Source organism: Dama dama, chromosome 4, assembly GCF_033118175.1.
Source record: "Dama dama isolate Ldn47 chromosome 4, ASM3311817v1, whole genome shotgun sequence".
Taxonomy (NCBI): domain Eukaryota; kingdom Metazoa; phylum Chordata; class Mammalia; order Artiodactyla; family Cervidae; genus Dama; species Dama dama.
The window spans coordinates 30,314,769-30,375,716 of record NC_083684.1 but is presented as its reverse complement, the minus strand read 5'-3'; the positions used below and the strand labels follow the sequence as shown (position 1 = coordinate 30,375,716).

At 44.7% G+C, this 60,948-nt stretch overlaps 1 protein-coding gene across 2 annotated transcripts; it reads right to left on the bottom strand.

Moving 5' to 3' along the window:
- Positions 1 to 4,230: 4,230 nt before the first annotated feature.
- On the bottom strand, positions 4,231 to 30,131 carry CES5A (carboxylesterase 5A). Of its 2 annotated transcripts, XM_061134551.1 has the most exons (13): positions 30,059 to 30,131; positions 28,610 to 28,817; positions 25,702 to 25,840; positions 23,555 to 23,688; positions 20,402 to 20,555; positions 19,531 to 19,635; positions 17,597 to 17,701; positions 15,800 to 15,940; positions 12,752 to 12,820; positions 10,818 to 10,965; positions 7,140 to 7,289; positions 4,557 to 4,629; positions 4,231 to 4,464 (listed from the first exon to the last, which is right to left on the bottom strand). In XM_061134551.1, the coding sequence occupies exons 1-13, from the start codon at positions 30,129 to 30,131 to the stop codon at positions 4,233 to 4,235; spliced, it is 1,731 nt and encodes a 576-aa protein (XP_060990534.1). In that variant the 3' UTR covers positions 4,231 to 4,232. The 2 variants fall into 2 exon arrangements, with proteins under 2 accessions (XP_060990534.1, XP_060990539.1); XM_061134556.1 differs by lacking the exon at positions 7,140 to 7,289.
- Positions 30,132 to 60,948: the final 30,817 nt, after the last annotated feature.

Sequence of the window (60,948 nt, the reverse complement as noted above, 5' to 3'; positions counted from 1 at the left end):
ACCCAGAGATTCAAACTGTGTTTCTTATGTCTCCTGCATCGGCAGGCAGGTTCTTTGCCGCTAGTGCCATCTGGGAAGCTCTAGATTAATGGACCATATATGTGTGAGTTCACTTCTGGACTCTCTCCTCTGTTCCATTGATCTGTATGCCCTTTTTTGTGCCAGGATCATACTGTTTTGATTACCGTAGTTGTGTACGAGAATTTGAAATCAGGAAACATGATACCTTCAGTTTTGTTCTTCTTTCTCAATATTGTTTTGGCTATTCTGGATCTTCTGTGTCTCCATACAAATAGTTCTAGTTCTGTGAAAGATTCCATGGGTATTTTGATAGGAACTGTATTGAGTCTGTAGACTGTCTTGGGTAGTAGGGTCAATTTAACAGTATCAGTTCGTCTAATCCATGAGCACAGTGTATCTTTCCATTTGTTTGTGTCATTCCTAATTTCTTTGGTCAGTGTCTTATAGCTTTTTGAGTACAGGTGTTTTATCTCTTTGGTTAGATTTATTTCTTAGGTATTTTATTCTTTTTGATGTGATTGTGAATGGAATTGTTTTCTAAATTTCTCTTTCTGATAGTTCATTGTTAGTGTATAGAAGCATAGCAGATTTCTGTATATTAATTTTGTATCCTGAATCTTCACTGAATTCATTGATGAGTTCTAATGTTTTTTCAGTGGTAGCTTTAGGATTTTCTATATATAATATTATGCCATCTGCAAACAGGGAGAGTTTTACTTCTTTTTTTTTCCAATCTGGATTCCTTTTATTTCTTTTTCTTGTCAAATTTCTGTGGCTAAGACCTCCAGTACTAAGTTGAATAAAAGTGGTGAGGGTGGCATCCTCGGCTTGTTCCTGACAAGAGGAAATGCCTTCAGCTTTTCATTATTGAGTGTGATGTTATCTGTGGGCTTGTCATAGATGACCTATATTATGTTGAGGTTTGTTCCCTCTATATCTATTTTTTGAGAGTTTTTATCATAAATGGATGTCAAATTTTGTCAAAAGCTTTTTCAACATCTATTGTGATTATCATGTGATTTTTATTCTTCAATTTGTTGGTGTGGTATTTCATATTGATTGATTTTCAGATATTGAACTATCCCTGCATGCCTGCCATAAATTCTGCATGATCATGTTATATGTTCCTTTTACTGCATAGTTGAATTCAATCTGCTAATAGCTTGTTGAGGAATTTGCATCTATGTTTGTTAGTGATATTAGCCTGTAATTTTCTGTTTTTGTGATATCTTCATTTGATTTTAGTATCAGGGTGATGTTGGCCTTCTGTAATGAGTCTAACCCAGGTAATTTCAAATTACTGCTTCTTCCCTGGGTCTCAGAGAATGTAAGATTTTGTGTGTGCCCTTAAATGTGGAGTTTCTGTTTCCTACAACCTTCTCATGAAAGTTAGATCCACTGGCCTGCCAAGTCAAATGTTTTGGGGGATCATCTTCCCTGTGCAGGGCCCCTGGACTGAGGACCCCAATGTGGAGCTTAGACCCCTCACTCTTGGGGGGAACCTCTGCAGTTGGAATTATAATCCTGCTTGTGGGTTGCCTATACAGGGGTATGGATCTTGACTATAATATTTCTGCCCCTCCAACTTATCTCATTGTAGACCCTCTTTTAATTAATATATTTAATTATACAAAATATTTTCGGCTAGTCTTCATGTCATTCTCATTGATAGTTGCTCTGTAAATAGCTATAATTTAGTTTGCCCATGAGAATAGGTGGAATTGGGGTCTTCCTCCTTTGCCATCTTGGCCATGCCCCATAAAAGTTTATTTTTTTTAAGATTCTCTAACAATTAGAAAAATACATATGCCACATGATTAATGCTCAGCAGTTCTTATTCAGGGTGTGCACTGAACATGTAAAAGCTGAAAATATAGATATCCAGGTCCCTCCCAAGAAGATTTTGCCTCAGTTAGACTGGGGTATGGCTGGACATTAGATTTTGAAAAAACCCTCCATACAATTCTTCTACTTACACCCCATATAAATTCTGAATTAAATGAAAAAAGTTGGATACCAAGTGTCATTTATATTTCAACCTTGGTTTGATAAAACATCTGATTGCAGGTGGATAGGAATACTAGGAGAGAGGGCCCTATATCTGGATGAAGTAGAAATATGCTCCCTCCAGCAAGATATCAACCAAAATAAGAACCATATTTGATGTTAGGACTGCATTCGGTATATAAATAATATATGTAATTTCATTTAATATAATAATATTTAAAAATATGAGTTGAGTGGTATTTTCTAGTTGGTAGTTTTGCCACATATCAATGTAGAAATTAGCCTTCTGCAGCTGCAGAAGCAATTGAATTTTCAGCTTGCTTGCATGTGGCTCAGTCCCTCTTTCAAGAGCCATAAAATAGCCTGAACATCACTGATCTGCAGCTCTCAAAATCACCTAAACTAGAGACAATCCAATGACTTTGGATCATCTACTGAGGGAGGCAGCCAACATGGCGGGAAGGGTCTTGCTCTGGAGAGACAAGAGATTCAAGGCCTGGTTGATGCAAGTTGGCTTGCTGCTAATTCACTAAGTGATCTTGGGTGAATCCCATCATCCCTGCAGATTACTATAAAATGAGAAGGTAAGGGGTCCAAACCTAAACACCTTCAGGGGGCAGGTAATGTCAGTGAGTGAAATGGGCCAGGACCAAGATAGTGGGGAAGAGTGAGGGCTGTGGAACACTGAGAGTTCATTCCTCTGTCAAGGGATAGCCACTCCTCAGCTCCTGAAGACTGTTCTATCAGAGAACAGTTACGAAGGTCGTACACTGTACAAGGACACTATTTCAGAGGATGTGTCATTCATATCATAGATGTAGATATTTTCTGTGGAGAGTTCTGAGGAAAGGATATCTTCTAATTTGCACAAAGGGATTTCACGGGCTTTCAGAAGTCCATGTTACTGTGTGGTAATTCTGTTCCAATGTCAGCAGATCTGTTGTTGAGAAGCTGTAAATATAGCTTTTAATGTGAAATTTCCCTAATTTAAAATTAGGTGGAAACTAATTCCAAAACATATTTGACATTGTGTGAGTTATACTTGTGGGGATCAGATTCAGGCTGTAAGCAATCTCTGACTGAGATGAACTGTAAGTTACTGACATTTCAGAGACTTTCTTATTCTGTGTACCTCATGTGTAACTCTGAAGGAATAAATAAAAAATGCTAATTACCTGGGTAAATTATATGGATGTAACAGGGATTATATGGGTATAAAAAGTAAAAGTACACCCTTTGAATGATGGTATACATAATGTTCTCCCTATTTATCATGTGGTTAACTTTAATTCATCCCTTCTTATTACAAATGTTATTTCTCCAGAGAGAACTTCCTGAGACTTTCACCTAAGTTAAGGTTCCCCTCTTACACTTTGTTAAAACATCTTACTTTCTGAGTGAACTCTTCAATGTTATAATGTAAGATAGTCACATGTGTGAATGTTTGCTTCCTGTCTGCTTACCATTCAGTGGAGAGTATGCCTTTGTTAACCGCTATATGCCCATTGGAGATATTACTGGTATCTATCAGGCATCCAGTGTAGGTTTACTGAATGATGGATTAGTCTTCACACATCAGTGTAACATCTTTTCTTCTTGGTGTCTCTGACTGAACTTGCTGCTTGGTGCTTGACTTCTCGGACCCAGACCTTGGAGGACATCTGGTTTCCATTTCTGAGGAGGATCTCTGGTATGTCGCCCTCCCTGAAATATCTCCAGAGTCAGATAAGAGACATAGTTCAAGTCAGTGATGTTCAGGACATCCATTCTTGGTTTGTGGTTAAAAATCACCTGGATGGGGGTTGGAGGACTCGTAATTTGGGAAACATACACAAGATACATTTTGCTGACAGAAAGTCCACTTCATCTTGGTGGCTGGGACTGGGGGGAGAGTTTTCAGCCCAGAATTAAATTCTGTTCTCTGTACATGTTTTGCATTTTTATTTTATTTTAGATGAGTAACAGGATCATGATGATGCCAACTGATGGGCCAGCCCTCTTTCAGATTTACTAAAGAAATCTGGTAGCCTTCCAAGACAAACTGCACTTTTTGATGTTGAAAATAGTTTTTTAAGGATCATCCCCAAGTTCCCAAAACACAGATAAAGCAGCTGATTCCATAAAGTAACTGAACATAGATGAAGCTAATGATGGTGGACGAAATTGTAGGAGAAGGAAAACCAAAACTACACAAAGATAACTTCTCAGGGAACAAAAGAGAAAATGAAAGGCAGGAGTAGAAAAAGGAAGGTTAAGGAAGAAAGAGAAGCCAGGAGAACTCCAGACGAGGTCATCATTAAGGGGAGGGTTTCTGTCCAAAATTTCAGCTCCACCTCTTTCAGTCTCTGTCCCACACTTATGTTCAAGTCCAGCTGCAAGTATTCCTCAGACTGCCTGTAGGCCGGCCACAGAGGCAGACCTTTCCCATTAGGATTCCTGGAAGTGAGAGATTTTTTTTGCCTCAAATACCCAGTGAGATTTTCATCCTCAAACACCTGGTTATGGAGGAAGCTGGGAGGTTCACTTACCCAGTCCGAGCAAAGTTAGCCCAGTATCTCATCATCTTCCTGCTCAGCCCTTTCTCTTCCTCTGTGGCTTCTTCTGCAGGAAATAATCACAAAATCTCATTCCCACAATGATTTGCCAGAAGCCCAAGGGGCCTCACATTGGATGAATCACTTTCGCACTTTTCTTTCCATTGCATGCCTAACAGCCTACCAAGTCACCGTACTCATTGTGTATTTGCAATGACTTGCCCAAGGAATCATGCTTTCTAATGGCGGAGGCTGAACACACACCTTTGCTGTCTGTCCAATGCTCTTCCAGCCCTTTCCATGTGACTGTGATTTCTTGGGGACAAAGATCACCTCTCTCCCTCTCTACCAATCCATTAATTGTGGTTTTTTTATTTGAAAATGTAATACTGCTCAAAGTACAAAATTAGAAATACAGGAAGTAAATCTAATGAAAGTTAAGTTTCTTCCCATCTCTTCCCTCTAGTCACTGAGTTACCAGCCTCAGAGGCAACCATTGTTTCCTTGTTCTTGAGTGCATTTCCAAAGGAGTGCAGATGTGCACAGGGGTTTAAGCAGACATCTTTTTACACACTTGGTACTATAATGGACACACATTGTATATCTTTCTCTGTTACTAAAACTGTATCCAGGAGTTAGTTCCACATTGGCACCTATAAAACTTCCATTTGTTGCTCTTTGTTGTTCTAGAAACAGATAATATATAAATATATATTTATATGTATGTGCTTGCATGTGTGCTCAGTCGTGTCCGTCTCTTTGTGACACCATGGACTGTACCACGCCAGGCTCCTCTGTCCATGGGACTTTCCATGCAAGAATACTAGAGTGGGCTATTATTTCCTCCTCCAAGGGATCTTCCCAACCCAGGGATCAAACCCACATCTCTGGCATCTCCTGCATTGGCAGGCAGATTCTTTTCCACTGAGCCACATGGGAAGCCCATATTTACAGTTAATTATATGTAAATATGTAATTCAGGTATCCAGTACTGTATTAATGGGTCTTGACATTTTTTCAATCTTTTGCTCAAAAAAGCAATGTTTCACTGTGTGTGCATATATATTTTTGCACATGTGGAAGTACAATTGCACACAAAAAAAATCTTAGAAGTTGAATTGCTGGACTAATGATTACATGCATTTTAAGTTTTGATAGAGTGTTCCATTGATATATGAGGTGCACAAATCCCCCACTTGCTCAAATACATTATGTAAAATGTTCTTCCCAACCTTGACCTATGAAAAATGATTGGTCAAGGTTAGTTTTTAATCCTCTTTGCCAGGAGCCAGTCAGAGTAGATTTTTATGTTCAAAAGCCACTGGTGTTTCTGTTTCCATAAACTATCTATTTATATCTGTTACCCAGTTTTTCACTGGGTTGTGCTTTTCTCATTAATTTCACAAGCTCTTCAGGTATCAAGTAATTTAACTCTTTGACACAAACATATGTTGTTCATTTGTCCATTTTTGAGAGTCTATGTGCCCATCACATACTACAGACTCAGTGATAGCTACTGAGTAGTAACAGTAATATGTATTAAGCACTCACCATGTGATTTATGAGAACTGTTTCATTTAATCCTTATGACAACCTAAGAGGTAATTCTGTTATTACTGGCATTAAAGATAAGAAAAAAAAAATAAAGCAATGAACAAACCACACTACACACACTCTAGAGGAGAGGTTCTGTCCTTATCACAGAGAGGCCAGCATGAATTGGTTAAGGGTCCATATTGTGCAATTTTTTTAGTGAAATAGTTGAGTCATAACTCCTGTGTATAGTTCCTGTGGTTTTTAAATTTTTGATAACCTCACTGAACAGGTCATAAGCTCAGGAATAAATGAGCTAACCTCAGGAATAAATGAGCTAACCTCAGTAGAAACAGTTCACAAGCATTCACATAAGATCACCTGAATCCACACCACTTTCAGCTAAAATTATGAAAAATATGGCTTTTGCCTTTGAAAGCCCTGGGTAGTAGCCTCACAAGCTCTGGGAAGAGCAGGGAGGATAAGATCAGGTGTCAGGGAAAGGGAACTAAGTGGCTTTGTTTCTCAAAATGATCAGATTGAGCGACTTCACTGGTGGTCCAAAGACTAAGACTGTGCACTCCCAATGCAGGGGACCCAAGTTCGATCCCTGGTCAGGGAACTAGATCCCACATGCCGTTACTAAGAGTTCACATGGTGCAACTGACGATCCTGTGTGCTGCAAGGACAACGGAAGAACTCACATGCTACAGCTAAGACCCAGCGCAGCCAAGTAAATAAATATCGAATTGCATGAGTGCCCCCAGGAGCCCACCCTGGCTTTAGTCCAGACAGAAACATTTATCGAGCAAATGTTGGCCCTTCTTTTTCATCCTGGTTTCTAAAACTATGAGTGGGGCCATTCTCCAGGGAAAGGTTGTGTCTATAAACCAGAGGTGCAGTGCACACTGCCAGTCCTCCCAGGCTCTCGCATAGTGCTGGGGTGGGTGAGGCTTCATGCTAACGGTGGTGATTCTCTCCTTCTCCCCTTATCCTTATTTCATGTTCCTGCAAGAGCAGGAACCCCTGAGGCCAGTTTCTTACCAAACATGACAATGTTGCCCTTCAGGAAGGCGCCTCCAAAGACGAAGCGGATTTCATCAGTGTGATCAGCCTTGACATAAGGTGGCTTCCTGTCCTTCAAGCACTGGGGCTGATGCTGAAACTCATAGAAGTAAACAGGGGCACCAGCATCTACAGGAAGGTAGAGAGGGTTTGTGGGAGGCATGCAGGCAGGGGACAGGAGAGGCTGGCCCCGCACTCCACCCATCTGGTCTGGGATTCACAGACTCATAGGTGAAGCAGCCCAGAGACTAGAGGTGACCTAAACCAAGCCAACTCCTTCCTCATCTGAGGCTAGGGTTTCCTGCTCCTGGAAACAGAACTCATTACCCCTCAGGGCAGCAAAACAGTTCTATTTCTCAAAACAAACAAACAACAAAAACCAAGGGAGGGTGGGATAAATTAGGAGAATAGCATTGACATGTATTTATATACCATGTGTAAAACAGATAGTTAGTGGGAAGCTGTTGTATAGCACAGGAGGTCAGCTCTGTGCTCTGTGCTCTGTGATGACCTGGAGGGCTGGGGTAGGGGTGGATGGGAGGGAGGTCCAAGAGGGAGGGGATGTATGTATACTTATAGCTGATTCATGTTATTATACAGCAGAAACTAACACAACATCGTAAAGCAATTATTCTCCAATTAAAAAAAATTCTTTATACTGATCCAAGATATACCTCCTTGTGACTTCCTTTCACTGACCCTGGTTCAACTGTCTGCAGAAAACAGGACAAAGCTATCCTCCTGCTTCCAAGATGCTCCACTGCATCCTATATTGCTTCATCTCTCTTCTAGTAAACGTCTTTGCTCTGTCATTTCCCCTCCTTCTCTGCATCAGTTTTTCTCTATCGGATCATCACCATCAGTGGCAATAAGCTTACAAAGTCTCTCATTAAAGCACATACACACACACATGCATGCATGCATACACATAGAGAAACACACACAAACATACATACTCTTGGTCTCAACTTCCCCTCCCGTTACTGGCTTGTTTCTCTAAATCCTTTCTAGCTAGCTTCATAATGCAGTTGCCTTGTACTCACTATCTCTGCTTCCTTTCCTCTCATTTTCTCTCTTTTCATCAAAGTTTCAGGTAAAAAGCACAGATTTTAAGTGTACATTTTGATGAGATTTAACAAATGTAGGCACCTTCATGTAAACACCATCCCAGGCAGGATACAGAGCCTTTCCATCACCCCAGAAGTTCCTTGTAGCTCCTTCTAGTCATTCTACCAAGAAACACAATATTTTTATTCCTATCACAATTGATTGATTTTGCTTGTTCTTGGACTTTGTGGGAATGGAATAACACAATATGTGCTCTCCTGAACCTGGCTTCTTTGGCTCATCATCATGTTTCTGAGGTTCATCCATGTCTTCCCTGTGTCAGTAGCTGACTCCTTGTCACCAAGTAGTATGCTACTGCATGAATATACCATAAATTATTTATCTATTCGTCTGATGAAAGACATTTTGGGTTCTTTCCCGTTTTGGGCTATTATGATCGAAGCTGCTGTGGATATCCATACACAAGTCTTATGTATATTTGAGTAATACAGTAGGTATATGTTTAACTCTGTAAGAAACGTACTGTTTTCCAGAGTGATTGTAACCATTTCACATTCTTGTCAACAGTACTAAACATTCCACATCCTTGGCAATAATTTTTGGTATATGGTTTGAGTTTTTAATATTAAACATTAATCATCCTAGCAGGTGTAAATGATTGCCTCATTTTGGGTTTACTTTGCATTTCCCTGATGATTAATACTGTGGAGCACCCTTTCATGTGCTTTTTGTTCTTGTTTTTCCTCTACTGCAAAGTGTCTTTTCAAGTCCTTCACCCATTTGTAAATGGATTATTTGTCTTTTCATTATTGAACTATATGAATTCTTCTATTCTGGATATGGCTTTTTGTGGGATAGCTGTGTTGTGAATATATTCTTCCATCTGTGGCTTGCTTTTGCAGTTTCTTCACTGTAAATCTTAAAAACTCACCAACATAAAGGTCAACATTTTAACAGTTTCAGGGTGTGTAATTCAGCAGCTTTTAGAAAGTTCAGAATGTTGTGCAATCATCACCACTATCTAGGTCCAGAACATACTTGTCACTCCAGACAGAAACCCAGGTCCATTGAAGCACTCATTCCCTCATTGACCCCTCCCTTTCATTCATGGAAACTGTATGACTCTGTAGATTGGCCTATTCTGGACATAGCACATAAACAGAATCACACAACATATAACCTTTTGTGTCTGGCTTCTTACACTTAGCAGTGCTTCCAAGCTTCATCCATGTTGTGGCACGTATCAATATTTCATTCCTTTTTAATGGCCAAATAATAATTCATATATATATAAATTAAATATATATGTCCTGCATTGGCAAAAGGATTCTTTATCACTAGCATCACCTGGGAAGCCCCATAATCCAAAAAGATACATGCACCCTAATGTTCATAGCAGCAGTATTCACAATACCCAGAACACGGAAACAACCTAAATGTCCATCAACAGAAGAACGGATAAAGAAGATGTGGTGTGTAAGTGTGTATTTTTATATATACAGCGGAATACTACTCAGCCATAGAAAGAATGGAATAATGCCATCTGCTGCAACATGGATGCAACTAGAGATTACTAAGTGAAGTAAACCAGAAAGAGAAAGACAAATACCATATAATATCATTTACATGTGGTATCTAAAATATGACACAAATGAACTTAATTGTGAAATGGACTCAGAGACACAGAGAACAAATTTGTGGTTGCCAAGAGGGAAGGGGGCTGGGGGAGGAATGGCCTGGGAGTTTGGGTTTAGCAGATGAAAATTATTATATATAGAATGGATAACAACAAGGTCCTACTGTATAGCACAGGAAACTATACTCAATATCCTGTGATAAACCATAATGGAAAAGAATACTAAAAAGAATATATATATGTGTATATGTACATACATATATAGCTGAATTATTTTGCTATATAGCAGAAATTTACACAACATTGTAAATCAACTATACTTCAATTAAAAGTAAATAAATACAAACTTTTTTTAAAAAGAAAGAAGGGCAGGTTTGTGCCCCACAAGTAATCTTCTCTTTCTTGTTGCTCCACTACTCCTTACAGATATTTGGGAAGACATTTCCAAGGGCAGGGCTTCCCAGGTGATTCAGTGGTAAAGAATCCACCGGCCAATGCAGGAGACATGGGTTTGATCCCTGGGTTGGGAAGATCCCCAGGAGTAGGAATTGGCAACCTGCTCCTGTATTATTGCCTGGAAAACCTGGCAGACTGTAGCCCATGGAGTCACAAAGAGTCAGACACAACTGAGCATGCACACGCACGCATTCCAAAGAGAAAGGTAAGTGGGGGCCGGCCTCTGAAAATATGGGGGGGGGGGGATGGGACTTTTCCACATAGTCCTGAAGAAAGGAAAGTACTAGAATCAACAAGGACTGATCGACATTCCTGAACCCTGAAAGGCAGGGGAACTGCGAAGGTCAGCATGCAGGGCTATATCCCAGGCAGCCTTGGGAGCTCCCTCTCAGCAAGGGGAACAGAGGGCAGGGTAGAGCAGGTGGCTGCCAGTACACAGGCAACAGGGACCCCTGCGGCCACCAGCCTTGCAGGAGGAGGGGTGCGAGGAGACTTACCTGTGTGATATTGAGCTGTGACCAGCCCAGGGATCACAAAGAACACATCTCCAAGCAGATCCAGGAAGCGATTTCGTATATCGACCAGAGAGTGCATGTTGTAGAAATATTCATTAGCCACAAGGTATAAATACTGGACAGGGATGTGCTATAAAACATCACGGTAGCAAGAGATCCGGGTCAATCGCAATAGCCATCATAGCAAGACTCGCCAAACATTTGCCTTTGCAGGCATAATTCTAAGTGCTTTATATGCATTGTCTCATTGAATCCACACAGTGACACTATGATGCAGGCATCAGAATTAACCCCATTTGACAGGTGAGGGAACTGAGGTTTAGAGAGATGATGTGGTTTGTCCAAAGTGGTGGAACCTTGACCCCTTCACAAGTCTATTTGCATCCAGGTCCCATGTTCTTAACCCTGGTATGAGGTATTTGGTCATGTTCACCCATCCCAACAGTCTACAAGTCCCTCAAATGCAGGGAGCGTGCCTGCTATCACTGTCCAGTTCAGTTCAGTTGCTCAATCGTGTCCGACTCTTTGCGACCCCATGGACAGCAGCACACCAGGCTTCCCTGTCCATTACTAACTCCCGGGGCCTGCTCAAACTCATGTCCATTGAGTCAGTGATGCCATCCAACCGACTCATCCTCTGTTGTCCCTTTCTCCTCCTGCCTGCAATCTTTCCCAGCATCTGGGTCTTTTCCAATGAGTTGGCTCTTTGCATCAGCTGGCCAAAGTATTGGAGCTTCAACTTCAGCATCAGTCCTTCCAACGAATATTCAGGACTGATTTGTTTTAGGATTGACTGGTTTGATCTCCTTGCAGTCCAAGGGACTCTCAAAAATCTTCTTTAACACCACAGTTCAAAAGCATCAATTCTTTGGCGCTCAGCTTTCTTTATGGTCCAACTCTCACATCCCTACATGACTACTGGAAAAACCATAGCTTTGACTAGATGGACCTTTGTTGGCAAAGTAATGTCTCTGCTTTTTAATATGCTGTCTAGGTTGGTCATAGCTTGTCTTCCAAGGAGCAAATGTCTTTTAATTTCATGGCTGCAGTCACCATCTACAGTGATTTTGGAGCCCAAGAAAATAAAGTCTCTCACTGTTTCCATTGTTTCCCCAACTATTTGCTACGAAGTGATGGAACCGGATGCCATGATCTTAGTTTTCTGAGTGTTTAGTTTCAAGTCAGTTTTTTTTCACTCTCCTCTTTCACTTTCATCAAGAGGCTCTTCAGTTCCTTTATCACTGTACCCAGGACCTAAGACATGCCAGGGTGTGTGGACTCTCAAGAAACATTTATTCAACGAAAAAATGAATGAAATGAACCTGGCACACACACTGAGTGTATATTTATGGAAAGAAGAAAGGAAGGAAGGAAAGAAATCTATCTCTGTCTTAGTGTCTAAGTTAAATATATCTCTATATCCGTAGTATAGGGAGTGAATGAATAAATGATTGACTAAAGACTCTCAGCATTGCTAGAACGTAGAACAGTACCTGACTGGTATGTAGTGAATATGGGTCTCTAGTCCCAGGTAGTTTTCAGAATTCAAAACTTTTCAGTTCTTAGATGAATAATTCAGCACATATGCTGCAAATTATATGATATGTTCAGCCCCCACATCCATATGATCACAGAGAAACATATAGTTGGATAAAGTGAATGAATGTGTAGGAATAATGAAGACCAATGGCTGTGTATCAGTCTAGGTCAGTTTTGGCTGCCGTGTGGGTTATAAGAAGCTTTTGGGTTGTCAGAGCTATTTGGATGTTGAGACTGTGGATAAGGGATTGCAGAACTCTGTTTAGTGAAGATCTACTAAATGAATGAATGAATAAATCTCTATCCCAGCCTTTTCCCTGCATGTGACCCAGTTTTGTGAAATGAATGGATCTCGGAGGAGAGTCAAGCTCACTTACCAGGACTGAGTTTATCAGTTGCAGGGCGAGGGACTTGTTGGAGCCCCCAATGATCTCAGGAAACTCCTTCTGTGGAAAGAAGCAGGGAGTCCTCCATGAGTACATCAGGTCATCAGAAGGGAAAATGGTCTCCCCAAGGGTCCAGGCACCCATCTTTCTGAGGGGAGGCTGGCCAAAGCAGGAACCCTTTCAGCCCCGAGGGGTCCATGTGTAAGGAACAGCCTGAGTGGGTTGGTTGAGCAATGATGATTCTTTTTCTCACATTTGAATTTATCAGGCAACTGTTGCCTGTCATACCTGAGGTCTTGAGGGAGCTGAGTGGCCACCACGTTATGAGTTGAGTGCGTCCTCTACCAAAATCCTATATGGAACTCCTAGGACCTCAGAATGTGACTGTGTATGGAGAGGAGGGTCTTTAAAGAGGTTGTTAAACTAACATGAGGATGCTAGGTTGGGCCCTAATCCAGTCTGATCAGTGTCCTTATAAGAAGAAGAAATTTGGACGTGCAGAGACTCCAGGGGTGTGTACATGGAGGAAAGACCTTGCGAGGCCACAGCAAGAAGGTGGCCACCGGCAAACCAAAGAGGAGGCCTTGGAGGAAACCAAACCTGCTGGCACTTTGATCTTGAACTTCTAGCCTCTAGGACATTGAGAAAATACATTTCTGTGGTTTAAGCCACCTCTGCAGTATTTCATTATGGCAGCCCTAGGAAACTAATACAGACCACTACTTGGCTTCAACAGCAAGTTGAAGTGGTTTATTTATTGCTCTCTTTCTAAAGTCCTTTGTTATTGGGCTCTCTGAGAAGCCAGAAGTTGGCAGGGGCAGGCAGCGGGTGAGGCTGCAGAGTGGATGGTTAAAAACACAGAGGCTGCTTGGTATAGAGTAAGAGCTACAAGCAGTTATTTTTAAAACTGACCCTTCCCTGGCCAATATCACAGCTTAAAAACACGAAGGAATAGAAATAGTATTCACTTGTCAAATGAATTTCTCTGGTACATTTTCTGCTGAAAATCTTGGGGTAATGAATCATGACAGATATTTAAACAAATCTGTCTTGTGGAATCTGAGAGAACCCCTAGAGTCATTCAAATAATCCACAAGTACATTTTAACTGCTAAGAACCCTCTCTGTATGTTCAGGAGCTAGGATTGGTTTTTGGAGACTGTCTATGGTCTCAGACAACCACAGAAGGACAGCACTCATGCAGGCTTTTGTGCTATACAGACCTGGGCACCAAGTCCAGTCCTTCCACTTGAATAATTCCAATATCTAACATATGCCTAGCACTTAGACCATATGCCAGGCTATTTGATGTGTACCTGTGAGGCAGGAAGTAACTTTAGCCGTATTTCATAGATGAGGGAACAGAGGTTCAGAGAGGTTAGGCAGCTCCTCAAAGGTCACACAGCTGGTAAATAGAGAACTCAGATTTACAGGCAGAACCTAAATATATAAAACTTATACACTGCTGTCTCCTCTTGAGCTCGGAGATTTAGGAAAGTCACATGAGCCTCTCTGAGCCTCAGTTTCTTTAGCTGCTAAATGGGGATAATAATGCCTGTTTGCATTATTGTACAGTTGCCAAACACTTGGCTTATGAAAGACACTCAGTCACAGTGATTACGGTGATGTGGCTGTTATCAGTAGCACCTTTCTTTCTTTCTCTAGTACAGATCCACAAAGCATTAAAAGAACTAACTTAAGCCACAGTCTGTGACTCAGTTGCTTCCATTACAACGAAGGAAAAAAAAAAAATTCCCACCCCACCTGCCCTGAAACACTGCTCTGTATGTCAAATGAATAATCGCCAGAATATGCGTTTAACAACCCAGTGAACTCAGGGTTTTGGTTCCAGAGGACCACCAGCTAGCCTTTAACTTGACAAACCACTGTGTTTCACAGCCTGCATTTCATACACTGTATTTCATTGCCCCTATTTGAAAGGTGGAGGTTGATCTGTAGAAATGAACCAGGAAATATTAAGAATTGAGCACTCTCTTCTGAGGACAGCACGCATGTGTGCTAAGTTACTGTAGTTGTGTCTGAATCTGTGCGACCCTGTAGACCGTAGCCTGACAGGCTCCTCTGTCCATGGGATTCTCCAGGCAAGAACACTGGAGTGGGTTGCCATTTCCTCCTCCAGGGAACCTTTCCCAACCATGGATCAAACTTGCATCTCTTATGTCTCCTGCATTGGCAGGTGGGTTCTTTACCACTAGCGCCACCTGGGAAGCCCTCTAAGGACAGATGAAAAGCTTATTTTAAATGCGGAGACTCAAACTACAGGGTCAAACAAATCATGGCTCCTACTAAGCATTCAGATCTCAGCTCAAATGGTCCCTCCTCAGAGAAGCCTTTCCTGACCCCTTTTCCCTAAAGGGAGCCTTAGGAGGCTCCCTAAAGAAGCCTCCTCTTCTCAGTCTATGCCCTTCATAGCCCTTAGACTCTTTGAAACCATCCATTCAATCCTGCATATCATCTGTCTCTTCCCTTGAGAATGTAAGCTGGCAAAAAGCAGGAACAATGTGACTTGCTCATTGCTGAATGCTGTTTTTTTTTTTTTTTTTTTAAATGAGTGCAGGGCATAGAGTAAACCCTTGGTTCATATTTGTTGGATGAATGAAACAATTCAATAATTTTGCAACTTGCACTGGCATTCTTGGAAATGAAATGCCAGAACCAAGGCTGGACATGAAAGTGTGAAGGTCTGCAGTTTTCTAAACCGGTATGAATTTCACCTTTGAGGGAGAAACAGTGCTTATTTGAAACAATCATTGTAATATTTTGAACAAAGCTCACTTGGATCTATCACTTTTTTGTACCGTTGTTCCTTTAACCCTATAGGAAGAACAGAGTGAACACTTGCTACAGCTGCCCCCAATCCACAGTTCTCCTCCTTCAGAGAGAAAAAGTGACTGCTGTGTACTTGGGGTGATGGGCTCCAGCCCTCATAATGCTGGTGAGATCCATGTGCATGCCCAGTGTGAAGCAGACAGCTGCCTGACTGTTGAAGGAGTGGGAGGAGGCACAGAGGAATTCTTACCATGGGTAGCAGGAAGCCACACTCGTGATTATTGACTCCGATGATGGAAGGAACCAGATGAAATGATTTTTGAGCCAACAGGTCTAGCGGCTCATTAGGAAAGAAAAGGCCATCAACCACTCGAGTGAAAGACTTGGTTTTCTGAAACAAGGAAGAAGAGAAAAATCGGCAGCTGTTTCATTTCACAAAATCTGCTGTCCCCAGACTCTAGCCCAACTGAACCAATCCACTATAGCAAAAGGCATTAAGAAAAGAAAAATCAATCACTCTTGGCCCATCCCGAGGCATCAGTGCTGCCTGGCCAACTCTGTCACTTAGTTGGGAAAAGGGGCCCAACTTTTCCGGGCCTGAATTTCCTGGTCTTCTAAAGGTGGATAAAAAAGTAGTAACTCCCTATGATATATAATACCTTATAATATATATTATATATATATAATATAATTCTCAGAAAGTGGCTCCAAGACCAGCAGCATTGCCTGGGAACTTGTTAGAAATGCAAATTCTCGGGCTTCCCTGGTGGTCTAGTGGTAAAGAACCTGCCAGCCAATGCAGGGAACACAGGTTTGATCCCCGGTCCAGGAAGATCCCACGTGCCTCAGAGGAACTAAGCCCAGTGCGCCACAACGACTGAAGCCCAAGTGCCTGGAGCCCGTGCTCCACAGCAAGAGAAGCCACCGCTGCCACCAAGAGTAGCCCCTGCTCTCCAGAGAAACCAGAGAAACCCTGCACGGCAATGAAGACCCAGCACAGCCAAAAATAAACAAATAAACAAAAATAAATCTTAAAAAAAACACAAATGAATTCTCATGCCTTATCCCAGGCCTGCCAAATACAAAACTCTGGGGTGTGCAGCTCAGCAACCAGCCCTCTAGGTGAGTCTGATGCATTCTCAAGCATGGAACCACTGTCCAAATGCAATGGGCAGAGAGCTGAGGTGAGGGGATGGCCAGGGTAGTGTGGGTTGGTGTGCGCGTCTTCCCAAGGCATCTTCCTCAGCACTGAGACTTGGGTCTGGATGGATGGTTCTTGGGTCTTAGGAAGCAACATCTGATTCTATTCATGAGTTTTCTTCTTTTTTTTTTAAGGTCTCTGTTTTGGGAGTAGGGGTACAAGAGAGCCCACAAAAAGAACTTTCACACTACATTGAGTCAAGAACTTATCTATTTCCTGGATCCTAGTACAACTTGAAGCAGATTTTTTAATCCATGCCAAATAATTGCTTAACAAATGTTGGAATTGGACAGTAAGGACTTCATTGTCTCTCAAGGACTATCAGAGGGTCTCAAGATTAGAAGATTAGGCATAAAAGATTATCCAGTCCAATGAATTACTTGGTGATTGAAATTCATCTGCAGTCATTTAGACCCTGCTTGCATACCTACAGAGGTGGGTATCTCACTGTGTTCTAAAGGAGCTGATCCCTTTTCAGATAACTGAGTTTTTAGAAAGTGCTTAGTTATGGCTCCCCAACTTCCAGCTCTTGATCTTGACGTTAGCTCCTGGTGGCCTGTGGAGTAAATGTGGACCCTGGTCCCTGTGAGATCCCTTCACTGATGTAGAGATAATCGCAATCTTTGTTGTGTCTTCTCCAAGTTAAGCAGCACCCTGGCTTGTCAATCTCCTTAAAATAAACTATAAGAGTTCTATATCCCACATTGCTTTTTTAATAGTTATTACTAGGAATCCCCAACCCCTATCTGTTCAAGTTCTGAATCGAAATAAATAAGAGAGAGGTAGGATTTGTTTACGATTCCATTCAAAGGACAACCTTGTCCCCAAATTCCCCTCCCTCTTCACCTGGTTGATGCTCAGCAACTCCTTGGAGGACTTTGCCCGCAGGCACTGCAGCAGAGCCACGGAGTTTGACACGCTGCAGTCACAAATACTTGCAATTGTCTGCAACTATTTTCAGAGAAGGAACAGGTCAGTGCACAGAACTGAAAGCCTCCAGGAAAATGAGAGTTGAAAAACGTCCTCAATCCAGCCCTAGGCTGCTGCTTTATATATGAAGACCAGCATGTGGCCTCTCCCACCACAGGCCCATAATGGAATGCACACATTGAGGACAGGTTGGCATTGCATCATCCTTTCTCTCTTGCCTGACCCTCCTCACCATCTTTAGTAATCACCTGAGTTGGATCTGTCTCAGCCTGTCAGCCCTGCTCAAGCCCCACCACCACCCCAACCATCTGAACATGTCCTGAACATCCTTTTTCTGTCTCTACACCAATTCCATTTATTCCTGAAGGCCCCAGCCCCATCTTTTCCAGGATGTCCTTTTAGACTATAGACCCCGTGAGTCCTTCCTCTTCTAATCTCCTGTTGCTCTAAGTGTCCTCACCTTCCTGCCCTAGTTAGTCTTTGCCAAACACCTTCCTGCTCTCTCCCTGGACTTGGCCCTTGAAAGTAGTGGTCCTTACTCTTCTGGGAGTCATGGATGCTCTGAGTATCCAATGGAAGCTACAGACCCTCTCCCTGAAAGATGCACACACACGCAGTCTGCAAAGAACTGCAGGGGTTCTAGAACCACCTCTTCTACTTTCCATGGATTCCAGGTTAAAAATCATAAAAAGGATTGATGCCATCCAACCATCTTATCTTCTGTCACCCCCGCTTCTCCTGCCCTCAGTCTTTCCCAGCATCAGGGTATTTTCCAATGAGTTGGCTCTTCGCATCAGGTGGCCAAAGTAGATTAAGTAAATAAGCCATACATAATATAGAGGACTGAGTTATATATCAGCAAAAGAATATACCAGCAAAGAATAATGGATAAGATGTAAGAACTATCACACACACACAGTCTTAAGTTAGTATGCGCCTTCTCCACTTAAACACTCATTGGTCTTAAAATAGAGCAGGGAAAACAATGAGCACTCAATATATGTGTGGCAAACGCACAAACTAAAAGTAGCTTGATATATCATTCTACCAAAATCAATATTCTCTGTGTATTGAGAGTATTTTTAAAAATCATATTAGAGCTCTAGGTTCCCACTCTAGGTTGCTATTTTCTACAAGGTGTTTAAAAAAATGCACCACTATTGTGAATGATACCCAGGAGATGGCTCCATAGTCCAGTGCTAAATTAGTATTCATTGAGTGAATCGGCTCATTCGTGAGCTCATTCATTCAGCAAACATTTAGAATCTCCTAATACACATCAGATACTCTGCTGGGACATGAAAGATACAGAGAGATCTTGACCTCCAGGTCCTCTTATCTGGTAGAGCGCTAAGACAAGATGATAGATGACAAATATCTGGGGCACATGCTTCACTTCCCCCTCACAATCTCATGCCAGACAGCATTTATCAGTCACAGTGTTATTTCACTCTGAGCTGGAAACAACCTCAGAACCTTTCTTAACATAGCACTCTAGGTGAAGTAGAGAAAGCAGATAAGCGATACATAACATACAAAACTGAGTCATATATCACCAGCAAAGAATAATGGATAAGATGTAAGACTACCACACATCTGCTTACATCGCCCCTCCCACCCCGCCACACACAGGCAAGCACACCGGCAGTAGTGCATTGTGCACCTGGGCCCATGTCCTATTGAACCAGACCTTCCATGAAGTCAGAAGGGTCACCTCGGGCCAACATCAGATCCTTTGGTCATGGTCAGTACGGACAGCCAAGCAGACGGTCTCTGGACACCTGACCCCATTCTCTCTTGACCAAAGAGAGGAAGCTGGAGAGCTGGAGAAGAGTTAACAATATACCTACATCATTGTTCCTCTCGTAATCAGGGGCCTTCAGGTAAGGGATGATGGCCACCCCACTCTCCATGATGGCTCTGTGGAATAAGCCTTCAGTCATGGGGGACAGAATCTGGAGAGAGAACACAGGAGGCCCAGGAAACTTTATTCAGGGAGCTTCCCACCCATCACACAGAACACCCAGCCTTTCTTTAGAGAAAACTTGCATAGAGATGCAGATGTGGAGAACAGACTTGTGGACACAGCGGGGGAGGGTGAGGGTGGGATGAACTGAGAAAGTAGCCCTGGCGTGTATATATTACCATGTGTAAAGCAGACAGCTAGTGGGAAACTGCTGCATGACACAGGGAGCCCCACCTGGCACCCTGTGACAACCTAGAGAGGTGGCAGGAGGGAGGTGGTGGGGGGCTAAAGAGGGAGGGACACATGTATACGCAGGGCTGATTTGTGTTGTGTGGCAGAAACAATAAATATTTTAAAGCAATTAAAAAATTAAAAATAATAAAAGAAATAAAGAAAACTTCCTAGGAAGCCTCCTTAAGTGTTCTAAACTTAGAGGGAAAAAAGTCTTGGTTTGGGAATTTCAAGGATTAGCTGCAAAGGTTTGGGCAAGTCTTCTAACCTCTCAGAGGCCCAGGTTCCTCATGAACTTGGAGGTCAAGCCTTCTGGCATGGGAGTGCTGGCTCCTTCACTTCTTGCCCTTGAAATAAGACTAAGCCCCTCACTCACCATGTATTTGTGAGGTTCGAGGGAGACAATGTGTTTATGAGCATTTGTTCAACATGAAAGCAGCAATTAGATGTGCATGACTCATTGTCTTCATTTTTGTCACCTCCCCCACCAAGGTTCCTTCAGGTCCCAAAGAGAAGAAACTTACAAGGCTGGAAACACTTATCGCTCCTGCTGACTCGCCGAAGATGGTCACGCAGCCTGGGTCCCCACCGAAGGACTCAATGTTTTCCTGGACCCACATCAGGGCAGCCACCTGGTCCATGAAAGCCCAGTTCCCCAGCGCATGCTTGTCCCCTGTGCTGTGGATGAGAGGCAGGGTGAGAACGCTCATCTGGCCACTGTCTGCTTCCCACAGCCCCGGGGGTCGGAGGAGGAGGCTGTGGGCTGTGTCAGGGCACCGCCACTCCAGCTGGAGAAAAGCGGGGAGTCAGAGGCCTGGGGTCGCTGGGAGAACCAGGCTTAATTTTCACCCTCTGTTGGGATTTGGGTTTCTTTGAGAATCTGATGAAAACTCTATACCCTCAGAAAAATGTATGGACAATCTAGTATGTGCAATTTCAGGGTATTCACAGGCTCCCCTGAATCCATGGATTCCAGAAGAGTCCTGCTCCTGAAAGTTGGTCTGCACCAGGAAGCAAGACCTCCCTGGGCACAGGGGTTCCAAGTGAATGACTGAATGAAAAATAATGATAATAATAGCAGCTGTTGCAGCATCATGTACAATGCTGTCCCCAGGGCTTTATAGCTGAAGTTCCTTTAACCTCCCACTCTGTGAGGTAGGTGGTGCTGGTCTTTCTCCTTCATCCTTCTGGGTCCTCTCTGCCCTTCTCCACCTTGTTCTCAAAAGGCTGACTTTCATGAACTACCCCACCCAGGCTCCCCACTGTGTGCAGTCAGAGGAAGGCACTGGATGGGGGTTTCAGGGTGGAATATTGAGAGACAGATTCCATCACTCCATGTTCCCCCACCTCTGCTGGGAAGTGGTTTGGGCAGTGGCTGCATTTCTTGGCAGCCAGAACTCACTCACGTCACGCCCACCCCCATCAGTGGTATCCGCAACCATGTTCTAAGGATACTGAGGGATTCATCATTTCCATCTCACAGACAGGAAGCAGAGGCATGAGAGGTGAAGTTCCTTGCCCAGGAGCTAGAAAATTGCAGATCTGGGTCCATTCTCCTAACTGTGTCCCCGTGCTCTTGGGTAGTTCATGTATGCTACCCACCATGTATGAGAGTAACCTCGGGATCATAGTCTACTCCTCCTCCATCTTCTAATTCCCCACACCCACTCTTCTCCTTGGTTCTCTCTGTCTGTCCCTGATGCCTGGGATGGCCCCAACTCCACCCTCTCTCTCCCACAATGCCTGCATCTGGTCAGGAGCCACACTGCTAATTTCACCTCCACTCCATCACGGCTCCCACGTTGGTTCCCATTCCTCCCTTTGTTTATCCTGATTCATAATCTGGTCACTTATGATCTGGGTGACCATGAGCAAGTCACTTAACGTGCTTTGCCTCAACGTTCTTATGTCTGAATGGGGTTGATTAATGGTACCTGCTTCACATGACTGTTGTGAAGACTGACGGTGCAAGCACACAGTAAGTACCATATCCATGTTAGCAATCCCTCTAGCTATTCAGCCACCAGCCTGCTTCACCCCATGACCTGCATCTAGGCTGTATAGCAGCACCCCAATCAGATGTCCCATCTGAAGCCCAGGCACCCCTGGGCCAGCCTGCACCCTGCTCTGAGTGACTTTCCACTATACTGCTCTGCAGGGCACTCCTGGATTCTTCCTTCTTTATCCACTAAAAACCAGTCACCAGGCACAGCCTGGCATTCAGGGTCTTTCCCAATCAGGCCTGGCCCTACCTTTTCACACCCATTTCCTTTCATGTCCTCAGTTACCTGTCTATTAGAACCCAGATGTTATAAACAACCTTTGGAAACCTTTCTGTTGAGAGAATATTAGGCAGAATCCCAGTGTACAGACCTGCTAAACATGTAATCACTCTGGTCAGGACATTAGTCTGATCTCAGTCCTTTCTGCCTCCACTGCAGCCTCTCAGTCACCTCCCTGTGCTACATGCCCCAAAACCCAGTTTGCAAATACTGTTCCAGCCCCACATGCGGCTACGTTTCCTTCCAACTTCCTAGTCTTTGCTCAGGCTCTCTCCCAACCCCTCGTGCCTAAGTCTAACCCCGTCTTTAAGGTGCAGTTGGTTCCAATCCCACCTCTCTCAGGAAGACTGGCTGATTTCTTGCAGCTCCCGCCTGTTTCTACATGCAGCTCTAGCGCCTCTTACCCTCAGAATGTGACTGATGTCCTGCCTGGGAGCCTGGGGATTTGTGTCCCTGTGTTATTTTCCCCCTGACACTGGCAGCCTCTCAAGGGCGGGATCCATGCTGGACTCCTTGCTGACTTCCCCATACTTTCTGACCTTTGGCTCACACTGCATCCTGGCCAGGGCTTGAGTTCTGCCATCTTCTACGTGGGATCAAGGAAGCGGCCAAGAGACCTAGTTCTGTTCTGTGACTTCTGGGAAGTTGTTTCACCCCTCTGTGCTTCCATTTTTCAAGTGTAAAATGAGAAATAACAACAGTATGTTTCTCACAGAATTAGTCTGGGGTGAGTTATAACGAATGCATAGCAAGTGCCCGGCATGGTGTTGGGCTCATATGAGCACTGAAACATGCTTGATATTACTTGGTGGGGGAGGGAAGTCATCAATGGAGTGATTATTCCTAGGTGAGCACTGGAGGAGCCTTGATGTGGGGCCCGACGGCAGACACTTGGAACTGCTCACACTCCCGGTTTCCTCATCTGCCAGGAACACGTTTCCCTTGCAGTTGAGTGTGCTATTATGACTGAGTTCTGCCAACTGTATGTAAACAGAGCAACAATCATCCCCTCCAAGCTGACCTGGAAAGACCACCCTGGTATGACTCTCCTGCTTGTTCTCCATCTGCTGGCCAAGTGCAGAGGAGTTGGGTGGGGCCCTAGAGGAGAGATGGAAGGAGCCTGGGTCCCTGATTGACCGTGGAGAAGAATGCCTGTCAGTCAGAAACACTTGGCTGGATTTCAGTTGAGTGAGAAGGCAATTTTTATAATTTGAAGCCACTAATGCTTGGGGCTCATCTGTTACAGCTGCTAAAATGACCTAACTAGTTTGGGCCAAATTAGTTCAGAGTCACTGAAGGCGCATTTCTCCTTAGGTTGCCAAGCACTAAGTTCCCTGTGGCTGTGCCCAGCTGCTCCTTGGGGGTCAGGGGTGTCAATCCCTTGGGGAGACTCACTTGAAGAAGCCAAATATTCCTAGTCGGTACTGGATGGTCACAACCAGCACGTTCTCATAGGAAGCCAGGGCGGACCCATCGAAGATGGACGCTGAGCCAGTCTCGAATGCGCCGCCGGGGAGCCACACCATGACCTAAGGAAGGGGAAAGGAACCCTCCAGCCAGTCCATCAGGCACCCACAGCCCCTCCCCATGCATGCTGGGACATTCTTTCTTTAGGGAAATAGGAATGTTTCACTTTCCTTCCCAAACAGCCTCAAAGGTTTTGCCTTTTGAAGAAGGCCCAGGGTTAAGTATGTGGCTGCTAGCATGTGAGTGCCTGGGTTTGATTCCCATCTCTGCCCTTGACTAGCGGTGTGGCTTTGAGCAGCCTTCTGAACCTCTCTGAGGTTCGTTTTTCTCATCTGTAAGATGTGCAGAATGAAAGTGTCTCATTTATGAGGTTAGCATGACGTTTAAAAAAAATTCTTCATCTGAAGTTCATGGAACAACATTGGCGTATTTCAAGAGCTCAAAAAGTGTTAACTGAATGTCATGAAACTTGTGACCCACAGAAAAATGGAAATAGCTATAAGCGATATATGAGACCAAGAGCCACTTAAACTGTTTTAATCTAGAGTTTATATCCACTTACAGAGAGAAGAGAAGAGAGGAGGGAAAAAGAGAAAAGTGTGGAAGTTTTACTTTATCAATTAGAAAAACTGGGACCAGGAAACATCAAACATTCAAATGGTATTATCACCATGTATATACTTAATGTATGTGTGCGAAGTCACTTCAGTCGTGTCCAACTCTTTGCCACCCCATGGACTATAGCCCGCCAGGCTGCCCTGTCCATGAGATTCTCCAGGCAGGAATACTGGAGTGGGTCGCCATTACCTTCTCCAAGGGATCTTCCCGGCCCAGGGATCGAACCTGAGTCTCTTACTAAGTCTCCTGCATTGGCAGGCAAGTTCTTTACCACTAGCACCACCTGGGAAGCCCATACTTAATGACTATTACCATGTATATACTAATTTTTAAACAACCCCTTCTCTTCTAAAAGTCATGTTAATGACTATAACTCATGGGGTAGGAAAGAGAAGAAAGCCATGGAGGTAAAGGAGAACTGGACCAAGCACTGGCTCGATACCCAGATCTGCCACTTACTGTGTGTCTAACGTGGACCAAGTTGCTTATGCCCTCCCTGATTCTCCGCTTCCTCATCTGTAGAATAGGTCCATAATCCTCCCCCACTTGGTTATTGTGGGGGCTGAGATGAGAGAATGAACTGTGCCTGGCACACAGTCAGCCCTCAATAGGTGCTGCTGTTATGATACAGTAGAGCAAGTCTCTGTTGCAGTGGCAAGGGGGAGAGAGAGGGTGATGGAGGGTGTGGTTCAAAATTAGATGTATAGTACACTCACTTGTACAAAGATCTTTCTCATTCTTAAGTGAAACATTTCCCATTATAACCTGTTTTCATCTGAAAATAAAAAAATTTGCAAAAGGCAACTATCTTCTTTAAAACAGGATGTCCCCCAGACTTCCTGAGTGGGCCAGTGGATAAGAATCTGTTTGCCAATGCAGGGGACACTGGTTAAATCCCTGGTCTGGGAAGATTCCACATGCCTCAAAGTGACTAAGCTCGTGTGCCACAACTACTGAGCTCTCGCTCTAGAGCCTGGGAGCCATGGCTACTGAAGCCCATGCCCCCTAGAGCCCATGTTCTGCAATAAGACAAGCCCCAGCTCACAGCAACTAGAGAAAAACCCTCGCAGCAACAAAGACACAGCGTGGCCAAAAAGAAACGAATACATAAATATTTTTTAAAAGATAGGATTTCCCAAACCAAAAAACTCAGAGTCCTTCAAAGCAGGGTCTTTTCTGTTTGCAGACTATTTAATACCCAACAGAGGCGAAAAACAAAACAAAATAAACAATCAGAGGTCAAATCACTAACCATAAAGAAGTAATCACAAAAGAAGACAAAGCAAATCTGTCAGTAGAATGATTTTTAAGAAAGCTATTGACATGTCAAGTGAGTACATTTCCCTTTTACCCAAGGGAGCCTAGATTCGATTCCAGATATCCAGCCACTCCACCCAGGTCCCAGGCCCAGAACCTGTAACTGCGGTCCCCAGCACAGCAGGAGCTGTGAGCCTCACCGGGAGCCTGGAGCCGGTCTCTGCATGGGCTGGTGCGTAGATGTTAAGGTACAGGCAGTCTTCCGATACTCTGAATTTGGGGTAACGCACCTTGAGAATGTGTTGATCTGTGAACAGCCACTCTAAGTTCTGGAAGCACCTTGGAAAAGGGAAGGAGAAACCCCCAGAGTTGCTGTCAGCAGACCTGCCTGGGAGGGGCCAGCTTTTGTGACAGCAGGGAGGCCTAGTGATCTCCTATGCCTGAGCAGAATAGGGATTCAGTGCTCTGGTACAAAATTTAAAAACGTCCCAGCCCCCAGGGTGGACCATACAAGCTGTGCATGTTAAAGTCACTTCAGTTGTGTCCAACTCTTTGCGACCCTATGGATTATAACCCACTAGGCTTACATGGGATTCTGTCCATGGGATTCTCCAGGCAAGAATACTGGAGTGGGTTGCCATGCCCTCCTCCAGGGGATCTTCCTGAACCCAGGGATCCAACCCATATCTTCTGGGTCTCCTGCACTGGCAGGCAGATTCTTTACCACTGGTGCCACCTGGGAAGCCCAAACAAGCTATAATTCTTTTTGATCTGGTTTCTGGGTAAGAAGGCACATTGTGCAGAATAATTATACCATGAACCCCCAGGACCCACTCATGCCTACCCCCATCACCATGATCCAGACATACACATAAAGACTCAAGCTCGCTCAACAATTCTCCAAGCTGTAGACAGTAGGTCACAGGGATGTATATCAAGGGTTGTGCTCTTGCGGCTCCTTTTTCTGCCTCTAGAGGAACAAAAGGACATTCCCAGGCCTTTCTACCGGAAACAACAGAGGTAGGCTAGCAGGAAGATTCCTGCAATCAGGACTTTGCTTAAGCTTGTCCCTCTGCCCTGGCTACTTTCTCCCCAGACCTGCTTGTTCACATTCTTCCCTTTCTTTCAGACTCTGTCAAAGTGTCACCTTCTCCAAGAAGCCTCCTGAGATTTCTCCAGCTAGACCATAGCTCTTTGGAATTGTTTAGTCGCTAAGTCGTGTCAGACTGTTTTGCGACCCCATGGACTGTAGCCTGCCTGGCTCCTCTGTCCATGGGGTTTCCCAGGCAAGAATACTCAAGTGAGTTGCCATTTCCTTCTCCAGGGGAGCTTTCCAACCCAGGGATTGAACCCGTGTCTCCTGCGTTGGCAGGTGGATTCTTTACCACTGAGCCACCTGGGAGGTCTTTGGAAACACGTATATATTTTGTGTTCTTTCCTAGAATCTCTCCTAGTGAGCAGCTAAAAGCCTAGGGTTCTGTGTGAGTCACCATGGTACCTTAGAGTCCCTATCCCAAGGCATAGTAGGATTAAGTGAGATTATATATGTAAATATGTCTAGTAAGTGCTCAACTAATGTTCATTGTTTTTCTAAAATAGAATAGTGTACAGATTAGGCAGCAGAAAATCATTGCTTCAAATGCTTTTTTCTTCCTTTGTATGTTGTATATCAGAAATTGGGGCTCACTGCTTTTAACAAAGCCATATCTGGCCTCCCCTCAAGACTCCCTCGCTGACCTGCTCTGACTCCCTAATGCTTGCCTTGTCACCCCATATTTTAACTGTCCTTATTGTTTATGTCTTCACCACCACAGCCAGTCTGCAGATTCCTTGAGGGAAGCTGTGTCTAACTCACTGTCATGATCCCAGGGCCTAACGGAGAGCCAGGTTCTGAGTTGATTCTCAGTGGATATTAGTTGAATGAATGAATGAACACACAAGGTTCAACTTATTGTCCTCAGTGCCTGGACAACATAGGGTTTTCTTCTGTGGCTTAGTTTTCTGGCACCAGGGTCCTCCCTCTGCCTGGGACCCCAGTACCAAGAACCAACATGGTCCAATCTGAGGGCTTCACAGAATCTGAGAGTTGAAAGATTCTTGGCAGACTTCGCTGGTGGTCCAGTGTTCAAGAATCTGCCTGCCAGTGCAGGGGACACAGGTTGGATCCCTGGTCTGGGAAGACTCCACATGCTGAGGGGCAGCTAGGCCCATGAGCCACAACTACTGACCTCGTGTGCTGAAGCCTGCATGCCTAGAGCCTGCACCCCTAGAGCCTACTCTTTACAACAAGAGAAGTCACCGTGATGAGAAACCTGTGCAATGGGCTAGAAAGCAGCCCCTGCTCACCAGAATGAGAGAGAGCCCGAGCAGCGACGAAGACCCAGCACAGCCAAAAGTAAGTAAATAAATAAACTTATACTAAAAAAAAAGATTCTTGGCATTTCCAAGCCTCACCTTCCACCCAGTGCACAAGACACCTCCACAATTTACCTGGGAGCTGCTTGTTCATCTAAGCTGGAAAATTTGCAGTGTCTGGGATAATCAGCCCTCCCAGCTGCCCTGGGTCACAGAGACACATTCATGTATCCGTTCCACAGGTAATCATGGATTCCCCACTATGGGCCAGGCCCTGCATTGGGCACCATGTGAATCGCTAGAGTTAAAATTCCTCTGGGATGGTTCTCACCCTAAAGACCTGACCCAGTCCCATGGTGGAGACTAAGCCTGGGGTAGAGGTCACTTGGAGACGCATCAATAACCTCTTTTAACCCAAAGACTCAGTCAGCCCATCACAGTGGTTCCCTAGCCTGACTGGTCCTCAATATCGCTTGAGAGCTTCTTTACAACCCAGTTTCCCAGGCCCAGCTCTGGGGATCCAGGGAGTTCAGAAGAGAGCCCAGGGACTCTGCTTGTTTAAACAGGTGGGGAACCATGTTAAACAAGGTGGGGAGCCATGCCATCACAGAAGCCTCAATCACACCTGACCCTCCGCATCCTCCTCACAAATGCACCCCCTTTTCCACTGGGCTGCATGACCTTTACTCCCCCTCCACATTCTGCTCCTACTCACAGGTCACAGGCCACCCCTGGGACCAAGCCAGTTCTTACAATTTAGGGTAGGACGTGGCATTTAGGAAACCATTCCAGGGCAGTAAAGGCTCCGGGTTTGCAAATCGCAGGGGCCCTACAGGGGGTGCGGCATAAGGGACCCCAAGGAACACATTCACGAGCATGTCGTTTCCCAGAACAGAAGCTTGCGTCCCCCGGACCCATCCCAGGTTGGTGTGCCTGGTTGGTGCATCGGCGGTGGCTGGCCCTGAGGAAACACATAGGGAGGAATTAGGGGCGCGAGGAAGAGGCTGGGAACAAGCCAAACTCAGAGTTTCCCAAGGTGGGGCGCTCTTTCTCAACCCAGAGACTGTGCAAGTATCTGGACTCCTTCTCAATGAATCCATGTCCACTGCTCCTTTGACATTCCCCAAGAAGTCATCTTCATCAGAGCACTCACTGAATGTCTCCTAGGGGCACAGCACCAAGCCACAAAACTTTCTAAGATGTAAGCTGGGAACCCATCTCCCTGCTGCTGCACACAAGCTTTTCTTCACTGTGGAAGAGATGCACACTAGCCTTTATAGAGCCTGTGTGTGTTAGTCATTCAATTGTGTCCATCTCTTTGTGACCCCACGGACTGTGTAGCCCTCCAGACTCCTCTGTCCACGGAATTCTCCAGGCAAGAATGCTGGAGTAGGTTGCCATGCCCTTCTCCAGGGGATCTTCCCGACCCAGGGATCGAACCTGGATTTCCAGCATTGCAGGTGGATTCTTTACCCTAGGACTCAATAAAATCTGGCCCACATTTCAGTTATTTTTATACCCACCGGCATAACTGCTGGCATGTCTGTGTATCACCTGTGTGACTACTGGCTTTCTTCTTTTCTTAAAATTAAATTGAGATAGACTTCTAAAATTTTACTTAGGGGAATTCTAAACAATGCCATCTATGGAACTGTGGCTTTGATGACTTAGGTATATGCTTTTGAGTACACAAGAAAATACATATAGAGCAACAAAACCAAAAAATTATCTTATGCTATCTGAAATCAGTTCATTTACCTCCAGGGGTACAAGGATAACACTTACAGAGACTGTGCAAGTTTCTCGGTATCCACATCAAATATGGAACCTTGAGAAGTTAGTTGCCCAGCTATTTACTTAGGAGGGCCCAGATTTCTTGGCATTACCTGTTCTAAGTCATTTCAACAGTGACAGTCCTGCCTCAGCAGTAGGTGTTATAGAAACACAGGCTCCGTTCCACGCCCTTCCAAGCCTCCCAAGATTCAAGCAACCCAAAGACAGGACAGGATCTTCTGTGCTCTACACACACCTGAGAAGGAGACTCTGGCCTGGGGCTCTCAGCAACACCAGGACATGGGTCAGGTGCCCTGAGGTTCTACACAACCCTCCATTTTCCATTTTCCACCAGTGAAAAATCCTCCAAGGCAGGGAAATCCCCTATCCCATCTTCTGAGAGCCGTCCTCTCCCACTGGGCGTCTCACCCTTGATGGCAGCTGCAAGGACCCAAACAGCCCAGATCAGGGTCTGGCCTGGGTGCACCCACTCCCCAGTCATCTGGCCGGCCCGCCTGACTCTCTGGACATCCATGGCCACAGCTGGCCTCAAGGATCTTCCGTCAGGGACAAGAAGATAGGAGACAAGTGTTGAGCAGGCAGACACAGGACACAGCCTCAGTGAAGAATAATAGCTAAGATTTTCAGAGGAATTGGCCAAACAAGACTTTCCTGTTCTGATTTACATAAGAAGCTGATGATTAACTCTTGAGTGCAGGATTGGGTGTGTGTGGGGGCGGGGGGCATTTAGAGATAATTTGATTCACAGGATGGTAGAGTCAGAAAGTCCATTTGGGAACTTTTGGGTGCATCTCAACTCAGATGCCTACAGAGGCTAGGAAGGCAGCAAACAAGCAGTGAATGAAGCTGGCCAGAAGAGGCAATAGGGAATGGTAGGGACTGTGGAAAACCAGACAGCACATGCTCTGTTTAAAGGGGCAATGACTACTTCACTCCAGTAAACTTTTAGTTCATGATGAATTAGGTTGGCCAAACTAGAAGTCTATGATACTTCTCAATTCTTAAATGTGGCCCCAATTTTAAAAAAAAATCACCATGTGAGCCCAACAGCATTTCTACTGGCTTGAGTTGTGTTGTGGATGAAGACTCTGCAATCCTAATCTAGTTCCAGGCTCCCCACAGTAAATATAAAGAGACAAACCTAGGGATCGAAATTATCATAAGCCATTCTGTTGGGACCATTCTGTTGGGACAGCATTCTGGATTCTTGTTGCAGTACTGGTGGGTCATGGATGATCCACCTCAGAACCCAGGATCATCACCATTCTGCCCCTCACAAGCTCCATACCTCACGTAGGGTTAAAGACTCAGGATAGAGCTTCCCAAATATTTGGGGCTGGGCCAGTGGGGTCAGAATTATCAGGGGCACTTGTTGAAAAGTGCGTTCTTCTGCCCCACCCCCTGGAGATGCAGGGAAGGAATTTAACAACAGCAATAGTGGGTTTGAGAAGCAAGGGAAGTTTTCTAGAATAGTCAGTCACCTCCTAAAAGAGACAGGGGAGTTATGAGCCAGATACAGAACTCTGCACTAGCAGGTAAGGTCATCCTCAAGGTCAGGGCAAGGGGCTGCCTGATGTACTTTGTTCATTGGTGCTCCATAAACTTTCGTGGATATGAAGTCCTCCAGTAAATAATATCTTCCTTCCCAGCTGCAACTGCATATCTGCTATGCCACTGACAGCACTAAGGACTGTGGAAAAGGGACTTCAGTGGAGTCTTTTGTGAGGGTTTGATTCTTAATTCAGCAAAAACCCCACATGGTTCAAATAAACCTCGAAAAATCCCTCAAATTGTCTTTGAAATCTGGTGAACACCTATGGACAGTGATCCCTATGCATGACGAGAACCACTGGGGACCGGGGGTAAGGACGAGAGGGACTGCTTATTTCAGGGGTCTTAAGGTCCAGATTGCCCACTTTTAGGTGACCATAAATCCTGGGAGGTGAATGGGGGATGGGGCCAGAATATCGAAAACATTTCCAGCTTGTCTGCATGGTTTACTTATTTTGGTTTAACATGAGGCATACAAACACCTTTTAAAAAAGTTTTTATTTGGTTGTGTCGGGCTTTAGTTGCAGCACATGGAATCTTTGTTGCATCATGCAGGATCTTTCGTGATGGCACATGGACTTTCTAGCAAACGGGCTTCAGAGTGCGTGGGCTCAGCAGGTGCTGTGCACGGGCTTAGTTGCTCTGTGGCATATAGGATCTTAGTTCCCTGACCAGGGATTGAACCTCTGTCCCCTGCATTGCAAGATGAATTCCTAATTACTGGACCACCAGGGAAGTCCCTACAAATATCTTAATTCATGTTTTGTTTGTTGTAATAGGTTCAAGAGAACTATAGCATTTTAGACATCAAAGCATTTAGCTTATGCCTGGACTGTATAGTAGGTGGTCAGCAGTGTTTGCTAGATCAGAATCTAAACCTTTTTCTCCAGGCCTCAGTCTCCTATGTTATGAGAATTGAGAAGACATTTAAGGATTACAAATTCTAGAGACCCCAGTATGAATGAGGTTTCCATTCCTGCCTGTGATGCCAGAAGAACCCAGAACAGGGTGGAAAGGCAAAGGAGTTTCCAAGGAGAGGAAGAAGGCTGCTGATTGGATAAGTGATTGACTCTGAGGCACAAACTTTGCCAATTCAGAATGGCATCTCCCCTGGCCTTCCCACCCAGCATCTGAAATGACCATTTTGTCTATAATCTTGAGCCTTCTTAGACTATCTCCCTGCTCTGGCCCTCCCTAACTGCCTCCAGAAAGAGTCTTGTTGCCCTACAATTCTGTCCCTCCATCCAATCAGAAATAATATTAATACCTTATACCAGTACTCATTCAACAGTTTTAAAAGTGTCTTCACTTGTCCTGTTGCTATTGTCACATCTCCGCACACATATTTTGGAAGTCTTTCGTTTCTGGCTTCTTATCCTTTAAAGTCCAGTTCAATGGCCAGCTCTTTCAAGAAGCTTTCCTAGGTTCTCCTGAACAACTAAATGCTCTGCTTTTTCCACCCCCCCCACCCCGCTTGCTAATGAGTTGTGTACATGACTGCCTTACTCCTTGAGGAGGTCTTCTCTACCCATGTATTCATCACAGCTTTTTCCATGTATCCTGGTGTTTCCCCAACTCAGCCATTGACCTCCTAACTTTACAATTTGCATCATTCCCACTACTAACTTTACTATCAATTCACTTGATATTTTTCTTTAAATTGACCTTGAAAACTGTTAATTATCAAAGAAATCATTAATATCTAATACAATAGGGATAGTATTTTAGAAAGAGTAAACCAGTGTGTCTTGCATTTCCATACTGCAAAATCATTCCCCCTTCTCCTGGCAACCATCATGTGAAGCCAAAGGGTGTGATGTAGAGCATCTCTAAATAGGACCAAGAGTAGAGTCTTGGTCCCTCCTACACTGTGGACCTTGGGAAGGAGAAGGAAACAGAGGCAGGGAAGGCAGGAGTTGACACAAGTTGCTTTGAGTCCCAAAGTGGGAGGTATGAGAGGTGGGAGAGTTCCGAAGCAAGCTTGGCTCTCCAGGAGGAGGAGGCTGCCTCCGGTGTGTCCACACCACTGAAGCAGCCTGCAGCGGCCACAACAAAATAAAAGAGGACAGACAAATCACAGGTGATGCTCCCACTTCCCTCGGATCTGCTGTTCCTTGGAAGGACCCCAGATAAAATCTTGAAGGGAACACAGAGGTGATTGAGAACCTGGCCAGGAGCTGGAGGGGGAAGAGGGCAAGAGGCCCACAGAGGTGCTTTCTAGACTTGAAAACAAAGTGGAACCACAACTTGACCTGGGCGGAGCAAAGTGCTGAGTGCTGGTCAGAGCTAAAGTGAGGGCTGAGTTAGCAGGGGCGGACCACTGGTTTTGATCAAGACAAGAGGACAGATCACAAGCTCACCATGTTAAAATTCATCAACCTCCCAGAAACCTGGTGCAGAGGGAAATTGCTGTGGAGATCACAAGAAGAAGAAGACGTTTACAAATGGCTCAAGGCTCCTTCTGCCCTTCTACTCATATAAGTTTCCCCAATTCACACAGCCAGATTGCACCTTGTAGGGGAGGAGGGAAGCTAGGAAGCCAATCTGAGAGGCCACGCATTTATTTGAAAAAGTTACTTTTTAAAGCTTATTTATTTTTTTAATTGAAGTATAGTAGATTTATAATGTTGTGTTAGCAGTATGTGTATGTGCTCAGTTGTGAAGTCATGTCCTACTCTTTTTGACCCCATGGACTGTAGCCCGCCAGGCTCCTCTGTCCATGGGACCTTCCAGGCAAGAACACTGGAGTGGGTTGCCATTTCCTTCTCCATGAAAAAAGTTTATGTTACTTAAAGAGACTTTAAAGTATTGAATAGGACTGAGTTTACCAGTTTAAACACAATGTAATTTTCTCCCATTAACCAGAGGGACAAGGGTGTTCTCTCTTTGTTATAAAGAAAAATTAACAAGATATATATGGTGGCTCAGCAGTAAGGAATCCACCTGCAATGCAAGAGACAGGGGTTTGATCCCTGGGTTGGGAAGATCCCCTAGAGAAGGAAATGACAACCCATTCCAATATTCTTGCCTGGGAAATCCCATGGACAGAGAAGCCTGGCAGGCTGTAGTCCACAGGGTGGCAAAGAGGAGGATATGACTTAGTGACTAAACAACAACAATATACATATATATATATTATTAATAAGATATATAAACATATTTTATTTTATATATATATGTATATCTTATATGTATGTATATATGAAACATGCAAACTGAGTCTATCTTTTCTGCAAAACCATTATTGAAAGAGAACTGTGGAGGATATGGCTTCCTAACCATGTATCTTCTATTTCCTGTTCCATCTAGGTCGCCTGTCCCCTAATGCTCAGCAATTCCACTCTGGGAGACACTAATATACGTCAAGAAACAATGGTACTAGTTTTCATGTATCGAATGCCTTGTAGGTGTCAGATCCCAGGCAGAATGCTTTGCAGCTATTCTCTAATTTAATGCAATGATTGCCATTCTGTAGATGAGGAAGCTGAAGTTTTGCAAGGTAGGATGAATTGTCAAATATCACAAAGCTGAAAAGCAGCATAGCTGGGACTTGAGCCCAGATTTCCTGCCTCCAAGCTGCAGGCTTTGCCATTTAGAGAGGATGGAGTAAGAAATGAGGAACAAAAGTAAGATTCAGGAAGGATGGCTGACTTCTGCAGTTCTTGATCTGTGAAAAATCACGTAATCATCTTGGAAGCTGACTAATCACTTGACATCACCTCCTAGGACCTCGATGTCCCCATCAGTAGCACAGACCAGTGGCCTGGATGGCCCCAGAGAGACACAGGCCTTCAATGGGCTCTCTCTGTTCTCCAGATTGCTCTGCTATAACCCCTGAGGGAGAAACCAAAAGTGAGAGAGGACCCCAGTCTGAGGCGTGGCGTAAAGCATGCGCTCAACTACCCCTGCTGACAGATGGTAGTGGATATCAAAAGCACACTTTCTGATTCTCATAAGGGGAGACTGAAGGAACCCTGAAGGCATCAGAGCAACTCTGTGGCCTCAAAGTGGAGAGTGGCCCGCAGGTTGACAAAACAAAGGGAGGATGGTCTGGGGATGGAATCAGGTCAGCAGGCAATGCCCCTGTTATTCCACACGGGCCCAGAGCTGGACCTTTAGAGTTTCCTTCTTTCAATCTTTCTTCAAACCCACTTCACATTCATGTTAAACCCAAATCCTGCCATCCCAAAGAGATGCCTCATTGCACCCCATCCCTACAACCCGATAAAAACATGCCATCACTGCAGCCCCATAACTATACTCATCACTGCACTCCATCACTGTTCACCATGGGTGCATATGGTCTTTGTCCATTATAGTTTCCTCTCCTGGATGTTTTGCCTTGACTTCAGCTGATGAAATCCTACTTGTCTTTTAAGATCCCATGGAAATACCATCTCCTCTATATAGACCTCTTTATTCTCAAATGTGAGATTCATTTTTCCTTTCCTCCTATATATTCTGTAGATTTCTCGTTATATTACTTATAACAGTGGTCCACACATTTTTGGCACTGGGGTTGGCTTTGTGTATGACAATTTTTCCCTGGAACAGGGGTGGGGGGGTGGTTTAGGTATGATTCAAACACATTACGCTATCGTGCACTTTACTTCTATTCTTATCACATCAGCTCCACCTCAGATCATTAGGTATTGGCTCCCGGAGGCAGAAGACCCCTGATTTATATATATATATAGAACTCTGCCCTTGTTCTACAGCTGGTTTAGCCACAAATAATGATGAGGAGGAGGATAACAATGACAACGATGATGACATCACTCATCACTTGGTCACTAAACCTCAGCACACTTCTGGTTTAAGTCTTAGCTGCAGTGGACAGTTCTATGCAGGCTCAGCCTCACCTTGCAGACAGAACGCCACTTGAAGCCTCAATGGGCCATATGACTTTCTATTTTCTGCTCCCGTTTGACTTTGTTCAAGTGAGACTGGAATTACAGGATGGTTAACCCCCCCAGGAGTAACCCTGTGCTCCAGCCTCTGGAGATGTTCTGTACCCTGCTCAGGTAGCAGGAAGTCCTGGAGAAATTGGGCTCTCCTTGGTCACAGCAGCAGTTTTAGTAATACACACTTATCTGGTGGTTTCCTCACCTGTCTGTCTCAGGTTCTGCTCTGAGTCCTAGAGGGGGACCTAGGAAGGAGACCCTCAGTGGGATTCTGTAACTGGATTACTCCAGTCTGACAACATCATGTCACTAAGACTCTCTCCAGCTGGAGGGACAGCACTGATACATGGATTAACTCTAAGTTATGGAAGCAATGGGCTTCCCAGGTGGCTCTAGTGGTAAAGAACCCACCTGCCAATGCAGGAGAACTAAATGATATGGGTTCGATCCCTGGGTTGGGAAAATCTCCTGGAGAAGGGAATGGAAACTCACTCTAGTACTCTTGCCTGGAGAATCCCAAGGACAGAGGAGCCTGGTGGACTACAGTTCATGGGGTTGCAAAGAGTTGGACATGACCGAAGTGCCTCTAGCAGAAGCACAGAGGCAATGATAATTATAAGGATTGTGGTTTGGGCTAGCTTTGAAGTTTCTTGGAAATCTTAAAGAAAATGACAAGCTCAGCTATTAACAGAGGATGCCACGAAAATTAGAAGACTTCTGTCGGCTCTGAAAGCTACCTTCTCTCCTGGAACCATAATTAGGTCATGCTGAAAGTTATTCTCAAAATTTAACCACAAGAGTGAGAGACCTACAGAGGAGGTTGAATATATAGCCATGGAAGATCTCCTATGCTAAAGTTAGGTCCCAGATAAAGAATGATTAAGACCCCAAGACATGGAATGGAGACATTTGGAGGTATGCATTTGAGAAATGAGCACCCAGATTCTCTTAAACTCTCCAAACTAGCAGGAGCAGCTCTCTCCTTCTCACTAGAAAAGAGCAGATGTGATCTATGATGTGTGTCTCCTATGAAAATGCTTTTCCTCATAAAGATCACCTGACTTCATGCATTGTCCCAAGCTAATAACCAGGGACAGGTTGAAGCCCAAACAAGAAAATATAGTTCCTTCTCTGGGAGGAAATGGACTTCTTACTGAATTAATTGCATGACATGGGTAATATGTCCTGGTAGGAATGAGAAAAATATGTGTGGGAGTGACTCTTGAGGGTGGTGGACCTGAGGCATGGGGCAGAACATAAGTCTGTGTGGGAGGGAACTGATTAACACAAAAGCACATTCTCATGACTCAGGATTTATTGTCCTGAAAGAATGCCTCGGGCTGGTCTAGCATGCTGCAGGAATGGCTCCTTGAAGCTTGGACACATTGACAGCCTACAGTAAAAGAGGTGGAACTGCTAGAATTGCCATGGCAGAATCTTGATGAAGAGATCAGAAAACTAGGGACTGTGGGTCTGTTAAAATACATTTATTTCCTAAAACGAGAGAAACCACCACCTGATGATCTTTACTAAGAGAACCCAGGAGCTCTCTTCACAAAGGCAACAAGAAATGCACTAGTGTAGAGGCCACCAGCATCTTTGAGAAGCCAGATGGTGACAGTCCTTGTCAGATCAGGGTTGACAGTAGTCAATTCTACCATGAAAATAGGCTTTATTCGGATTCAGTGTGAGTGAGTCAGGAAAAGCAGAGGCCAGGTAGTGCTACTTAACCATTATAGATAAGGCAGAAATAATTACCTTAATGGGCAGCAAAGACATAGTAGCAGCCAGGTTGTTTCATCCCATAGAGATCTATGACAGTGGGTAATAGACCATGGTATTCCTAGAAGTAAGATAGGTGGACAGTCAATTTGAATATTATTTAACTTTTAAAACCAGAAAAAATCAAGAACTGGTGAGCAGAAGTTTTATGTAAGCCATAACAATGAAAAATCACAATATCTTGAATAAAGGCTTCTGGGTCCTCTTATGGAAGAATTATACAATGCCACTATCTGTAAGCAATTCCTAAGTCCTTCCCTAAAGAAAACTGTAGCCAGGATCCAGTTCACAATGGGAAGTTTCAGATTCATGGGCACTCAGTGCCCAGGATCTAGCATTTCCTCTCTACCAGGACCAGTAACATACCAGGAGATGCTTCTCACAGGGCATGTAATTCTCTGCTGGAGTTGGCAATGGCCTTACTCCAGAATTCCAGGGAACTATATCATGATTATCCCACTGGAGCTTGACACAGACTCCAGAGAGTGCATCTTTTCCCGACTCTGACATCTCCAATACCATAAGGCCTGGCAGATCCTGTCACTCAAACAGCAGGTTTCTTTATGTTTCACCTGGTATTTGGAGCAAAGCACTATGCCTTGGTGTAAAATTTGGTACCTACAGAACCCAAAGAGGCCTAACTTTCTTCTTTTTGATAGGAATTTCAATTTGCATAAATTTGTCTTTTATTTTTAAGAGGAGATTCTCATATGCTCCTAATCACTAGATTCCTAAAACCTTCAATGAAGTGTCCACTCTCTGAATTTCCATAGGATTTATCTCCTACCCTCTGGATCCTAAGGCCTCCAGAATGCTAGCCACCCCTTTATCATCCTGTCCAGTCAACATGAAGTTGTCAATTTAATGGGAGAGTGTGATGTTCTGCGGGATACCTGGCAGTCTAGATGTTTTTGGACTATACTGTGACAGACAGTAGGAGACAGCCTTGCAGATGAATATTACTCATCCCACGTGAATGTGAACTATTTCTGATCTTATTTCTAAATTGGAATAGGAAAGACTACATTTTCTAAATCAATGGCTATATACCTTGTAGCAGAGGCCTTATTAGTGGCAAGGATACCACATTTAATGGCAAGGATACCACACTTAGCACAGCAGTGATGATCAGGGTGGCGTGCATGCATGCTGAGTCGCTTCAGTCATGTCTGATTCTTTGCTTCACTATGGACTGTAGCCCGCCAGGCTCCTCTGTCCATAGGGATTTTCCAGACAAGAATACTGGAGTGGGTTGCCATGCCCTCCTCCAGGGGAACTTCCTGACCCAGGGATCAAACCAGCGTCTCTTAAGTCTCCTGCGTTGGCAGGTGGGTTCCTTACCACTAGTGCCACCTGGGAAGCCCCATGATCAGAGTTACTACTTGGTTAAGTCTGCTGTAGACATCAGTCATTCTCCAGGTTCCATTCAGTTTCTACAGGTGCTAAACAGGTGAATTAAATAGATATGTGAGAGGAACTAACATCCTTTTATCTTTTAGGTCCTTAATGGTGGCATTAATCTATGCCATATCCCTCCTCCAGGATACAATATTGTTTTATATTTCTTGTTTTGGCCATGGGATGGGGACCTCCTGGATTCTGGCAGGACAGAGGTTTCCATTTGGCCTTCCCTTTGTGACAGCTCTAACTTCATAAACCATGAACCCAATATGGGGGACTACTCCAACTGCCAGGTATATCAATCCCAATTTATGCACTTGGGTACTAGAGAAATGACCACTGGGTAGGGGTCTACTGATCCAGTGGGCCCACTATGAGCTAAAATTTAGCTGAGATTCCATTTATTATCTGTCCCTATATAGGTTCCCACTCTAATAATGGGATCATGATGACACTTTGGGTCTCCAGATGTTAAAGACAATTCAAACTTTGTGTCCAACAGTCCTGGAACTGTTTGCTGACACAGTCACCCAAGTACATAGCCATAGGAGAAGAACAGGGAAACTGTCACAGTATATACTTGCCATAATTTTGCAGAGCCCGTCTTCCTGGGAATTCAGTCACCTTTTCATTCAATGACTTTCAGATCTTACTATAACCTCAGAGCTACCTCTCTTATCAGGGTATGGACTGCATGAAGTCAGGGACACATTAGATTTACCTTTTACACATCAATGACCAGATTAGAGCCAGACAGAGCAAGTCTTTAACAAATGTTAAGTTTAAAATTATGAATGTGTTTTCCTATTCAATTTGAGAGTTAAAGGGGAGTTTTACACAAATGTGGCCTGGAGTAATTCAAACCCAACAGAGCTATTTGAAGACATACTGGCTGCAAAACTGATGGAAAACATCAACCCACATATCTAAGAATCCCAAAATCTAAAACAGGGTAAATACACACAAAAAAACCTACACCTTGGCACATCACAATCAATTGCTGAAAACCAAAACTTAAAAAAAGTCTTGCCAACAGCCAGAGAATAAAATACATATTGGATTTCAGAGGAAAACAATAAGAATGATGGCTAGTCTCATTAGAATGAACGGAAGGCAAAAGATAACAAAATGATGAAAGAAAAAGCATTGTCATTCAAAAATTCTTTATCTAGGGAAAATACCCCTCAAGGATGAAAAAGAAACAAACACATATTCAGGAGAGACTGAATATGCATAGGCAGACTCAGACAATTCAGAAGATACAGGTTTGATTGGTCTCTGGGTCAGGAAGATCCCCTGGAGAAGGAAATGGCAACCCACTTCAGTATTCTTGCCTGGAGAATCCCATGGACAGAGGTAACCTGACAGGCTGCAGTCCACGGGGTCACAAAGAGTTAGACATGACTGAAGTGACTTAGCACACATACAAAACTGCTCATCAAGAGATATCATTAAGAAAGTGAAAAGACAAAAAAAAAAAAAAAAGAAAGAAAGTGAAAAGACAAGCCACAGACTGGGAGAAAGCATTCACAATACATGTATCTGACAAATCGTGTCTGGAATATATAAGCATTCCCACACTTCAATGATAAAAAGACAAATTATCTAATTAAAAATGGACAAAACTTATATGTGGAATCTAAAAAAATGGTACAGATGAATTTATTTACAAAACAGAAATAGGGTTACAGATGTAGAAAATAAATTTGTGGTTACAAAGGTGGGGGGAGGGATAATTTGAGAGATTGGGACTGACATACACACTATTACATATAGGATAGGTAACTAACAGTCAACTGAATAGCACAGGGCACTCTATTCAGTACTCGGTAATGACTTATATGGCAATACAATCTAAAAAAGAGCAGATGTATGTGTGTGCATAACTGACTCACTTTGCTGTGCAGCGGAAGCTAACACAACATTGCAAAGCAACTGTACACGAATAAAAAAAAATCTGAAAAAATGAACAGACATTTTATGAAAGAATCTATCCAAATAGTTAATAAGCACATAAAAGGGTGCTCAATATCATTAGCCTTCAGGATAATGTAATTAAAACCACAGTATAATTACCACCAAAAATGCTAAAAATAAAAAAATCTAAGTATTGGCAAGGATGCAGAGTATACATTGCTGGGAAGAGTTAAAATAGCAAAAACTACTTGGTAGAACTGCATGGCAGCTTCTATTAAAGTTAAACCATTGTTCTCAAAGTTGTTGGAGCAAAGGCTTCAAGCCTCCTCTGCAGGGAGCTTGTAGGCCCTAGCATACTCTTCCCCTAGCCTTGAGGGTACTTTTCATGCTACCCTCCCACTTTGAGCTTCAAACCATGACATCTAACCCCAAGAAGTTGCAGAGCCACATCAAAGAAGAACAAGTGTTTGAGCCCCTATCAGAAGGAGGGGCTAAGGAGTAGGAAGAGGCCCCAGTAGATCAGTGGTAGATATTGTCCATATCTACCCATATCCAAAACTTTGGCATTGACTCTTCTCCTACGGTGACTCAGGGGTTGGCCATGTGATTTACTTTGTGGGCTTCCCTGGTGGTTCAGATGGTAAAGAACCCACCTGCCAATGCAGGAGATGCAAGAAATGCTGGTTCGATCCCTGGGTCAAGAAGATCCCCTGGAGAAGAAAATGGCAACCCACTCCAGTATTCTTGCCTGGAGAAGTCCATGGACAGAGGAGCCTGGCAGGCTATAGTTGATGAGGTCACAGAGTGGGACATGACTGAGTGACTAACACTTTCACTTTGAATGAAACAACAGCAAATATAACACAAGCAGAGATTTGAAAAATATCTATATATTGGGGGTTTTCCTTCTCTTCCTGCCCTTTGCGACCCTGCCACTCCCTTGTGTTGAATCAATCTGGCCAGACTGCTGGACAGTGAGAGTCACAGAACAATGTCCTGAGGCCCAGTGTCCCCATTGTTCCAGCCAACAGCCATCTAACCCTCAGAGTCAGGGTCTCCTAGCTGACTAGCAGTTGACCCTGCAAGCCTCTTGCTCCCAAACCATGCCTTGGCACTGAATTCCAGGGATTATCACTGGTTCTCCAGAACTGGATAGGGGGGTTAGGGAACCCAAAAAGAGTTCAGGCTAGATTCTCTCACCATTTGTGTACAGTGAGGTCTCTGCATGCTAATTTAGCATTACCAACATTAAAGAACAATATATTTTTATTCTAAGTTTGGGGTGGTTACATTACAATATTCTCCTTTACTTTCAATGATTGTCATGGGAGTCAAGCTTTCGAAGTTCAGCTCCTTCCAGCTGGAGGAAATTAATTATTTAAATTATTTATGAGTGATCATATTAATATTATACAGCCATGTAATATTTACTGTTTTGTTATTAATATCATGGCTTTCACTGTGCTAAGTGCTTTACATACATTGCTTTAATTAACCTACCTACAACTGTATGAAATGGATATTATTACTGCCATTCTATACAGGACAGAATTAAGGCTTAAGCGAACTAAGTACTTAGTTCCCTAACTTCTGAGTTTCATCCCCTATCTTATACTGCAATTTGATTTTGGAGGCAACAACTATGGCTGTACAGATTCCAAGAGAATTACAACTAGGAGGGATCTAGAGAAGACCAAAGTCAACCTCCTCATCAGAGCACTGGGGCCACGCAGAGCTATAGAGGGTTAGTTTTGACCAGAACCCAGGTTCCTGACTCCTGACCACTGTTCTCTATACAGATTCAGGGTGCCAGCCTTACAATATGTAAGCACTGTGGACCAAAAGGGTGGCAGGCATTGTCTCATTTAATCCTTTGACTACCCTAGGAGATAGGGTTTATCCTTATATTAAACATGACAAAACTGTGGTTTCAAAAAGTTATTATTTTGCCCAAGGTCTTGGACGCTGAATGGACAGAGTCAGCATTTGAAAGTAAAACTCTATAAGAAAACCTGTGTTTTCAACTCATCATCTGCCCCCAGGGCGAGTGGTACTCATCCCAAGGAATGGGTTCACAGAGGTGGATTATCTATTGACTGGAGCCACGGCAGCATTCCCACATTCCTGAGTGAGGCCTGGACTGCTCACTTGTGTGTAAAGAGCTCTCATTCTGCTCCTCTGCAGCTTGTGTCTCCAGGGGACTGCTAAGTGCTCTGTTCCTCTGAAGCCCATGCCAAGAGCATCTAACTACCAGGGACTACTCCCTGCTGTCCTCTGTGGGAAACAAAGCACTTTTCTTGGAAGCAGGGGAGGGGAGGGCCAGCAGGAAGTGGGATGCAGGGAGAGTGATTTGTTCTTTACTCTGACCAAAGGCCAAGACACCTCCAGGGCTTGGGCTTTGGGGGAAGAGGAAGAAGTGGTCCTGGGACCCTGTAAGTGACCCAGGGTCTTAGAGAGGTCCAAGATGAAGGTTTGCTTTGTTTTCGTTGTTTTTTTTTGGTCCTGCAAGAGGCATGTGAGATCTTAGTTCCCCAACCAGGGACCGAATCTGTGCCCCTGCAATGGAAGTGTGGATTCCTAACCTCTAGGCTGCCAGGGAACTCCCAGCTTCATCTTTCTCAGGAGAAGTCCATCAACACCTAAACCAAATGGATGTGTCGAGTGGAAGCCAGCTGTGATGATTAATTTTATGTGTCAATTTAACTGGGCTAAAGGAAACCCAGAGAGCTGGTAAGGTGTAGTTTCCTGAGTGTGTCTGTGAGGGTGTTCCTGGGAGAGATTAGCATTTGAATCAGTAGACTGAATAAAGATAGTCACCCTCACTAATGTGGGTGGGCATCTTTTAATCCATGATCCTGCATAGGACAAAAAAAAAGTGGAGAAAGGTCAAATTTGCTTTCTGCATGAGCTGAAATACCCATTTTCTCCTGCCCTCAGACATCTGTGCTTCTGGCCTTTGGACTTGGATGAGGACTTATGTCACTGGCTTCTTGGGGTTCTCAGGCCTCCAGACCCAGACTGAATTATACCACCAGCAGACAGCAGATCGTGGGACTTTCAGTTCTCCATAACTACGTGAACCAATTTTTACAACCACTCTCCTCTCATATATCTCTCCCTATCTATCCTATTGTCTCTTGTTTCTCTGGAAAACCCTGACTACTATATCTGCCTTAGCCTGAAGAAGGACCAGTTAGGAGCCTGGATGTAGCGATGTGTTCCCAGAATCCCCTCATTTGCCTGATGGAAGGACCCCAGAAAAACATCTCCTCCAAGCCTCTCAGTGTACAATGGGGAAAAAATCAAAACTCAGCATGGGGTAGATATCTCCATGTTTCCTTTTTGCTTAAGAGGCACTTACAGATGACAGTATGTCTTTACCATTAGGCTTTAGAAAGCTACTTTACTGTGCATAACAGCATTATTTGTAAAAGTAGAAAATTGGAATGAATTCAAATTTCTGGCATCAGTAGGGTAAGTAAATAAATGTATTACTAGGATAAATAACTGTGGTCTACAATCAAAAAATGGGCCAAAGAACTAAACAGACATTTCTCCAAAAAAGACATACAGATGGCTAACAAACACATGAAAAGATGCTCAACATCACTCATTATCAGAGAAATGCAAATCAAAACCACAATGAAGTACCATTACACGCCAGTCAGGATGGCTGCTATCCAAAAGTCTACAAGCAATAAATGCTGGAGAGGGTGTGGAGAAAAGGGAACCCTCTTACACTTTTGGTGGGAATGCAAACTAGTACAGTCGCTATGGAGAACAGTGTAGAGATTGCTTAAAAAACTGGAACTAGAACTGCCATATGACCCAGCAATACCACTGCTGGGCATACACACCAAGGAAACTAGATCTGAAAGAGACACATGCACCCCAATGTTCATCGCAGCACTGTTTATAATAGCCAGGACATGGAAGCAACCTAGATGTCCATCAACAGGTGAATGGATAAGGAAGCTGTGGTACATATACACAATGGAATATTACTCAGCCATTAGAAAGAATTCATTTGAATCAGTTCTAATGAGATGGATGAAACTGGAGCCCATTATACAGAGTGAGTAAGCCAGAAAGATAAAGACCAATACAGTATACTAATGCATATATATGGAATTTAGAAAGATGGTAACAATAACCCTATATGCAAAACAGAAAAAGAGACACAGATGTACAGAACAGACTTTTGGACTCTGTGGGAGAAGGCAAGGGTGGGATGTTCAGAGAGAATAGCATTGAAACAAGTATACTATCAAGGGTGAAACAGATCACCAGCCCAGGTTGGATGCATAAGACAAGTGCTCGGGGCTGGTGCACTGGGAAGACCCAGAGGGATCGGGTGGAGACGGAGGTGGGAGGGAGGACCGGGATGGGGAATAAATGTAAATCCATGACTGATTCATGTCAATGTATGGCAAAAACCACTACAATACTGTAAAGTAATTAGCCTCCAGCTAATAAAAATAAATGGGGGGAAAAAAAAAATAACTGTGGTCTAGCCATACAGTGGAATACCATACAGTAATGAAAAAGAACAGACTGCTGCTATATGCCATGAAATGAATGTCTCTCCCAATGTCAAACTTAAAAAGCCAGACACAAAAAGATTACACACTGCATTAGTCCCATAATCTCAAGTTCAAATATAGTCAGGCTAATCTATAGTGGCAGAAGTCAGAACAGTGGTTGCCTTGGTGAGGTAGGTAATGACTGCAAGGCTTCTGGGTGCTGGGGATGCTCTCCATTTTGATCTGTGTGATGTGCTTGCATGAGCAAAAATTTGTAAAAACTTGATTTGTATACTGAGGATTTGTGCACTTTCCCATATACATGTTATATGGTATATTTTGATAAAAAGGTAAAAGCAAATAGTGAGTATTTCCTGAGTACATGTGTGTAAAATCATTTGTTAAGCATATTCAGGAACTCTGAAAGGTGGGTCACAAAATGTCAAAAGCAGGTAGATCTTCAAAACAGGAACCAGAGTAGTCTTTACTATTTTTCCATATTGTTTGAAACTTTATTTGTAATGAGCAAGTAATATTTTTATATTTGGAAAAAAATGGTTATTTTTATTTGGGGAAAGACATACCTGAAGCAAAATAAAGGCAAATAAGAGACTAAAGGAGGAAGCCTCCAAACAAAGTATAATGGCTAATCCTAAACACAAAAAAAATTTGGCGGAATGAAAGTATTGATAAAACCTCAAGAGGTTGTTTCAATAGACTTGGAAATTGAAATTCAATAAGAAGTCCTTTAAAGCCTCATCTCTAATTATGGAAGAAAGGTTTTATCCTAATAATGAGATATGTCCCTAAGGGGCAGCTAGGGCACAGAATCCCCTGTCCCAATCTGGCTAGGTCTCTGCTACCATGGGAGAAGCTGGGGGCTTCCTGGGAAGATAGTCTGAACAAGGAAACTAGGGGTGGTGGTGCCAACACTGAAATTTACAGGTGTCATCACACTCATGACCGTGTTCCAAGAGATCACTGAGTGCCTGGCACAGTGAAGGTACTTAAGTGGGTAATTTAATTTCCTCTTCTCAGTCATCCTGTATGGATGTCTTAATGGCTGCATTTCATAAATGAGGAAGCAGAGGTTCAATCAACCCACAACTAACGTGACAGATGGACGCTGAGATGGAGGTTCTGTGGTGAGGGCCTAGAGACACCTCATATGACTCAGTGTGGATCCAAATATTGGACACCAGCATCTCAAAGAGCTTGAAAGCTGTCTGAGCCTGTAGCAAGGAAAGGAAAGCTCAGTTAGGTGGGAAAGAATGGTTCCACTTCACTGGCTCCGAACAGACCATGGTTCCAAACGGTGCTTTCAGAATCAATACAGGACTTGAGAGTATGTTCTCTCATTGGCATTGTGATGGAAGGCTTCCTGGAGAAGGTGTCCAAATGAAGATGCCTAGAAAAAGCACTTGCAGTGCTACACATCCTTCCAAAATGGGAGCTGGGAGCACTGAGGAAGTGACTGACTATCCCTCCAGAGCCCCCTCCTCTGCCTTTCCAATTGAAAATCTGACTTGGAAATGGGACCCTAGATTCACATGGTAATTTTGAGCTAACAGACAACTGGGATTCTGAGTCTGTTAGTTTTTACATTGTGTCTCCTAAAACACTAGCATGTCAGAAGAGCCTCTGGGGCAATGGAGAATGGAGAATGGATCCACATCACACTCCCTCCCATCTCCCTTCAAAGGAGACTCTCACCTTTTAACTATTTTATTGGATTAAAATAGTGGGCTTCAACCAGGAGCAATCTTTGCTCCCCTCCCCCGGGGACAAGTGGAAATGTCTGAAGACATTTGTGGTTGTCACAACTTGGGGAGTGCTACTGGCTTCTGATGAGTAGAGGCCAGGGATGCTGTCATCCCACAGGGCAGCCTCCCACAATTATCCACCCCCAGGGTCAACAGTGCGGAGGCTGAGAAACCCTGCACTAAACCATGTGAACCAGTCAGTCTTAAAGGAAATCAACCCTGAATGTTTACTGGAAGGACTGATGCTGAAACTGAAGCTCCAATACTTTGGCCACCTAATGTGCAGAGCTGACTCACTGGAAAAGACCCTGATGCTGGGAAAGATTGAAGGCAGGAGGAGAAGGGGATGACAGAGGATGAGCTGGTTAGATAGCATCACCCACTCAATGGACATGAATTTGTGCAAACTCTGGGAGATGGTGATGGACAGGGAGGCCTGGCGTGCTGCAGTCCTTGGGGTCACAAAAAGTAAGACATGACTCAGCGACAGAGTAGTAACAACAAATAGCAATTTCACATGATCCATATTGCCTTTGTATAGATTTCAATTTAACAAAGGGTTCCAAAATATTCTTAGATACTGAAATCATTAATCAAATCCAAACTCCTTATTGCACAGATGTCAAAAATATGGCCCAGAGAGGATAAGGGGATTTCCCAAGGTCACACAGCAAGTAAGCATGGATCCAAACCTGAACAGAGTCCCTGTTAACCCTTCCCGTCAACACAGAAGCCTCCACCCAGGCTCATTTCTCCAGCCACAGGAAATGGCTTTGTTCCTATTTACTGCTCTTCATGTCCTGTCCCAGGAGAATGTTTCAGAGAGGGCTGCTTCCTACTGAAAACTTGGAATGACATTCATCCAGAACTCAAAAGAAAATGTGTTTGCTTAAAAAGAAAGAAAAGGGGTGGGGTGGGGGGACAAAAGAACTTTATTCCCGAACAGCCATGCAAAGTAAGGCCAGCTGCAGGGAATTAAGTGAGATTAATATCCGCTCACGTTGATCAAGAGAGAAAAGGCAGATGAGAAGCACATTGGGCCTTTGTGCTTTCCTCTCAAGGAATAATAACTGCCTCAGATGGACAAGGAGACTTTCACTCTGAAAGAAGCGGCCCAGTACTATCCCCCCATAATAAAGCCTGTGCAGCGGTCTTCAGGAGTCCAGGGAACTTGTCCTCCAGGAAATATGAAATTGCAATGCCATGGCTACTTCTAAGGGCAAAGGACACAGCCTACATGACCGCTTTCCTTGTCAGAGCTGGGAAGAGCCTTAAGAGACCATCTTGGGGGAAAGAAGCAAGCCAAATTGTGCAGATTTGGGGTGAGGAACGGGAGTCAAACTTGCCCTCACTCTGCAGTCAAAAGCCAAGGCAGCTTGCCTGCCAACTTGAATTTAACCTGCACACATTCATCTTAGCACCAGGACATTTACATCCCACCTGCCCAATGTCTCACCCAAGTTTCATTCAATGCTTCTCTAAAGAGCGCAGCAGGGAAGTGCTCGTTTAAGCGCACATCCTTATTGTGTGTCTCATGGGGAAATTGAGGCAAGAAGATAGGGAGGGGTTTGCCTGAGTTATGGAAGTGCGGCTTACCTCTTCATACCTACACAAGGAGGGAAATAAAGTCAGCGAGCAGATACCTCATGGGCAACCTAATTAAAGTTTTGTTCTGTTGAAAAAATAAAACTTCACTTTAGAGTTAAACTCATATAGACAAATACATGAAGCTGCTGACCATACAGCTTGGAAAGCAGATGCCCCTTCCCCAGTGAGGAAGACTTCCCCTTACAAAACACATTAAGCCTCCACTCCAGCCTCTCTGATCTCCTATTTATCTAGGCCTCAGTTATGCCCCCTGCTGTGTGGGTGTCAGCAACAGTCTGCAATCACCTGCCAACACCTGGGTTCCCTCAGCTGCCCTCTGATGGTTTCCATGGCAAACACTCCCACCGCCCATTTAAATGGAGGATTTAGGCCAACCAAAGGGCTCTTGGAATGAACTGGTTTTTCAGATCCAACTAGTATTGATTTCTGTTTTTGTCTTATAAATCGATGGATTTTATGTTAATTGCAAGGCTCACAATGACATTGCAGCTGTCCCAAGATTGTCTGTCTGTCAGCACGCGGCTTCAACAGCCAGCCGCCGCCCACATTCCTCATCCTTGTTCCTTGCAGCACAGGGTGACAGAAGCCTTGGCGAGGACTGTAATGAGGAACAGGAGAGTTTGCTCTCAAATGAAGCCCATTCCCTTTGATCTTTACCTTTTTGACTGTGCCTCTGGCTGCTGAGCACCGCTTTGATCCTTCACCTGCCAGAAGCCATGGAAGATTTTCGACATCCTCTGCTCTATTTAGAAGGAAATAGAAGCTTCATCACCTGGCAGGCCGGGGCACCAGTGTCAGGGAATGAGAAATGTGAGCATCCACTCTGTAATGGCGACTGGACATTTTTGGAGGCTGTGATCAATGGGACATGGAATGGGCAGTAGAAATATTCTTACATGCTGCCTTCTGTCCAGTTTGGTCAAGTGCCCAAGAGGACTGTCTTCCACCCCCAGGTAGCAAGTGATGGCACAACTTCACTGCCCATCAGGACTGACCTCCTGAGGCCCTTCCCATAGGAGACAGGAAGGCAGATGAAAGAAGACATCACCTTGGTTCCACCTCTCAGTCCTGACCAACATCCTAGGAAATGATTGTTTATTTAAACCTTCCCCAGAAGGATATTCACAATGAAGTGGGATTGTCAGAGGCACCATCCACAACTGTCAGAGGCCTGGGCTCAGTGGGGTTTGAAGAGGGATTGAGGGCAAAAGTGTGCTTTGCAAGAAGCTTCAAACTGTAGATAAGGTTGGGACTTATCATCTATTAATAGCTGTTGACACAAAGCCCAATCAGTGGAGAAAAAACTCCAGAAAGAATGAAGGGATGGAGCCAAAGCAAAAACAATACTCAGTTGTGGATGTGACTGGTGATAGAAGCAAGGTCCGATGCTGTAAAGAGCAATATTGCATAGGAACCTGGAATGTTAGGTCCATGAATCAAGGCAAATTAGAAGTGGTCAAACAGGAGATAGCAAAAGTGAACTAAAATGGACTGGAATGGGTGAATTTAACTCAAATGACCATTATATCTACTACTTTGGGCAGGAATCCCTTAGAAGAAATGGAGTAGCCATCATGGTCAACAAAAAGAGTCCAAAATGCAGTACTTGGATGCAATCTCAAAAACGACAGAATGATCTCTGTTCATTTCCAAGGCAAACCATTTAATATCACAGTAATCCAAGCCTATGCTTCAACCAGTAACACTGAAGAAGCTGAAGTTGCACGGTTCTATGAAGACCTACAAGACCTTTTAGAACTAACACCCAAAAAAGATGTCCTTTTCATTATAGGGGACTGGAATGAAAAAGTAGGAAGTTAAGAAACACCTGGAGTAACAGGCAAATTTGGCCTTGGTGTACAGAATGAAGCAGGGCAAAGGCTAATAGAGTTTTGCCAAGAGAATGCACTGGTCATAGCAAACACCCTCTTCCAACAACACAGGAGAAGACGTTACACATGGACATCACCAGATAGTCAACACCGAAATCAGATTGATTATATTCTTTGCAGCCAACGATGGAGAAGCTCTATACAGTCAGAAAAAACAAGACCAGGAGCTGACGGTGGCTCAGATCACAAACTCCTTATTGCCAAATTCAGACTTAATTGAAGAAAGTAGGGAAAACCACTAGACCATTCAGGTATGACCTAAATCAAATCCCTTATGATTATACAGTGAAAGTGAGAAATAGATTTAAGGGACTAGATCTGATAGACAGAGTGCCTGATGAACTATGGACAGAGGTTCGTGACATTGTACAGGAGACAGGGATCAAGACCATCCCCATGGAAAAGAAATGCAAAAAAGCAAAATGGCTGTCTGAGGAGGCCTTACAAGTAGCTATGAAAAGAAGAGAAGTGAAAAGCAAAGGAGAAAAGGAAAGATATTCCCATTTGAATGCAGAGTTCCAAAGAAAAGCAAGGAGGGATAAGAAAGACTTCCTCAGTGATCAATGTAAAGAAATAGAGGAAAACAATAGAATGGGAAACACTAGAGATCTCTTCAAGAAAATTAGAGATACCAAGGGAACATTTCATGCAAAGATGGGTTTGAAAAAGGACAGAAATGGTATGGACCTAACAGAAGCAGAAGATATTAAGAAGAGGTGGCAAGAATACATAGAAGAACTGTACAAAAAAGATCTTCACAACCCAAATAATCACGATGGTGTGATTACTCACCTAGAGCCAGACATCCTGGAATGTGAAGTCAGGTGGGCCTTAGAAAGCATCACTATGAACAAAGCTAGTGGAGGTGATAGAATTCCAGTTGAGGTATTTGAAATCCTGAAAGATGATGCTGTGAAAGTGCTGCACTCATATAGCAGCAAATTTGGAAAACTCAGCAGTGGCCACAGGACTGGTAAAGGTCAGTTTTCATTCCAGTCCCAAAGAAAGGCAATGCCAAAGAATGCTCAAACTACCGCACAATTGCACTCAGCTCACACGCTAGTAAAGTAATGCTCAAAATTCTCCAAGCCAGGCTTCAGCAATATGTGAACCGTGAACTTCCAGATGTTCAAGCTGGTTTTAGAAAAGGCAGGGGAACCAGAGATCAAATTGCCAACATCCGTTGGATCATCGAAAAAGCAAGAGAGTTCCAGAAAAACATCTATTTCTGCTTTATTGACTATGCCAAAGTCTTCGACTGTGTGGATCACCACAAACTGTGGAAAATTCTGAAAGAGATGGGAATACCAGACCACCTGACCTGCCGCTTGAGAAATCTGTATGCAGGTCAGAAAGCAACAGTTAGAACAGGACATGGACCAACAGACTGGTTCCAAACAGGAAAAGGAGTATGCCAAGGCTGTATATTGTCACCCTGCTTATTTAACTTATATGCAGAGTACATCATGAGAAACGCTGGGCTGGAAGAAGCACAAGCTGGAATCAAGATTGCCAGGAGAAATATCAATAACCTCAGATATGCAGATGACACCACCCTTATGGCAGAGAGGGAAGAGGAACTAAAAAGCCTCTTGAGGAAAGTGAAAGAGGAGAGTGAAAAAGTTGGCTTAAAGCTCAACATTCAGAAAACTAAGATCATGGCATCTGGTCCCATCACTTAATGGGAAATAGATGGGGAAACAATGTCAGACTTTATTTTGGGGGGCTCCAAAATCACTGCAGACTGTGATTGCAGTTATGAAATTAAAAGACGCTTACTCCTTGGAAGGAAAGTTATGACCAATCTAGACAGAATATTAAAAAGGAGAGACATTACTTGCCAACAAAGGTCCATCTAGTCAAGGCTATGGTTTTTCCAGTGGTCATGTATGGATGTGAGAGCTGGACGGTGAAGAAAGCTGAGTGCCGAAGAATTGATGCTTTTGAACTGTGGTGTTGGAAAAGACTCTTGAGAGTCCCTTGGACTGCAAGAAGATCCAACCAGCCAATTCTAAAGGAGATCAGTCCTGGGTGTTCATTGGAAGGACTAATGCTGAAGCTGAAACTCCAATACTTTGGCCACCTCATGCGAAGAGTTGACTCATTTGAAAAGACCCTGATGCTGGGAGGGATTGGGGGCAGGAGGAGAAGGGGACGACAGAGGATGAGATGGCTGGATGGCATCACTGACTCGATGGATATGAGTTTGGGTAAACTCCGGGAGTTGGTGATGGACAGGGAGGCCTGGCGTGCTGTGATTCATGGGGTTGCAAAGAGTCGGATACGACTGAGCAACTGAACTGAACTGAACTGACACAAAACCCTCGTGATTATAGACCATAACCCTAGTACAGAAGAGAGAACCAATAATAATTGAGAAGAGGAAAGGGAGGGCATCCCAGATGGCGCTAGTGGTAAAGAACCTGCCTGCCAATGCAGAAGACATAAGAGATATGAGTTCGATCCCTGGGTAGGGAAGATCCCCTGGAGGAGGGCATGGCAACCCACTCTAGTATTCTCTCATGGACAGAGGAGCCTGGCAGGCTATGGTCCATGGGGTCGCAAAGAGTTGGACATGACTGAAGCAACTTAGCATGCACACATAAGAGGAAACGGAAGTTTTAATTTATTAATTTCCTGGGAAATCTTTTGACACTTTAAGTGTGCTATTTCATTTAATCCTTGCTATAACACCCCTGGGAAGAATCACTAATTTTAGGTGACCTGTGAGAAATTCAAATAAGTTAAGCCCCTTGTCCAAATTCACAGAGAGAAAAAGTGATAGTAAGGATTCAGATTCAGGTCTATCTGCCTCTAGGGACCTGTAGTCTCAGACTATACAGACTGTTACAAATGGCCAATGTTGGGGCTGAGGGGGTGGCCCCTCCGAGGATCACACACGCCCTAGGCACCCAAAAAGACACTTGGGCTTAAACAAGACAGTGTCTAACTGAGATCATTCTTGTTTCCTGGTGAGAGCGTTTGAGGAGAGGGATGCTGACTGATGCCAGTTGTAATAATACTTATTTGTCTGTAATTGCTCCTTGAATTCCAGCCAAAATGGGATACACTGAGCTGCAGCTCTATAAGATGTCTGGATTCTCCCACACAGCACAGAGCTGGGAATGGGGTGGTCAGAAAAAAAGCTGAGTGGGGCCGGAAAGATGTCTCCATTTAACAAATATTTATTGCACCCCTGCTTCATACCAGACCTGGGGAGGTGGAGAGGGGGGAGGAAGAGAAAAGGCATGAAGTTGAACAAAATGTAGTTCCTTTAGTTTCTTTGCTTGTCATTAACTGTTTCCTTCACGGTGCAAAAATTTTTAAAAAGAATCATCTCTTCCTTTGAGGGAAGTAACAGGCACATGAACAAAAACCAGAAGCCCGATGTGACTGACATCATAATCAGGGTGTGCTGGGGAGGCCAAGTGAAAGCACTCCCTAGGAAGCTGCAGAAGAGTTTCCACAAGAGGCTATTTTTAAGTTAGGGCTTGCAGGTAGGTCTTGTGTGGTTGTCCATCAGGTGGAGAGAAGCTGAGAGGTGAGGAGGCAGTTCAGGCTGGGGGGAACAGCCTGGGGAAAGTCTGCCAGGCGTGGGCAAGCATGGAATGTGAGAAGTTCACTGTTGGATGTATCCGCTGTTGAGTCACGGGCTGCTGGAAAGGTCTGAGGCCAGTACATTTCTTTGTGCCTCATGTGCCTCCTCTTGTGAGATGCAGAGGATAATAGTTCCTAGAGATGTGGGTTTGATCCCTGGGTTGGGATGATCCCCTGGAGGAGGAAATGGCAACCCACTCCAATATTTTTGCCTGGGAAATCCCATGGACAGAGGAGCTTGGCAGGTTACAGTCCATGGGGTTGCAAAGAGTTGACGTTGTGATAAAGACGAAATGTTATTACATGTTTAATGCCTAGAAGAATTCCTGGCATATAGATGCTTAATAAAAGCTAGTTGATTTTAATTACTCATGTGATGACGATAACAGAGATGATATAGGACAATGATGAGAAATGAGAATAGGACATTGGGTCAGGGTCAATTTATCAGGAGCTTCAAATGCTATGGGAAGGAATGGAGAATTTCATCCTGTGGGCAACACATTTCAGAATAAAACTGCAGATGATTTCTGCTCAGAGTGCTTTCATTACTTTCAGATGAGCCCCATCACTTTGACAAGGACACTCCCCCGGGATGTGGCAAGGCTGGCTCACTCATCCCAGGGATTCTTGTAGTGAGAGTTGGGGGATGGGGGGACAGACAATAGGACAAGCCCTGTCACTATTCCTCATGGACGTCTGTGTAGAAGATTTATAGGGCCATCTCCAGGCCTCCTGGGGATTGAGGCATACCGGACTCCACACGAAACCACCTATACTCCCTCTTTAGGCTCCACTCACTGGGTCCCTCCATCCCCACCCCCCATACCTCCCCAACAGCTCTCGGAAAAAGGACATGGATGTCCCACCATCCCCTGAGGCCTTTCCAGGCCATCAGTGATCTGGTGGGACTAACTGACCTCTGGTCTGCACTTGGCTTTGCCCTCTCTTCACCCTGCCCTGCCTGGTTCTTTTCCAGTTTGTCCCCTCCCGTAGCCCTTGTCCATCTACCCCTGAAATTAGCCACCCCTCCAGTCTTGCCCCTCAAGCACAGGACCTCTGCTCTCTTCACCGTCCCGGCGCCCAGCCCTGAACACGATGCTTCCTGTCCCTGCTTCTCCTCTCACCTTGCCCAGATCCTATCTGTCAGCCTCCAATGGGGACTTCTCCTTCCAACAGTGTCCTCTCCTAACTCCTAGAGTCTATCTTGCTCGCTACCTGTAAGTCCAGGATGCTCTCTCTGCTCACAGTTTAGTCCACCTTATATCTTGCACTGGCCATAAGCACCTTGACTCGTAATCTGATTCCCCAAAAAGGTTACCCTACAGAGGCCCCTCCACCTCCCCACCAACACGGGGCAAAGGCACCCAGCACTAGCTACAGAGGGAGCCACCCCTTTCCCTTGATGGGTGAAGGCTACACCCCTTCTTCTCTTCTCTCCATTCCAGGCACAAACTGCTCAAAGAGAACAAAGAAACTCCTCATATTTTCCCAAAGAGAATAAAACGCAAAGAGAATCTAGAACAGAAGAAAAAAATGTTCCATATTTATAGATTGGAGGAGGGAGGAGAAGTGATGGGATTGTAACAAAGCAGAAAAGGGCAACTTTCATTTGCCTGGGGTTGGGTCAAGGCTGTAGAGCCCACTGGTTTCTGAAAGACACTGCCCTCCACCCTTCCCTCCAGAGCCTCGGGGATGACAGGGACCTGGGGAGTCTGGGTGGACAGTCCTCACCTACTTGTCCTCAGTCCATGGGGTCTGGAGGTCGGGGGCTGCATCCTTCCCTCCAGCTCCTTTCCCATGGAAATAGGAAAGAAAGTGAGGGTGAATTCACAGATTTCAACCCACTCCTCACTGTCATAATGCATGATGTAGCAAAGCCAACCTGTATCTAGAGGTTAAAATACATAAAACCAAAAGCGAAGCAGGAATGACTGCAGTAAGACATCAAGGGGAACTGGCAGACCACTGCGGTAGGACACACAGAGGTGGCAGAGAGGACCTATGGTGTCTGAGGGCAAGGAAAGGTGATCTCAAGTGAGTTGCCATAGCTGAGGATGCACGCATGCCTGGAGACAGAGAGACCTGACCTGATCATCTCCTGAGTGCTCTTCGAATTCTGAGGTCCATGAAATAGTGGCTAAGACTCTGCACTTTCGATGCAGGGGACTCGGGTTTGATCCCTGGTCAGAGAACTAGATCCCATATGCTGAAACTAAGAGTTTGTATGCCTAAACTAGATCCCATATGCTTCTATGAAGAATGAAGATCCCAAATGCTGCATCCAAATAAATAACAAACTTTTAAAGGGTCCTACAAGTGGAGCAAATGGCTCAGAGGCGGCCAACAGCAGGTTTGAGGCCTGCACACAGCAGTCAAGAATCCACCTGCCCATGCAGGAGACACAGGAGACACGGGGTCAATCCCTGGGTCAGGCAGATCCCCTGGAGTAGGGAATGGCAACCCACTCCAGTATTCTTGCCTGGAAAATTCCATGGACAGAGGAGCCTGGCAGGCTACAGTCCAGGGAGTTACAAGGAGTTGGACACAACTGAGCACACACACCCCCTGCCCCATCTTTATGTCAGCTGCATCCCCCAACTCTGGGAAATCAGTAAATCTGGATTCAGGTTCCTCTACTGGCCTTGGGAGTTCATTCCCTTCTCTGGGCTCAGTTCCACCATCCTCAAAATGACGGGGCTAGAAAAGATCATCTCTGGGGGGCCCCCAGCTCTGCCTTCCAAGAAGTTGGCGTGTTCACTGTATGCTGAGACAGTGGGAGGCGCTGCCCACAGGAGTGCCCAGCCTCAGCTGGTCGCCCAAGGCACTACAGGACCCTCAACTCTGCTGGGCAGCCACAACCTCAGTGAGCCCTGGCACACCAGCTGGATAGCAGTGGCATCAGGTGTGGGCTGAGGGGCACCAGCTTCCCCTCCTCAGAACACAGGGAGCGGTAGTCACGCGCCCTGTGGCTGGTCCCCCTCCACCACTCACTCCCAGCAAAGAGGCGCCCTGCAGCCCACTCCTCTAAGTGCACAATGCACCCAAATCCAGCATCTACTGATTCAAGACCACGCACAACAGTCACTTGAGCCAAGGTACCGTGTGCCCCTCACCCAACAGCAGAGCCATCCCACAGCTCAGTGACGATGCCCTCCACCTCATCTCTTCCCGTAGTCTCTGGCAGGTAAAGTTTCAGGTTCTGTGACTATGCCGGTCCACACCCATATGCCCCCTCTCTGAGGACATACACCATGGACTGCCCGAGCCCCAGAGATACCAAGGGCTGTATGCTCTGTTGAGATATGTCTGCTCCTTAGCATGAACCTTGTTTCCTTAACTATGACAACCTCTGTGACTATCACGTAGGGTCCAGGAGCTTGGAGAGATTGCATAAAACTGAAAGTTTCCATATGCATAGTATTTGGAGATTAAATTAGGGTCAAGATTAAGCTGCAAAGAATCCTCAATATATAGTGGCTTGAGTTACACAGGAGTTTATTTCTCTTTCTGAAGAACCAGAGCTGAAGCTTCTGGTTTGGGGCTTACATTCCCTTGGGTCCCCTTACTGGGCCCATGCCCACCAGTGTGACTTCCAAAGCCAGCACCTGCATCTTGGGCAGAGGGCTGCCCTTGGCCTGATGACATTCACTTGACCCCCCAGTACACAGAAGACTGGAAGTGCCTGAGAACTAGTTCCCCCCAACCCCACCCTGACACTGATGGGTGTGGGATAATTATGGCCCAGTTCCTCCACCCGTGGCTAGCTCTGAAGGCTGTATTCTACACTGTTTTTCAGAACTTCCCTATGGAACTCACCCCTGGTCATCCACTGTGGTAGCTGGCCTTTACTGGCTGCCTTCTCTTCCTTTTGTCACCTCCCCACTCACCTGCCAGTGCCCTGAGCCTTCCCAAGCAAACCACATGCACTCAGTCCTAGTCTCAATACCAGGACCCAGGTTCCTTCCAATCTGTTGCTCTGTCAGCCCTCCACCACTCCCAGCATGCCATCCTGCTCTGCACAGCCAAAGAGGTGTCATGGCATAGCCATGCCCTGGCTTGTAGGAAGGAAAAAAGAGGACATGCTGGGAAGCAATTTGCTACAAGTGAGTGACGTCGAAGTGGTACCCATCCTTTCCTTTCATGTGTCCTTAGTGACAACTTAGCTGCAACTTAGCTGGAAATGTACGCTGCTTGAAGCAGTAATCTGGAGGAGGTAAAATGGTTGCTGTGGCCACTCTGTAGTTTCTGCTACAGAAATGAAATAAAATCTACCCACTTACTGGACTCCATAATAAAGGTGCTCTGCTTATCTTCCATGGGCTGCTTTGCTGACTCTGCACAACACAGTGAATGTCACTGTCGCCATTTACAGATTGGGAAACTGAGGCACTCAGGAGTTCAGGGTCCTCTGTGAAATCACATAGAGGCAGTAAGGGGAAAGGTCAAGATCTGAACTCAGGCTTTTTTGTGCTCTGTGGTTATTCTGCTTTTTATCCCTAGAAATGTATTTTATCTGGTTCCAAATCCTAAAAGGTGACAAAATGTGGGGGAGGGCAGATAAAGGCAGGGCCTCCCACAAATCACCCAGAGAGAGAAAGAGCAAAAGGTTAAATCGAGCCAGAACCCAGGGGTCCTGGCTGCCAGCAGGCTGCTTTATCCATGGAGCCTGCTCTGGGCTGGTACCTTCAAACAGCTCCTGCTCCAGTTCAGACCAGTGCCTCCAGGGCTGCAGGGGAGGGGGACATGCACCCTTTGGACTCACTGAGTCAAGAGCTCAGCCTTAAAACACAGCAGCATCTACAGATTCCAAATAGAAAAATCTACCACTCAAGGTGGCAGTGATGGCCCAGTGTCCCTTGTGACATGAACAACATCCTCTGTGCTCAGCTCACAGGCCTTAAACTGGCTCCCTGTTCTCTCCCAGAAGAGAGATGCAGGTTCCCTTGGGCCTCGCTGTCGGCATGCAGGAATTAGACAGAGGAGAGGGATTGGGCCATCAGGGTCCCCAGATCCTCCATGAAGTCATCCCCTTGCTGTCGTCAGTGTCAGTTGCCTAGCAACTGCCTTTGGCAGATGGTGGCACTGAGAGCATGCCAATCTCTCCCACAGCTAAAAATACATTCCGACGACAACGGGTCTATTTTAAAAGATACAATGCGCTCCCAACATCTTCCCTTGTCTGCAAAGAACTGTGCCATGCCGGGTCTCTCTGCGCTTCTGATTTGGTCTGACAGTGTGGAAGACAGTATTCTAGGAAAGGAACTCAAGACCAGGCACCACAGGGGTGCTTAGCAAATTGCCCTGGAGGAGGATGAGGGAGAGGAAGAACAGGAGTGATAGGAAATAGTGGACTGGGAGGAAGACACAGGAGTTGGGAGCAAACCCTGTTGTTTGGTCATAATCCTTCCCTAGTCAGAAGGGTGGAGTTAGGAAGAAAAGTCATAGAATCACAGAAGCCTAGTGCTGGAAGGGACCCAATCCCATTTCCCAGTTGGGAGGGCAGAAGCCCTGAGAGATTGAGATGAGAAGAGTTGGCTCTTTGCCCTTGTTCAGGGTACCAGGGCTGGGGTTCCCAGGGGTGGGTGTGAGACCTTGGACCCTCGAACTCCTCTTGCATTGTATCGGCAAGTTTGTCATATCATTGCCCCCCGGCCCCGCCCCACCAGCTTAGTCTTTCTGTTTAACACCATAATTTGCAGCTTTTTTTTTTTTTTAAATAGAGAATAGTAAACCTACTTATGCATTGACTAATTCAACAAATACTTCTTAAGCACCCACTGCCATACTGTGCCAAGCTCTGGAGATACAGCAGGGGACCCATACACGTGGTCTCCACCTCCTGTTGCTGGGGTCCAGCAGGTAAGGTTGGCATCAAGCAGGTAAGCACACGGTGCACTGTGCTTCAGACATCGAGGCAGATTCAGGTCGAGCCCACTTACCAGTTCTGCAACCACAGGACATCACTTAGATAGGGTTGCAAGGCAAAATACAGGGGACCCAGTAAAATATGAATTTCAGGTGAAAAACAATTATTTTTAAGATTAGTGTGTTCCCAGTATTGTATCATCTGAGGTTCAAATTTAACTGGGCCTCCTATAATTTTCTGGAGAAGGAAATGGCAACCCACTCCAGTATTCTTGCCTGGGAAATCTCATGGACAGAGGAGCCTGGTGGGCTACAGTCCATGGGGTCACAAAGAGTTGGACACAACTGAAGTGATTTGGCACAGCTCACATAAGGGTTATTTTTCAGATTAAATAAGAAAACATATATACTTCTGTGGCTGGCTGATAAATGTTATTTCCTCTCCTCTCCAAGCAGGGCTTCCCTGGGGTTTAGCCCTGATCAGCATCTAAG

Excerpts from the sequence above, each read along its gene's own strand:
- CES5A (XM_061134551.1), bottom strand. The coding sequence starts at position 30,131 with ATGACTGGGGAGTGGGTGCACCCAGGCCAGACCCTGATCTGGGCTGTT. Across the intron at positions 25,841-28,609 it reads GCCACGTCCTACCCTAAATT|GTGCTTCCAGAACTTAGAGT; the intron begins GTAAGAACTGGC and ends CCCTTTTCCAAG. Across the intron at positions 19,636-20,401 it reads CGATAAGTGTTTCCAGCCTT|ATTCTGTCCCCCATGACTGA; the intron begins GTAAGTTTCTTC and ends TTCTCTCTCCAG.